This window comes from Cucumis melo, chromosome 8 (genome assembly GCF_025177605.1).
Source record: "Cucumis melo cultivar AY chromosome 8, USDA_Cmelo_AY_1.0, whole genome shotgun sequence".
Taxonomy (NCBI): domain Eukaryota; kingdom Viridiplantae; phylum Streptophyta; class Magnoliopsida; order Cucurbitales; family Cucurbitaceae; genus Cucumis; species Cucumis melo.
The window spans coordinates 26991918-27064006 of NC_066864.1; the positions used below are offsets into that span (position 1 = coordinate 26991918).

General features: G+C 31.6%; 4 protein-coding genes across 5 annotated transcripts; 1 reads left to right on the plus strand and 3 right to left on the minus strand.

The window, feature by feature from the left end:
* Nucleotides 1-13866: 13866 nt before the first annotated feature.
* Nucleotides 13867-16677, minus strand: LOC103502189 (CBL-interacting protein kinase 2). 2 transcript variants are annotated; one of them, XM_008466042.3, is made up of 2 exons: nucleotides 16494-16677; nucleotides 13867-15752 (listed from the first exon to the last, which is right to left on the minus strand). In XM_008466042.3, the coding sequence occupies exon 2, from the start codon at nucleotides 15440-15442 to the stop codon at nucleotides 14036-14038; it is 1407 nt and encodes a 468-aa protein (XP_008464264.1). In that variant the 5' UTR covers nucleotides 15443-15752; nucleotides 16494-16677; the 3' UTR covers nucleotides 13867-14035. The 2 variants fall into 2 exon arrangements, with proteins under 2 accessions (XP_008464264.1, XP_050944144.1); XM_051088187.1 differs by lacking the exon at nucleotides 16494-16677 and adding an exon at nucleotides 16304-16367.
* An 8858-nt stretch (nucleotides 16678-25535) lies between these two features.
* LOC127150438 (uncharacterized) lies at nucleotides 25536-27295 on the plus strand. Its single transcript, XM_051088188.1, has 5 exons — nucleotides 25536-25838; nucleotides 25927-25992; nucleotides 26071-26433; nucleotides 26521-26616; nucleotides 26708-27295. The coding sequence occupies exons 1-5, from the start codon at nucleotides 25536-25538 to the stop codon at nucleotides 27251-27253; spliced, it is 1374 nt and encodes a 457-aa protein (XP_050944145.1). The 3' UTR covers nucleotides 27254-27295.
* A 9909-nt stretch (nucleotides 27296-37204) lies between these two features.
* On the minus strand, nucleotides 37205-42914 carry LOC103502188 (uncharacterized). Its single transcript, XM_008466041.3, has 6 exons — nucleotides 42602-42914; nucleotides 42168-42261; nucleotides 41133-41329; nucleotides 40550-40747; nucleotides 39755-39814; nucleotides 37205-37695 (listed from the first exon to the last, which is right to left on the minus strand). Exons 2-6 carry the CDS (start codon nucleotides 42247-42249, stop codon nucleotides 37531-37533), a joined length of 702 nt encoding a protein of 233 aa, XP_008464263.1. The 5' UTR covers nucleotides 42250-42261; nucleotides 42602-42914; the 3' UTR covers nucleotides 37205-37530.
* A 2358-nt stretch (nucleotides 42915-45272) lies between these two features.
* On the minus strand, nucleotides 45273-49296 carry LOC103502187 (WEB family protein At2g38370-like). Its single transcript, XM_008466040.3, has 2 exons — nucleotides 48718-49296; nucleotides 45273-47031 (listed from the first exon to the last, which is right to left on the minus strand). Exons 1-2 carry the CDS (start codon nucleotides 48883-48885, stop codon nucleotides 45520-45522), a joined length of 1680 nt encoding a protein of 559 aa, XP_008464262.1. The 5' UTR covers nucleotides 48886-49296; the 3' UTR covers nucleotides 45273-45519.
* Nucleotides 49297-72089: the final 22793 nt, after the last annotated feature.

Below are 72089 nucleotides of genomic sequence, written 5' to 3' on the forward strand. Positions count from 1 at the left end.
CATTTTTTAAAGAGTATGATTCTTTCTCTCAATGACTCCATTCTGTTGAGGAGTCAAAGGAGCAAAAAAATCATGAAAAATCCTCCAAATTAACAAAATTCATTCAACATAGAATTTTTCAAATTCTTCACATGATCACTTCTAATTCTATGAACATTATTGTCTTATTCTCTCTGAAGTTAAAGGCATAGAGATCGAAAAACCTTGAAAGTATCATATTTTTCTCTAATAAACCTCACCCATGTGCACCCAGAGAAGTTTTCAACGATTACGAAAGCATATCTCTTTCCTCCAAGATTTTAAAATTGCATAGGACCCATTAAATCCAAGTGAAGAAGGTCTAGCACTTGATCTGAACAACATTGATTACCAGATTTGTAGGAAGCCTTTGCTTTCCAGCAGGACATTTAGGACAAAAGTATCAATCGATTGTTTTAACAAAGGTACCCTTGAACAGCTTTAGCTTTCAAAGTTTTGCAGATCTTAGAGATACTAATGTGCCTAAGACGTTGATGACATAACATAGTTTCATCAAATTTAGATAAGTTAGACATAAGATTCTTGAGATCATTATCACAATGGTAACAATTATCTAAGGGACGAGTGCCAGTCATAATAGTACTTTTCTTTGAATCCAAAGCTTCACACTTGTCTTTTGAGAAATTTACAATAAAACCTTGATCACACAGCTGACTTATACTAATTAAGTTAGCTAATAAGCCTTCTACCAATTGACATCAATGAGAATTGGAGCTCCTAATCGATTATTATTTCCTCGACCAACAACATTTCCTTAACACCATCTCCAAAGGTATCCTGACCTAAATTGCACTCTTTTAAATCAGCAAAAAGAAGAGAATCACTCATCATGTGTCTGGAGCAGCCACTATTAAAAGACCAGCCTTCATAATTGGACTTATAAACAGAGGTAAAACTGAAATTGCATTTATTATGAGCTTTCTTTTTTTTTTTTTTTACTCTCCACTCATTCTTTCCAAGAGGATATTTATTAGGAATACTTTTCTTTTTGTAATCATTGTTCCTATTTTAAGACCAGGCTTATTGTATCCATGTAACTTATAGTAAAATGGTCTAATGTGACCTAATTTACCATAAAAGTGACAAACTCACTTCTTTGATGAACCAATCGTTCTCCTAGAGTGAAAGTTTTTAGTATCCTTAATTTCTGGGACACCGTCTTGATTCCTGCTATCATTAAGACTATGAGTTCTTAGAGACAAATGTCTAACTGATTTAGATAAGGAATCATACTCATTATGAACATTACTAAGCTCCTCTTTAAAATTGAAATCATTGTCATCAATCGATGATTGGCCTCTTCCCACATAGACAATACTTCCTCAACTTCTGATGGAGTAACTTTAGATTCTTTCTTTTCAGATAAAAGAGACAATTCATTCTCAGCAACTTTTAACTTTCTTCTATAATACAACTGACGAAGGCTCTACCAAAATTTTCATAATCACTATCTGAGGATAATTCCTCATCAGATAAGGTAACAAGTCTCTTTTTCTTTCGTTTCAAATAAGTAGTGCATTCAGCTTGATAATGCCCAAATCCTTCATATTCATGCATATGATACTTCTATCACCCCTAACAGATTGAGCATAACCTCTATCACCATCTCATCGCCTTGACGTCGAGAAGGAACTAGAGAATCATGAACCAGAGGTGCTGGAATAATTAAAATATTTATTTGCCTGAGATCCAAATCCTTCAGACTTTTTATAAAACTTGCTTTTAAATTTTGAAAATCGCTTCAACAATAAAGCAATAGTCTTTGCTAAATTCTCATCCTATGGTTGTTTTTTGTTTGATTTTGAAATATCATCACCTACACCTTGGAAAGAAATTCTACTTTTCTTCTGGAACAAATTATCATCGAGTGATAGCTCAAACATTCTTATAGATCCAAATAACTTGTAATGCTTCATGGTGGTAATATTATTTACTTCCTTTATGGCAGTGACTTTCATATTGAAATGAGAAGGAAGAGATCTAAAAAAATTTCTCGCCAATTTTGTATCTAAAAGATTTTCTCCAAGTGCAAAAGATTCATTCGCCAAATCCAGCACACAAAGATTAAATTCTGCAATTGTTTAGTCTTCAGCCATCTTGAGAGTAACGTCCCAAAATAAGGTAATTTTTAATTTTAATTATTTTGGGTGTTATTTGAGTTAATTGTTGAAATTGTTTGTTTTTGTGAGAAGTAGAATCAATTAAATATTTTTGAAGAATATTTAGTTAGTTTAGAGATTTAGAATTTTTGGTATTATGAAAGATTTTTTTTAAATGAATTGTAATTGGTTGATTTATATTGGTGAAGTTGAGGGAATTATGATTATATATATATTATGAAGTTAAAGATGATTATATATATATTATAATTAATTAAATAATGAAGTTAAAGATGATTATATTATGAAGATAATATAATTATTTAAGAATATATATATTATTTTGGGAAGATAAAAGTGGATGTGATTAGGAAGAAAGAAATATTTGATTTTTATTTTGGAGAAAAGAGAAAAAGAAGATTGGATTGGTATGAAATGGAGAGAGAAAGTATGGGATTTGTTTTGGAAAAAGAATAAGGAAAAAAGAAAAAAATATTATTATTATTATTTTCCTAAATAGACATCGAGGAGCGTGCATTACTATTCATCTTCTTCCTTCTCAAGAAACCCTAGAAAATCATCTTATTCTTCAAGCAAACCTTAGCTGTTGCTCCTTCTCCGACTACTGTCGCCAGTGTCGCTCACCGTATTTTTTCGCCAAGCCCATCGCATACCTAAGTTCTTCCTTTGCATCATGCGTCACGAACTAAGATCAAAGTTCATCGCGTTAAACCCCCTCATCCACCACACGCTGTCGGTTGCGCTCTTCGTCCATCATCGGCAGCAGCTTCAGTTTCTGATCGTCACGTTTCGTCAGCCATCCGAGCCACGTGCATCAGCGAGCTGGTATTTGTGTCCTAGCTGAGTCCATTCGAGTCGTCACCTCCTCGCAAGCCTCGTGAACTCCAAGTCGTTTGCAAGCCGCGTATCCCAGCTGATTTTCATTCCTGCATGCGAGCCACCTTTCTTCGTCCGAGTCGTATGGGTATGTCGAGCCGACCTTCTCCTCCTTTAGTTGAGACACGCACATCGTCCCCTCTTCCTAGCTGAGCCGGCAAGCCATTTTCGAGCCACCAAGCTTATTTTTTATCTTTTTCCTCCTATTTTAATAAGTTTTTAATGGGTTTTGGATAATACCCATGAGATATTAATTTTTGGACCCTTAATATTTAATTTTGAATTTTAAGATGGAATCTCATTTAAGTTGGATTATATTTTTATAAAGGCTTGGTTAGAGTTTATCTAAGAGCTTGATTTTTCCAATTAAGGTCGAATTAGATTTCAACCTCAACTTTGGGTAAGTTGAATTAAATGGATTTTTTGGATCTTTAAGCAACTGTTATTTTTTCTCTTACTATTTAGGATTTATTCTTGGAAAACTTGATTGTTGCTATTAGGAATAATTTGGTTAAGCTAATCTCCAGATAAGAGATTGGAGCTAGACCCTCATAATGAAGTTAAGAGTTTGCATGTGATTTTCCTATTATGCAATAATGTAGCCAAAATGCATAATGTATTGGTGATGTATTTTGGTGACTGATAGTTATGACAGAGTTATATTGATGATGATGATTGATTATGTTAATGTTGATGCATGAAACATTAATCTCATTATTAAGAACGTTATGATTAATTTTCATGTCATGTTTATGATGTTATGATGTGCTACATGCTATGGATAGGGTGTTTTATTAACTTTATCCATTAGAGTCGTGCCCACATGGATATTCCTCGGGATTACCACCTTTTTATGACTGTGTGATCCAACGAGATTCCAGTCTCATTAGATATTATGTATATGAGTGGTTCGACGAGGTCACTTACAACTCGATTGTCTTAAGTGTTCCTTCGGGTTCACTGATGACCAGTTTGTTCTAGGTGTTCTTTCAAGTTCACCAAAGACCATTTTTATCCTAAGTGTTCCTTTGGGTTCATTGAAGACCAGAGATGTTCCTACGGGATCATTAGATTACGTGTGTTCAAAAACGTGCTAGTTTAGGGGTACTTCTTTATAAGACTCTAATGGAAAGTTAACAGACACCTAACGGGACTAGTAGTAAGTCCTTTATTAAGTATACGTTTATACTAACTCTTTCTATGTTTAATCTTTCAGGCAGAGGTAGAGGTAAGGGTAGAGGAAAGCCAGCGAATGAGAAGAAGTAACTGTGACGTTCCATAGAGAAACTTTTTGTTTCCGCTTTTACTTTGCAGTTATGATTTCAGTATTTTTTTGTATTCTTTGACTACTTTTCTTTAAAAGTAGATAAGACCCGAATCAAAAGTTTATTTTAGATTTATTTCTACATACATTTGTTGTTTATAATTTTATTGTTGATTTTCTCATTTTGTTAAGAAGGTTTTTATTTTCTCGTTTTATTAAGAAGGGTTTTATTTTCTTTTAATAGTAATGACCTCAACTTAGTATAAAGAGTTTGGTTTTTACATGGATGGCTTTAAATTTTAAGGATAAGATCTAAGTCTTGATATTTTAACTTTAGAAGTCCCTTCGTAAGCAACCTCAATAATGTCTCATGCTTCTTTAGCAGATATCCAAGTATTGATCGGTTTGAACACATTCTAGTCAATACCACTAAACAGGACGTTTAGCTCGAGAGTTTCTAAGACACGCTTCAAGATTCTTTAGACTAGGACTCAAGTTTTAAGGTGAATTTTCCATCAGCATCATTAGTAGACAGATGTTCCCATCCTGAGATAACAGCTTTCCAACACTTGATGTCAATAGATTTTAAAAACGCTACCCATCCTTGCTTTTCAGTATGCATAGTTTGCCCCATCCAGAACTAAAGGTCTTGTTGTTGACGTTCCTTCACGCATAGAATCCGTTGAAAGTAGAAACCCCGCTCCGATACCAAATGATAAAACAATGTGTAAGTAAACGATTGTACTTTGAGTGGAGCCTCTAGTTAATAACTTAAGATACAGTAAGTAAAAACAGTAGGAACACAAGAGACTGTTAACTCAGCTCAATGACACAACATCTACGTTTGAGGGGTCTTTGACCCGAGATCAAAGATTTTATTACTTTGAGATATGAATCATAATTATCATCCTTATGATCATAACTACAGAGATTAAACACATATTCTTCATCATGTACTTGATTGATTCTATTTTACTACTAGTATATCTATCACTAATATATTTCAAATATAACGTAAATAAAAACCCCTCCCTTAATCATGTATACCATCCATCAGCAGATTAAGGTGTTATAGGTGAACAACTTCCCCTTAATCAAGTTTCTCATCAATCATCTAATTAAGGTTCAGCGTTTCTTCATCATATCGAAGCTTGATCTTCTTTGCGAGAATAGCTTCTCTTAAAACACAGAAACAAATAAGTTCAGACAATCGAAAAAACTTACTTGTGTTTTATTGCTTCACGAAATAGTGTTATGATTTCATGCATGCACACCAGGATGCCAACCATCAAGAAATATAAAGGTACCCAAGATTCAGTCACATACACGAAAGAAGGGAAATCAAAATCTTGAAAAATCAATCTTTTCTGGAAAATAAAATCTTTAATTAAAAGAATATCTTCTAATATAAATAATAGCTTCAAAGAATATCTTTTAATAAAATATAGGCTTCAAATCTTCTAGAATAACAAGGTCTTCTTCAAAGAAGATTCTGAACAAATATTTCGAAAACGGACCCACAAAGATTCTAACATAACACTTTCAAAATGATCAAATAGAGAAGAATTGGAATCTTTCGAATGTCCTTCACGATTTTCCGTAGATATTAAATTTAAAAGTGGGTATAGGAATGGTTGAAAACTTGAAGAATTTAGCCCTCGTTTGAAATTAATAATTTGTTCTATTTTATAAAAATTTTGCGATGAACACATCAAAGGGAGCTAGTTCAAAAATAGAAGGTAGAAGATGGGAAAAAGAAGAATAAAATGGATGGTGAGGGTGAGGTAGTAGTACAAGGTCAGACAAGTGTGAAAGATAAATTATTATAGAGGAAGAGAGGAGTTGTGATCAGCGTGCAACCAAGGGAGGAAGAAAATCTATATCATTTAAGATTTTGATTTTAATTTAAATTTTAAATTTTAAATTTTAAATTTATTAAAGGGAAAAATGAACTTTCGGTTCCGGATGTCTATTTGGTTCTTGAAATTTTAAAATGAATACTTTAATCCCAAGGTTTGAAAAATAGTTCTAAAGGGTTCCTAAAGTACGTAGAGAATTAGTTTGACTAACAACAAAATGATGTGATGATTAGTAATTAGTTGGTGATTTGGCCAAATAATGTTATAGTATTATTTTCTTATGATGTGGCATCTCTCACATTTTCTCCTATTCTCCCCTCCTCTCCTTCAACCTTTCATCATAGTACTGCATCCTTTTTGTGTGTGTTAATTTCTGGGATTAACAAGAACAATTTTCAAGCTTCTCCTAATCCAAAGCCGTTCATTGGCCAAGCTTCTAACTCTTGGCAACAAATCTCCACAAATCTCTAGCCATCTAGCCACCAAGAATTGTCAACGAGCCAAAGTGGGAATTGGTTTACAAAATACAGCAAAATTTGTTTCCTTCTTTTATGTCTATTTATTCGTTTCCTTTTTTTTTCTCCAACTCTCAACTGGTTTTTTTTTCTTTTCAAATCTCTAAGCTCTCATTTTTTTTAAAATAAATTTCCATACTTCTAGCCCCTTTCTTCGTCCCCATCAAATTTTGCAATTTTTACTTGGACTAAATTCATCCATTTATTCAGTCCAAATTCAAGTTTTTTCTTTTTGTGTGTATAAAAACCCTAACAAGTTTCATAGAAAAAAACCTAACCAACCAAATCAAGATAGGATGAAAGAAAAATGAAACTTTCATGATAAAGAAGAAGATAGGTAGCCATAAGTGAAGTTGTGATTGATTTGAAAACAGAGAAAGAAAATTAGACAAAAAAAAACAAAAAAAAAAAGAAAAGAAAAGAAAATTGAAAGTTGACGTTAGGAGAGAAAGAAAAGAAAAGAAAACTGAAAATTGACGTTAGGAGAAAGAAAGAAAAAAAAGAGTGTAATACCACGATGGAAGGTTAAAAAAGAGAGGATGAGATAGAATAGTAGAGATAAGGGATATCACGTCATAAGAAAATAATATTATAACATATTTTTGTCCAGATTGATATTCAATAGTGTCACATTATTTTTTTACTAATTAACTAACAGTCTAAGTAACTTTACGAACCTTTTAGAATTATTTCTCAAATCTCAGAAACTAAAATGTTCATTTTAAAACTCTAGGGGTCAAATAGACATCAACCTTAAACTTCATGGACCAAAAGTGCATTTTATCATTTACTAAACGTGAATAGCTAATAGTTTTTAATTAAGTATGGAAAATTGAAATTAAAATCGCAATCTTAGATTTAAAATGTAAATTAGGAAATATCAACTTAAATAGGAAAATAAGAATTGTCCACGACTTTGGTCTACGCACATGCTTACATGGTGGCCACATATCGACAACGTAGGTAGTAACTAGATAAAAAAAAAAACCATGTATTAGGTACACGATTTTGGTCGGTATTTCTTCGTCCGCTGTATTTTCTAAATATATTTTTTAAGTATTCTATTTGTGTCATTGCTTTGTACAGCTACAATATTCTTAAACTTTATCCTGAAAAACTACATTATTTTTTAACTTTATCCCGAAAAAAAGACTAAAACTATAAAGTTTTTTCTTAACAATTACTAGTGTTATACCAAAAGAATTTATTAATTATACTAGGATGAAAATTCTATTAAAGTAAAATATAACAAAATCTCATTGTGTGGATTATAGATTTTATTAGTATTTTCATCCTACGGCTTATTCTAGTGTTTTTAAAAAATGTTGTACTCATTATGTTCTTTATTAAACAATATAAATTTTGTTTGCACTATTAGGAGAATTTAGCAACTCTTATTATATAGATTACGATTCTCATTTAAAACAACAAATAAAGATATTTTGACGAATGTCCCTAGTTTAGAAAAAATAAGAAAAATTATCAAAAATAAAATATTTGCATTTTATAGAAAAATCAAGTATAATGAATGTTATTTTTTAATAGTTTTTTTATATGGAATGTAGATATTTCATAAAAAATTTCTATTTTCTGAAGAAAAAAACCCCTTATAAATATTTAGAAGTAAAACCGGTGAATGGTGAGAGAATACAAACATATCTTTGTTTAAACGTTTTATATCTATTCGTGTTTAGATAAATTAAAACATCACATGTAGTTTATAATTTTCTCCATTAAAATTTTATATTTTTATAAGTGAACCAATTTAGATTCTTAACTAATATTTTTCTTTAAAAATTATTCATACATCAAATTTAATCGTCTATTACATGATTGAAATTTCTATAAAATGTGTAAGAATTCAATGGATGATAAAAAATTTCATTGATAAAGGTTCTTACTTAACTCACTCATAACAATTAAGAAGTTTAAATTGACAAAATTGAATGTCTAGCACAATGCTATTTAAATTAAATCCGGAGGATTATATAAATTCAAAAAATGAGTGTGGAAGTCGGGTATGGGACACGAGAGAGTTGAGTTTTGGAGGATAAAAGAATAACATAATTAGTTTTTATGTTTTTTTTTTTTTTATTCAAGTGTGTTGATTATAATTTTGTGTTGATATAAAAGATTTATATAATAGACGTACTTAAAATGACCATTTATAAAACAAAGGACGAAATCACATACGTGATTCATGAGAAGATTACGAACAACTCAAGAGCGTTCTGTATACACGTACTTTAAAAAACCTCTAATAGATGCTCCAAGTGTCATATATATATATTCTTAAAATGACCATCAGGTTCCATTTTTCAAATCGTATTAAGTACTAGGGTTAGAAATCTTCAACGCTTTCTCATACCGAGCTAACAAAGTGTAAAATTCTCTAGGAGAACCTCTGACCATGAGCAATAATGCAACTTCTCGAGCCATCCAGTCCCTCACATAAGTAATGTCTACCCCATATTCCTTTCGAAGATCTTGAATCATTTCCTTCAACCTACAACCACAACTAACATCTTGGTACTTCGACTTAATTAATTCGACTATTACCTAACTCTTGGCTTGCTTGTTATCCTGCTTTCGTATAATCTTTTGACATGTGAGTACTAGCATACTTAGAAACTTTAAACATGTTAGAATTTTTCATTTTAATGACCCTTAGTTTCCACAAACAAACCGAATCAACGCATTTACGACATATAACTTCTTATTCAATTTATGAACACAGTACTCAAAATTCTTCCTAATGGCAAATACAGACAGATTTTTCGCTAAGACTTTCTTACTTAAAAACAGATAACCAACCTTGATATCTTTAAGGTATGACTCGGCTAAAATGACAATAGTGAGATCCATCAATTTTTCAATACGCTTCCATTTCTTAACAGTAACTGATTGTTCATCGTCATTATCGATCCATTAGACACTTTGATTGATCATTACGAGCCAGATTTCTATCACCCACATCTCCTCTTTCTTCACTTCATTCTACACTAAATGTACATTCAACTCCTATTATCATCTATCTCAATCGATTATGATTTGCAGAATGAGTACTGGCATCCATTTCAGATACCTCAAACGCCTCAACATCCACGTCAACATCATAATTGTTCGACGACTCTACATGTACGATGCTAACCAATCCAACTGTATCATCCTCCATCTCTAAAGGACGCACGTTAATAATAAATGGCCTCAAATCATGGACCTCATTCAAGACACCATTGTATTATGGGATTAACTAAAGTTGGGCTAAGGTGATGATAATTTAATGTTTTTTTTTTTTTTTTGTCATTGGGTAAATGATGTCAAAGTACTCCTAGATTGACGGAATGTACCTTACATAAACCAAAACGGCTACTTGAGACACATCATCATCAGTTAAAAAATTTGAAGGTTTTCTTGATTACTAATAACAAGAGCAGATACAATGGGTTTCATGTTTATACAAGCACCTCAAAATTAACTCGTACTTAGCATAATTTATCCCACTAATTCTATAAATTTCTCTTGAAAACTCCTCGAATTTTATACTAACGTTGAAATTCAAGTTTTTCGTTTGACCTCAGACATATTCGAATCTCTTTCCATTCTCTACCAAAACAAAAAAATACATGAGGCATCCTATAAATATATAAAGAAAATTAAAAAAATACATCCAAATCTCGAGATGAAATCATTACACACTCGATCAAGATTTGAGACTCTATACTAATCTCAAGGCAAATATAAAACAACTCGTTCAACATCCTTAAATAAGAACCAAAATTACGCATGAAAATATCTAAAAGAAATGATTGGTAGCCTAATCACTATTCAAAGAGCAATAAAAACATAATTTATAAATAACACGTGTTTATTTATTATTGAGAATTTAGGTGAATGTTTTGTTTCACTAATATTTTTAACTCTTTTTTAGGTATAAAGACTTGGTTGCAAGTTTTTGAGTTCCTATGTTTTAAAATATAACAATTTTGTCTAATTTTGATGATTTTCAATTTTAGTTCTTGAAATAACAAAATCGCAGTAGATGATGGTTGGACTAATTCTTTTTAAGAAAAAAGAAAAAAAGAGATGAATTTGGTATTTTGTAAAAATGAGTTTTCACATTAAAAAAGAAAAGAAAAATAAAAAATAAAAAAACTCATACAAAACAAAGAAGTGAAGAAGATTACGTGTGTTTGGAGTTGATATTGGGGTTCTTGGCCTCCCGTGGGTTTGGAGTTGCGCCGGTTAAATGGATTATGCGTTTAAATTCTTAGATTCCTCTTTTTAAACTTTAGTGGTCTTTTCAAAAATATAAAAAAGCGGCACTCTAACAATTTCAAAAACGGAAAAAGTCCAGAGATCCACCATCAAAAATACTCCGTCAACCACACCGTCAATAATGTACGCGTAATATATTTGTGATTGTTTAGATTTGGTTATTGTTTGATACGCGATCGTTTAGATATGGGCTACAATCTATAAGCGATTGTTTAGATATGGTTCAATATATACGCGATCGTTTATATATGGCTATAATTCATACGCGATTGTTTAGATATGGCTACAATTTATCTTTTCAATTCAATCGTTTAATTTTGTTACAGGATCGTTTATATTTGGAAACCCGAATCTAAATGATTTTTTTTAAAATTTGGTAGACGATTTTTTTAATTCTTTTGTAACACAATCGTTTAGATTTATTTACACAATCGTTTACTTTTTTTTATACCATCATTTACATTTGGCTACTCGATTTTTTTATTTACACGATCATTTACCTTTTTTAAACGATCGTTTACATTTGGCTACTCAAATCTAGATGATTTTTTTTTTTCAAGATTCTTTATACACAATCTTTTATTCTTTATACACGATCTTTTAGATTTTACTATTTTGTTGTACACAGTGTTATACACAGTCGTTTAAATGCATAAAAAAAAAAAAAACAAGACGATGGAAAGAAATCAAAGCGAAAAAAACAAAGAGGAAAAGAAGAAAAACGATGGAAAAATTAAACGGCATACATAAAGAATTGAAAAATAAGAAAGATGATGGAAAGAAATCGCATAAAAGAAAAAGAAGAAAGATGAAATCTTAAGGGAAAACGAAATAACAAAGGAAGAAAAGAAAGATAGAAGCGCAAACCTAAAATATTTAAAAAATGACTAATCTCATGGGTTTTGTTACACAGGCCGTATATAGTTTACCGTTTTGTTACATTTGTGTAAGTTTCTTTAAATTTTAAACTTTAGGTCTAAAAGTAACGTCATTATTTAATATTTCAAAATATTTGAAGATTAATTTTCCTATCCAAATTAAATTTAAATACCAACTCTAATGAAATTCTCAACTCAAAGTTTCATGTCCGGTGGATTAATGAAATCTACAAAATTTAGAAGTTCAATTATTAAATTAAATTTTAAAAAATCAAATAAATACCAACTTCAAAATTTTATGAGTTAAATATTAAATTTAACCCTACGACTTTCATCTTTTTTTTTTTCATGTTTTATAGGATTTATAGTTTATTATAAACTTAACAAGTCCTTTTAACAGCGTATGGGATTTCAAATTATTCAAACATAATTTTGACCATGTTTTCATTTCGTCTTATCATATATTAAGAATAATTTACCAATATAATAACCATTGTTATGGATAATGTTGAATCAATAGATAAAATAAAGTAAAAAGCACCAAAATTAATTATATTATTCTAAACAGACCGAACATTAACAAAAAGAACTAAAATAGTATTTAAAATTCTCTTTTTATTATTAACTAAACAATTCAAAATGAATTACCCTTAGCTCAACTAGAAGCTATATATATACTTAAAAGACTAAGAGGTCTAATTTTCGAATTTTCACTCCTATCTGTACTTTGAAAAAAGAGAACAGCACATAAATTTATATATGTACGTGAAGAGAGAGTTGGAAACAAATTAGATAAAATTTATGTCAACTTCAACCCAACAAGATGGTGAACTAATTCTTTTTAAATAAAATTACTGATTAAAATAAATGTTCCTGTTATTGCATATATAATAATGTTCAAATGAAATGAATGCCAACTTTTTGTATTCATTTAGTTACATTTTTTTTAACAAACAACACAAAAGGGACCAGCTTATAAGTTCATGATTGCTTGTTAGTACAATAGTTTATTCGTATAAGCTCATCCAATGTGTTACCTCACTTAATCCTATCGTAGTTTCCAATGATAATTTTATTACTTTACTGATCACCATTATTTCACTTCCTTGTTTCTTTTCTTTTCTTTTCTTTTCTTTTTTCTTTTTTTTTTTTCACTTTTTACCATAGGTAAGGTGGAGACACAGAACCTCCATCCTCTTAATCTCACCTAAAATTATTAAAATTGAATTGAAACAAATAATAATAATAATGAACAAATGAAACTGTGAAGGCATAAACCAAATAGTAAAACAGCATCTATTCGATAGTGCTTACATTGTTGTTCCTTTTTATTCCATAAGAGTACACTATTTATTTATTGATCTTTTTCAATTTCTGAAGTCTATTTTTTGTTGTTGAAATATGTGTAAGATTTATAAATAAATTTAAAAGAAAAAGATCAAACGAACAAAAGATTAGACATTATACTAAGTTTGGTAGAATATGCTATGTAGGTTTAAAGAATTTGGAATGGGAAGGAAAGAGTAAGAAATGAATGGTTGGATAACTAATACTTGATTTTCGTACCCATCTACATCTCAAAATTCCAAAATAACAAACAACTTTTTTTGCTCTCAAACTTTATCTAGATTTTGATAAATTTAACGACACTCAATTTGCAAAACAAAAACTAAAAACAAATATTGTCTCGCTTCAAAAGTCTAATAAGGTCGTAGTACTAAATATATTCTCAAACGAAGACCTACAAAATCATTGCTGCCACCAATTTCAATACTATAGAAGTTTAATGCACATGAATAAAGTAGACGTGGCTGTTCTTAAGTAATCGTTAGTAGTTTGTCATAAAGCTATGATACTAACCTCAAACATGAGGCATTTTAGTATCGAATTCATAGCCAAGCACAAACGTTTCCATCAAAGCTTATGATTTGGGCCCCCCTGATTCTACTCTTATTCAAGATTCCATATGATAATGTTACGAACTTGGATATCATTCTACCAGTCTACTCTTACAAGTCAACATATGGAGAAAGAAACTTAAAACACAAAAATAAATCAATATGTCTTCAGACATAATAATATCAACAAATAACATATTATTATTACAAAATGTCTCCTATATAGGCTGTTCCATAACACACAAAAGATAGGGCTGAGAATATGGTACCTCATACTCTAGGAAGACGCCTCCACCAGTCCTGTGTTATTATAATGAATCACTAGGAGATTGTTGTTGAGTTTCATGTCCTTGTTGTTCTGCTTGTAATAGCTGTCTTGGTTGCTGTTCGTGTTCGCCTTGCCAGGTCCACACAACGTCCTTCAGAGCAGGTCTTATATTATCTTTCATTATCTTGCGATATTCCAATGTATCTCCGTTTGACTTCTTCATTTCCACGATATGGAATGATGGGGTAACTTCAAAAATCTCTGCATCAATACATACGGCACCTTTTCGACCTTCATTACACCCTTCAATCTTCAGTAGGCCTCTGTCTTTCTTCTTGATTTTCAATTTCAGGCACTTTGCAATGTCTTGCAGTTTTGAGATGATCATGGAAGCAGGCTTGTTTGATGTGAATCTCACTTCTTTCTTTAGATCAGCCTCCTCGAATAGTCCTGACAAATCAAAACCTGATGACAAGGAAATGATGTCGAAAGCATTTAAATTCAATGGCTTTTCCATTTCTGGCTTCTGATCTTTAACAGAGTCTCTGTCATCGGCTGCTGACACAAAAACTGCATCAACATCCAAAGGATCCCCTTCTTTCACTTCCTCTGCTGCATTAACTTGTGCTTTCACATTGAACTCCCTCCTTAACCAAGAACTTCCCATTATTTTGGCAATTGATATCCTGGTATTTGGGTTAGGATCTAATATCTTTGACAACAGCTTGCGCACTTCTGGTGCAAACCAGTTGGGAAATTTAAATTCTCCTTTTCCAATCTTCTTATACATTTCCATTAGATTAGGATCATGAAAAGGGAGATAACCGGCCAATAAAACATATAAAATCACTCCACACGACCAAATATCAGCTTTGCATCCATCATAACCTCTCCTGTTAATGACTTCTGGTGCGACATAAGCAGGGGTTCCACAAGTAGTATGGAGCAGTCCATCTTGGCGTTTAGATTCAGCAAGAGCACTCAACCCAAAATCAGAAACCTTCAGATTACCATGTTCATCCAATAATAAATTTTCCGGTTTCAAATCTCTATGGCATACCCCTCGACTATGGCAATAATCAACAGCACTGATCAGCTGCCAAAAATATTTCCGTGCAACAGATTCTTTAAGCTTTCCTTTGGATACCTTGTTGAATAGCTCGCCACCTTTGACATATTCCATGACAAAGTAAATCTTGGTTTTACTTGCCATAACCTCATAAAGCTCAACGACGTTGGGATGCTTAATTAATCTCATGACAGAGATTTCCCTCTTGATTTGATCAATCATTCCAACCTTCAAGATCTTTTCTTTGTCAATAATTTTAATAGCCACACTCATGCCACTTTTAATGTCTCTAGCATAGTAAACCTTGGCAAAGGTCCCCTGCCCCAGCAGCCTTCCTAATTCATAACGTTCCATCAAGATAGCCCCTTTGTTCTCCATGACAAATGTACTTCACTAAAACAAAATAGTAACAGCTACTACCACTGGACAAAACAATCAGTCAACTAATATTTAGATATAAACTCAACCATCTTCGCTATCACTATGCTTGAATACAAGTTCCCTTGTATTGCAGGATGCAGTGATTATGTGGCGTCCCAATCTGTATGGTTGACGAATTAAATAATCAATTTCATGAAGCGCGTAAGAGCGCATCCACGATGGGTGAATAGCCTCATCATCAACCTCAGAGAAGAAAGGCTCGACTTGCATACACATATTTCAGCATTCCCAGGTGCCTTTAATCAAACTGCAGAATATGAGACGAGTCAGAAAGAATTCCCCTTTATGGGTGAAATTAACATTGAAAATCACATACACTAAATCTAACATTTTTATATTCAAATATGTAGTTGACATGGATATAACTTATTAAAGTCCTAGATAATCACGTACAACATGAAATAAGAATGAACAAAGCATCCAATTCCCAGAAAGAAAAGAAAAAACTCGTGACCTGAAACACAAACCTAACGGTGAAGCCAAATTAGCAAGTACTCAGTGATATGCACAAATCGAGAGAGAGAAGAGATGAAAAATCCATATCCACTCATTCTCGGAACCAAACAGACAAGAGGCGGAAATTAAAACTCGGTAATAGAAAAGAGGAAAAACTTATAAAACACGAATAGAACAATAAATAAAAGAAATGCCGATTCATAAATTCATCATCAAATATCACTAGTCCGAGATCTACATCTAAAAAACAATATTTAAAAAAAAACATCTGATAAACAAAATCGACAGGGAGAACACCAACAACAAAATCATATAATTGCAGTGCTTAATTGAAAATAATACAATAACAAAGCCGTATTGTCCAAAACCAAGAAACTTCATATCCTCTCAATCTCCAAAACCAAACAAAATAAAACATAAACAATAAATAGACGTAGAAATCAGATTTCAATACCTTGAAACTAAATTTAAAAAAAAAATGAAGGAAAAAAAAATAAATCGACATCAAAATCATGTAATTACAATGACTTACCGAGAAACTGGAGTAATTGAGAATAAGTTGATAAAATTAGGAGAAAAAAAAAAGAAGATAGAGAATGTAGGTAAAGGGAATTGATTGTGGAAGGGAGGTAAAGCTAAAAATATGAAAATCTGAAACCCTAAAGGCAAATGAGAATGAAAATGCACAAGTTCGGATTTGCTTAGCAGATGAGTCCATTTTAATACTGTGGTCCTTTGAAAGGCACCATAACCGTCTCATATATTTTTTGAATTGACCAAAAAACCCTCCAACTTTCATCAAAGTACAGATTCTGCCATCTCATTCCATCATTTGAATTGTGTGGCGCTGATGACTCACTTCTCTTAACTTTAAACCTTTATTATATAATAATATTTGCTTTTTGTTTCTTTTTCCTTTTTTTTTTAAACGGTACTTAAACCTATTTTATTTTTAAGAAAAAAGGAAAAACAATATATGGTTAATCTAACTTTATATTTTTTATTACGCGTTTATGTCAATTTGATGCGTAAATTAATACATTACTATGACTTTTTTTTGTTTTTGTTTTTGTTTTTTTTTTTTTTTTGAAGTTTAAAATAAGTGGTTTGGGATTTGAGATTTAACTTTGGGATTGATGATACTTTTTCTTAATATATAAATGAAATTAAATATTGTAGAAAGAAAGTAAACTATTGGAATGGTACATACTAGAATGAAAGCTAGCCAAAACGTGACCATTTAAAAAACATTATTCAATTAATCAAAGCATTTAAATATGTATGGTGATGCTTGATTTACGCCAGTAATTTGTGTCTTTTCTCATGATGCTTGGCTCATGTTTAAGGTGACTTGATCGTGGAGGATTTTCATGTATCTATAAAACATTATCTTAATATCAATGTGAGGCTCATTTCTTATATCATACTATCAATTTGATGCTCATTTCACATGCAATATGTTAGTACCCAGTAAGAATGGTAAGAGTCAAGTGAAGTGATAATGTTTATCTTATGGACTGGTGTGTTTCTTTATTTATACTCTTGAGGCCTTCAACGTTGTTACGATGTTCATACATTAGTTTTGTGTTGTAGCTGTTGAGTGAGAAATTTTGAACCAATGAAAAAATGTCACCTCATTTACCAAATTAACAATGGAAAATATAGACTAACTAAAAGTTGTATATGTACTAAATTGAAATTGAAGACATAAATTGACAAATTATATGATGACACCACGTGTATTTATCATGATTGTTTGATCAAGTTAATTATTTTAGTTCAATTAAATATTATTTATTTGGGCTAAAGTTCAATTGGATCCAAAAATAGGTTTTATTCAGCCAAAATTCTATGGTTGGGCTTACAGGTCTGATCCATGAACCAACCAAGCCCAAGTCTATAAAGTCTACCTTAGAACCCTATAAATAGAAGACTTCTCTTGTAACGCCCTAAGTTTAGAAGGGAGACATGAATGATCTGATATCACATAAAATTAAGAAAGACTTAAAAGAATTAAAAGTTACTACCTATACCAACAAGGTACACCTTCCTTTTCGGTGGCTCAATTATAGAAACCCTAAAGTTAAACATGCTTAGCTCGGAACAATTCTATGTTGAGTAATCTCTTGGGAATTTTTCTATAAGATGCATGTGAGTGAGAACAAAGTATTCTGAAAGGACTTGTGTTGAGTTGTGAGAATAACTTTCACTCTAATAAACCTTTAAGACAAGGATGATGTTGCTAGGTCATAGGGAAACGTCGGGAATCCAAATTCCGAATCCTAGGTCTAGCGCATTACATTTCTTCATTTGTGGGGTTCAGATATTTAGAACTTCTCAGAGTTTAGGGAGAGTTCTCTCAACAATCAAATTACTTTCTAGCTCCCAAAACAAACTACATCAAGTATAAGCATCCAACCGATAGAGAATTACATTATAATCTACATCAATACAACTTCTACTTCAAGAACATCAAACGCGAGCACTCAACCGAGATAGAATCAGATGATCAAATACTAAAAATCGAACCACATTGCATTAAATCAACACAAACATGCGAATAGAATAGAAGGAACATTGAAGTTTGTCATCCAACTCATTTTACGATGTCTATTACCTAGGACTTAATTGTACTTTGGTAATCTTTTGTTATTTGATTTTACTATAAAGCTTTAGGAACTATCCTTTCCCTTCCTGACACTTGGGTTAATTGTCAGTGAGATTCAGTTTATTAAGTTTTAACGAGAATCACATTTCAGGTCAAGTGAGATTTAGTGGGCAGCATTTATTCTACTTTGTGTTAGGTGCACTGCTGCACAGTTAAATTCAAAGTAAGAGTTCTTTTCCAATTGTTTTATTGCTTACTATTGAGTTGCAATTATTTGGGTCTCTTCCTAGTTCCTAACTCAATTCCTCTGTGATGACTGTATTTATCAATTAATAAATAGTTGTTCCAAGTTTTATTTTGTGTTTATAACTATTGAATGCATTATATATTTAATTATATTTTCTTTGCAACTCTGATCATGTTCTTCAGACACCTTTTCAAGGTTGGCTGATGGCTATAGTGAGTGTCATTTTGTAATACTTAATGAGAGAAGTGTGGTGTGTGTTTTTGTGGGAAGAGTGATCCTTAAAGTACTTATTGTCTTTATGATGGTTAGTTTTTGTAGATCATGGCACTCTCGAGGGGATTTGCGGCAGGTAAATTACTTGTGTTCAATTTTAATATTGTCACCATTTTTTGAATAATACATACCATTTGTTAAAATTGAAAGGCTCGCCACCCCCAAGCAAGAACTTTCAATACATTAAATAGGTTTCTGTTGAAACATGAAATGTTTCATCGATACTTTGATTGAGAAACCTCTGTTGACTTTGTGCTGAGTTTCAGTTTGAAAGTCATGGGACAATTCTGTTTAAGTTAATTTCTGATCGGTGCTTTTTTCATTATGCATAAAATTTTCTTCTATAGGCTTTAATCAAGAAACGCCCTCCAAGGAATGTAAATGTACAAAACTTCTAGTTATATGTGTTTGGCATGGTGTTCAATGCTATTGCAATGATGATTCAAGATTTTGATGCAATCACGAACAAGTAAGTTAACGCTTGTGCATTTTTTTTCTCTTTATTTTTCTCTCCATGATTTAAAGAACATTAATTTATGATTTTGGTTTGGATACAATTTTTCTTTTGTTTAGAAAAATTGGCTATTTTCTAGTAATTCATACCAAGAAAATCTTAACTTTTGTTTGCCACCTGAATATTTATTTTGACTATGCTTTCGTCGGGGGTTCTTTCATGGTTACTCATTTATTACGATTCTCATGATCCTAAATCATGCCCTCAGGTATTAAACAATTGCGCTCTTAGAGTTATTAGCATCAATAGTAGATCTTATCTTAGGCTGACTTTATGGAAGTCTTTGTTATTCAGTCAATTAAATCTTATGGGTTTGTGCGATAGTGTGGAAACACTACAAAAATAGCACCAAGTCTATTTTCTTAATTTTCTTATATTTAGAAAAATATGGTAACATCATTTGTTTTTCCAATGACATTGTTGTATCTATGGTGTTGAAGTATGCAGATAATATTGTGAAGGTATTGCTTATTACAACTACAAGGCCTTAATTCATTTGATGAATTTATTTGTACCTTTAAGGTCCTACTACTTAAAGTTGTTATATTGCAGTCCTACTACAATCATCATCAAATATGTATGTGTTGTGTTGTGTTGTTGAAGTGAATGTGTTGTGTTATTGAAGTGAATGTGTTGTGTTATTGAAATGAATGTGTTGTGTTGTTGAGGCGTGACATTTATTCTCTGCCATGAAAACCACATTTCGTGACAGTTTTGTAGAATTGTCATAAAATACTTTTCATGACTATTGCATCAATAACTGCAAATAACTGTCACGAAATCTTTCTATGACGACATTTAACTGTCATCGTAGGCCCTTTTTCTACTAGTGACTTCTCAGAGTCTAAGGAGAGTTCTCTCAACAATCAGATTACTTCCTAGCTTCCAAAACAAACTACATCAAGTTTAAGCATCCAACTGAGAGAGAATCATATTATAATCTACATCAATACAACTTCTACTTCAAGAACATCAAACCTGAGCACTCAACCGAGATAGAATCAGATGATCAAGTACTAAAGATCGAACCACATTGCACCAAATCAACACAAATATGTGAATATAATAGAAATAACATTGAGGTTTGTCGTCCAACCCATTTTATGATGTCTATTACCTATGACTTAATTGTACTTTGGTAGTCTTTTGTTATTTGGTTTTACTATAGAGCTTTGGGAACTATCCTTTCCCTTCCTGGCTCTTGGGTTAATTGTCAAATAACTCTGTGAGTCATGATTAATTTAATCGATGTGTAACTCAACCCATGATAATGTTAGATCTTTTATCTTATTGCATATGAACCAAAATTTAAACTAATAAGTCTTAATTCTAATTAAAAGAAACTACGGTTAAGTTATAGTTTCAAAAAGACCACAGAGAAAACGACTATCAAACTAGATCATACATAACTAAGATAATCATATTTAGTGTTCAAAATATGCACATAAGAAATATGAATAGTTATACATTATGATTGTCCAAAGGAAAAAAAAAACTATAACTATATGTATAGGTAAATTTTACCATGAAATCTAACAAAGATATTGAGTTATTAATAGCTTAAAGAAAAAACTCTTTTCAAGTTAAAATTATGTCACAGGTTTTACGAATACCTTTCTTTTAAGTTTGAAAGATTTTAGGAGGTATTGGGACTTCTTCCTTCTTGAATTTTGGATGTTTTAATGTTTGACATTGTTCCCCATTATGTTTTGTGTTCAATATATATATATATATCAAAAAGTTGAATTCTTCAAGTTTCTCTCTGTTACTTTCCTTTGCCTTTCTCTATGTTAAAGAAGGAAAAAGAAAAGGACATCCAACATTTTTCACCTATTTAAAAAATATTCTTCTTTTAAACCCTAAATTTTACTATGAAATTTTGTCTCTATTTTTCAAAAATACACATCACTACAAGAAATTGAGATTTTCAATGCACAAAACAGCGTTAGAAGAAAATACGTCGAAACAGACACCTTTCCCCGACGCTATTTTGTACATGTCAGAAAACGACGAACACAAAATGAAATTCTTTTTTTTTTTTGTTACCTCAAAAGTTTTTTTCTTTGTAAGATTTTCATAATATTAATTAAGTGTGTTTGAAAGTGATAGTTGGCGGTATTGGTTTTAGAAAAAGAGTTTTAGCTAAACATTGATTTTATAAAATGACTTTTGAACAATAAAATTCATGTTTTGTATCAAACTCTTAAAAGTGATTTTCATATATTTAATCATTATATTTGGTTCTAAAAGTTAACTAAAAGTTGTCTAGTTACTCATTGTATCTTAGATTTAAAAAATAATTAGGATAAAGATAAATTCTTGTATGCATAGTCGATATAGGTTTATATATATAGATATTGAAAGAAAATTTACACATATATATAATTGTTTGTTTTATTAATCATTTAAGGACTGATTGTCTCTTATCTCTTGTTCTAATATTTAAAATTTTAAAACAAAATTTCACAAATGGCTAACCACCAATACTTTAGATTAAAAAAAAAAACCGAATTAGATAACTATTTTGAAAGTAATTAACGAGATTCACCTAACAAAAATCATCTATAACCTAATTTCTCCAAAACAATTTAAAATGATTTTATTTTTCTAATTAAAATCAATTTTCTCCAAAACAATTTAAAATGATTTTATTTTTCTAATTAAAATCAATTTTACTTTATGCCCAACAACATCATCATTAAAAGGAAAATTGATTTTGGCAAAAGAAAAATTGAATTACCAAATTCGGCTTTAATGACAAGATTAAGGATAGATTAAGAGTCAAAATAGTGCATTTAATTACAAAAGAAAAACAGAAAAGGTTTGTAAAAGCTTTAATTATTAAATATAATATTAAAACTTATTGATTATACATTCAAGAATTGTTTAGGCTTAGAAACTGGGGGAGAATTGTTAAGAGTTGTGGTCAAGCAAATTGGAAGTAATGCTTTTTTTTAAAAAAAAGAAACAATATTAACAAAATGAGATAGAAAGAAATTTCAACCTCATGCCTCTGTTGGAAAAGCACAACTCAAAGTACTTCAGGCAGTAGAAAATTTTCTTATATAAGAGAACCAAAAGAAAAAAAAAAAAGCAGAAATTTTCACAAATATATATATTAAAAAAAACATATTTATGACATTGTTTTCTATTAACACTTCTCGATGATAGATTTATATTAGTGTTTATCATTGATAACATTAATGAGACTACCCGTTTATTAACACTAACAAATTTCTATTAACTTCTATTAATGATAAATTTTTAGTAGTTTCTATCAATGATAGACTTTTAATAGTTTCTAGATAAACTTATTTTATTTTCTATTATTGATAGATTTTAACATCATATATTAGTGATAGACTATTATCGATGTTTATTTCAGTTGTATAAATATAAAATTTTTTACTATAACTTGTAATAATTAAAAGTTCTATTCTGACATCCAATAATAAATATGCGCATATTTGATACTTCACTTTCAAGAAGAAAAAAAAAAAAGAGCATAACCAAACATAAAGTGTGAATTCAATAAAAATATACTTTGGAGTGGTTCTCAAATAATTAAAATTAATAAGAAACATTTTATAAATCTTTCAAAATTAATTTTTTTGTGGGATAAATGGAAGTTGTATTAATACTTGTAAAATTTAATGTTAAATTAATTTTAAGTAATTAAAAATAGCTTTTAAACCTGGAGTAAAGTAGAATTAAACAAAAACTAAATTATAATCTCAAAATTAAAAATATTAATTTAGAAAATTGCTAACAAAAACCTAATTGAATTGACATGCATTGAGTATCCACCTATACAAATTTTGTCTATACTAAAAAAAAAAAAGGTAATTCCAAGAAAAAAGGAAAAGGAAAAGGAAAATGGGGTGTGGTTGGTAGATATTGTTTGGTCGTTGTCTTGCTCTTCCCTTAAAATAATAACAATAATAACAATAATAATAATAAAGAAGAAAAAGAAAAAGAAAAAGAAAAAGAAAAAGAAAAAGAAGAGGTGTATTGATTGGTTGGCTTGGCTACTGGTTTAGCTTTAGCAGTGAATGAGAGAAGCTTCAACACCCTTCACCTAACTTCATCACTGTCCCCAATCATCAAAAGACACGTAGGAGAATCAAACCTCCTACCTGCACCATTCATCGTATTCGGCAACTGACACGCACACGTTTCTTCCTTCCGCTTTTCTGGATTTCTCTACCCTATGTTTTTTCTTCGGGAAATTGCCAAAAATAGGTTAAAAAAAGACATTTAAATGAATTTTGGGACAAGTTTTCAAAAGAAAGACTTTTAGGACAATTTGGGTGTGAATAGACAAAAATGCCCTTCATTAAATTTCTATCGCTCTCTATTGATTGTTTCGCCTACCCACGTTCGCTTTCCCTTCTCTTTCGCATAGAACACCTGAAGTAAAAAAAAAAAACATCTCCTTTCTTTGGCTTTTCAAATTTCCCGCTCTGCTCTTCGAAGATACTCCGACTGTTCGTCTGTCGTCGGTCCTGCAGTTCATTTCGTCGCTTCTCCTTTTCGAACCTAAGAATCAACTTTGAGCGTGTTCTCTTATTTCAGTGAGTTTTATCTGTAACCCATTTTCAATATATTTGCTTTTTCTTGGCTTGAATCATGACATCGACTTCAACATCGACCGACGGACCCTTCTACAAGATTAATCCTTCCCATCATTTTTATTCCCTAGTAAGCTGTTTGTCTCATTTGGAAAAGACAACACATAATATTAAGGCCAAACTCAAACCCGATCAATTAGCCTTATTTAGGAAAACAAAGTTTGGGCACTTTTTGGACCTAAATATTGTCTTCAATGGGCCACTCATCCACTACTTACTGTTAAGGGAGGTGGAAGATGAAGGAAAGGATTCTATAAGTTTCCTACTAGGGGGCGTTGTTTGTACTTTCGGTAGGAGAGAGTTTAACATCGTAACTGGACTATGGGGTCCTAAAGAGGACTATATTCAGTTGGGTGGGAACAGTCGACTGTTGGAGAAGTTTTTCAAAGACAAGGACTGTGTTTACGTTAGCGACTTAGAAGATATATTTTTGGAATACGAGGGTGATGACGATGATATCGTCAAATTAGCTTTAGTCTACTTTATAGAGATATCTTTGTTGGGAAAAGATAGGCGAACCAAAGTGGACATTGGTTTTTTGAAGATTGCTGATGATTGGAATTCATTTAATAATTATGATTGGGGTCGGATTGTTTTTGTACGCACGCTAAGTGCATTGAAAAGAGCCTTGGACAAGCAATATGCCAAGGGAAAGAAGAAATCAACACAGACAAAAAAATATACTATCAATGGATTTCCGCATGCATTACAGGTATTTGACTTCTTACTTCTTACTTCAAAACTTTAAAAAGATCGTTTAGTTATTTGAAACGATCGTTTAGTTATTTTAAACGATCGTTTAGTTATTTTAAACGATCGTTTAGTTATTTAAACGATCGTTTAGTTCTTTTAAACGATCGCTTAGTTGTTGTTTTAACGATCGTTTAGTTATGTTAAACGATCGTATAGTTGTTTTTTAACGATCGTTTAGTTATGTTAAATGATCGTATAGTTGTTTTCAAACGATTGTATAACCACTTGTTTATATATCTATATATATCTTGTGGCACTTTCTAAACTTGTTTGTCAAATGTGGAATAGGTTTGGGCATATGAGTCTATACCAACCATCATTGGATGTGGTGTAGATAAAGTAAACGATCATGCCATACCACGAATGCTGAGGTGGGTGTGCCAACAATCACCAAAGTCCCAAACTATAAGCCAGGTGTTTGACTCGCCAATGGTAAGTAGCAAGCAATAGTAACTTACTTAAGGATCGCGTGATTTTGTGCTTATTTCTTTGTCCTAAATACATTTGCCTTTTTCTATTTGCAGTTTATAATTAAGGCGGTCATTGAGATGACACCTGAAGAGGAGCAATTGAAAATTGCTTCAGGTGAACTTTTTGAAAACTTCCGCTCATCTACCATTATTCAGTCGAAGAATGGTGGTTCAAAAAGAGTACGAGAAGTTGTTAACGATGAAGATGAGTTGAAAAAGAGTAAGAAACAGAAGTCCAAGATTAAGATGAAAAAGGCTATTCGAAATCTCCAAGATCGAGTAGCGGTTGTTGAAGGCCAACTTAATACTATAAAATCCGATATTGACGAATTGAAGGGCCTGATGTCAACCATATTGAAGCACATTGGACTTCAAAGAAAGGTTAGGAATGAAACTGTTAAGTGTATTCACGTTAGTTGTTTCATATTTGGTAACCATGTTCTCGCTAATTCATTTTGAGGTTCCATAGGGTGACGAAGGGGACCACAAGGTGTCCGAAGGCTTGGAGGATGAACACATTGAAGTTAAAAAGAAGGTTTGGTTCCATGTTCATGCTAATATTGATGTTTAATTTCTATCATTATATACACTAATGCATTATGAGCTTCCATAGGGTGACGAAGATGTGTTGGAGAAGAAGGTTGATATTGGTTTAGAGGACGTCATAGAGATAGAACCATTTCTCACTCAACGACCACACGTTCGGCCCGCCCGTAGGAAGCGTGCAAGTGTTTACCTATCAACCCCATTCACAACTCTACCTAAACGGTCTCTGACATCAACCACCAGCACCTCTGAGTCTGAAGCAATTGTTTATGATCCTATGCACAAAATACTTGACGTCCATTTAGATAGACTTCGAGCGTGGATTACAGACAAGCGTACAGACGATGAGCTGCGTGAAACCTTTCATGGGAAAAAATCGAAGGCTTTTTTCAGAGACTTGTTTATGTGTCGCCGGTGGTTGTCGGATGAGGTATGGGATTATCTTATCATTTATGCAATTATAATTTTATCATTGTTATGGTTCTATACATTTACTGCTTACTTTTGTTTGTATTAGCATTTGGATGCACTTTTTCTTTTCATTCGCTTGAAGATTAAGGCAGCCGGGATACCTTCTTCTCAGAACTTCACAACTGCGGACACAATCTTTATGGTTTGTAATCGTCTCGTTACTTTATGTATGTATTTGCGTTTGATATTTGTCTTTCGGTCTGATATTTGCGTTTGTATGTTTTTCTTTGCAGCGCATTTTAGTTTCGAAGTGGCCCCTATACAAAGAATGTATTAAAGAGAATCGCCCGTTTGACTGGGACGAAGAGTATAGGTTGGTTGACTATGTTGTCGGGTCAAAAGTGGACTTCCAAGATCCTTGGGCAAGTGTTGATTACGTTTACTCTCCATTCAATGTCCATGGCAACCATTGGGTTCTATTATGCTTGGATTTGGTAAGTTGTGAAGTGAAGGTATGGGATTCGCTTCCGTCACTTACAACTGCCGAAGAGATGACAAACATATTACTGCCCATTCGACAGTTGGTGCCAAAGTTGTTAGATAGTACTGGCTTCTTTGATAGGAGAGGTAGATCATCGACATACAAGGAACCTTGGCCAGTTGTCATTGTTGACCCAATTCCACTTCAACGAAATAATTGTGATTGTGGCGTATTCGCAATTAAGTATTTTGAGTACATAGCTGCTGGTGTTGGTTTAGATACATTATGTCAAGAAAACATGTCATACTTTAGAAAACAATTAGCATTTCAAGTATGGACCAACACTCCTATGTATTGAAATATTAACATAAATCACAAGTATCAATTGGCTGTTCTATTATTGTGTATGTTGCATTTCAATTAGTATCAATTGACATTTCAATTAGTAGTATTGATTATTCTCTATGTTGCAAAACTACTTGTAGCTAAACGATCGCTGAATATTTTTATGATTTTAAGAATATCGTTTAGACTTTACCAAACGATCGTTTAGACTGTACCAAACGATCGTTTAGACTTTACCAAAAGATCGTTTAGACATTACTAAACGATCGCTTAATATTTTGACGTTTATTAAGAAGATCGTTTAGACATCGTTTATTAAGAAGATCGTTTACACTTACCGAACGATCGTTTAGACTTTACCAAACGATCGTTTAGACTTTACTAAACGATCGCTTAATATTAACTCAACGAATACAAATATTAACTCAAATATTCTTTCTCAATTTTGGTCGCGTTTAATTGAAAATATCACAAAGTATTTATTTTATAACAAAGTTTAAAATTATAATATGTTATTCTCTCTATAAAAATTACATAAAAAAATGATATAAACGAATACAAATATTAACAAAAGTATTTATTGGCCCAAAGTTCCAGCACATATTGTTGTCTAAACAGTTTCATGTTTGGCACAGTTAGACAACCAAGGTCACTACCAGTTACAAGGCATTCAACAAATTTGGTACAGAAAATTCCACAATCCAATGAACGCCCTTTCTGTAATGTGGCCTTCGATCTGCGTATTGGCCAAGGGCCATATGTGAAACGATCTGAATGGAGGTTGACTCCAATTGCAATCGCGAGTGAGGCAATGCATCGTGCAGGCATTTGAAGAGCTTCATCAACAAGTTTCTGCTCAACATAATTTGGCATTGAGTCGAACACGTAGATCCTGCATTTTCTCATATCAGCTGCAATAGCCAACCAGTGTTCTTTTATGTTGATGCAGGTAATCACGTAGTTGACATCTCCCCACCCTGGTATGTCGTTGTAATCACCAACAGCAGTGTTGAAATAGTATTCGACATCTTTTTCTGTCCATATAGTTAGGTGTGCTGTTGGGTCTGTCCATTCAGCTTTCTTATTATCTGGTGTCACCAGATGAGTATCAAAAATATGGTTCCAAACAATGCAGTCTGGTTTATTGATTCCAAGCTTCAAGAACAAGTCAAAATTTAGTCAGAATATAATGATGCAGTTTAACTTGTATACAAAAAAAAAAATTAAAGAATAACAACTTACCAGAAAAGAGGAATGTAATATTCTAAAAGAACGCTTGCAATGGTGCTTGAGATGCAACATTTTATTCTGCAAGTGCGATAATAGCAAATCCAATGTCTACAAAGAAAAAATAAACGATCGTTTAATGAATGAAAGGAGAGGATAAGCGATCGCATAAGAAATGTACATGTGATCGTTTACGTAGTAAGCGATCGTGTAATATTAACTTAACGATCGTTTAGTTAATAGAAGCGATCGTTTAGTTAATAGAAGCGATCGTCTATCAAATATAAGCGATCGTTTGGGAAGAGTACTTACGTCTCCATGTACCCATGTGTTTTCTTCAAGCTGTCTGAAAAAGTCTTTCTTTCTGGTTGTTTTGACTACTTGCCTTTGTTCATGGGTTGTTTTTCTTGATCTTTTCCATTGCAAGTATTCCTTCCATAATTTTGGATCCACTTTCCACATCGGATTATATGGATCTACTTCTCTGATTTCCACATCTGGGACAGGTGTTGTAGATACTGATATGATCTGAGCAGATGTTGTGGGTGGATTACCTTGTTCATCTTCAGGTTGCACCTCTTTATTTGCTATTTTACATAGCTTTCTTCTCTTTATTGGTTTTTCTTCCACATCTTTATCAGGCACAGTTACTGGTTCTTTTTCAACCAAAGTAACTGCTTCATCATTTTTTTTCATCTCAACCTGTTTTTTTGTTGTTTCCTGCAATGTAATCGTATTAAACAAGTAACAAACTATTCATTCAAACGACTAGAAATTTGTTGTGTATACATACCAGTTGAGATTCTTCATTTACAATTTGTACAGTTTGATCCATTGGAGCCAATTCACAAAGTGCAAGAGGTTGGCTCACATATGGAAGGGTAGTAATCATCTGTGGCAGGTCTGATTCTTTCTGAATTTGATGACTTAGACTATCCGATATATCTCTTATAGTCATTAGCAAGTCTGCATCCCTACCGTCTATGCTTATATCACTACCACGTTCCTCTTCATGTTCCCTAAACAAAATGAGAAGAAACATGAGAATAAGAAAAAAAAATACAATTGTTAGGTATTTATAAACTAGTAAACAATGAATGAAATGTTAACCTTTGGGTTTCCTCTTGACGTTCAGTATGTTGTTCTTCAGTAGGTTGTTGTTGAGTATGTTGTTCTTGAACAACATACTCATTGTCATTCTGATCAGTATGATCATTCCCTTGATTTTCAGTTTGATTCTAACAAACAAATAAAAACGAACATAAAATTAAAAAAATAATGTATTGTTAAACCATCGTGTATATAAAAGTAAACGATCGCGTAACTTTGATAAACGATCGTCTATCGAAGTTAAACGATCGAGTAACTTTGATAAACGATCGTCTATCCAAGTTAAACGATCGTTTATCTAATGTATGATGAAAACAAATTTTACCTGGACCAATCTCTCCAGCATCTGCTTCATTTCATACAGCTCCAATGACTGCTTTCTGATTGTGTCATCCATCCTACAGACTATAGAAGTCAGTGTGGATAAATCCTTACGAACTTCTTTTATTTCCTTCTTCAGTTTCTTGTAGGATTTTGAATGACTTCGTTCTTCTTTGTCATTGGACTTCTTTGATCTGAAATGTTTCTTCTTGGTGATTGGATGCATTTCAGACTCCTCAGCCACTGTTTGACTTTGTTCCCTTTGGGGTGAGAGTTGTTCTCTTTGTGGAGATGAGTCTGATTGCTCCAATGATTTGTTGTTCATTGCTCCAATGGATTCATCATCCTCCATTTGCATGTTATCATCCCCTCGAATTCGACTCTCCATGAAAGCCTTCTCTTGGGTTGACATCTTCAGTTTAGGTTGAACAACAGTCTGCAATGTAATTGTATTATTGGATTGTGTAATTATATTAAACGATGACTGACAGGTTTTACTTACATTTTTGTTGTCGAATATGTTATTCTGCAGCATTTTGTAAGATGGAGCTTGTGTACAATTCCATCTCAATATCCTTGGGATTAATCCCTTACTGTTTCTTGTGGCCAGGTGCTCATTTGCGGTTGAGAGTACTTCATAAGCCCACACCTACAACATTTAAACAAATATGTTAAACTTTGATGTTCAATTGGCATTTACTTAAAGTGTATGAAGAAATAAAAATCACCTGAAAAGCAAGGACGTAGCCTTTGATGTTATAGTATGACACTGCTTTGGAACTTCGTGTCTTCTTCAGCTCGTATGCTTCTTTTTTGCCTTGGAGACTTGTCTTTAAACTGTTGAGCAGACGAGTGTAGAAGAAAGTTGACCAATCGAAGCTTTTAAATGCTTCTTCATCATCAACTCTTCCCAAAATGTCCATGTCAAACTGTGTTTTCTTATCCTTCCCGACCATCACAGTTTCTATAAAGACGGCCAAGGCGACCTTCACAGCATCGTCATCATTTGTAAACTCAAAATTCTTGAAAATTTCCTCAATTTCCAAGCATGTTATTACTTTCTTATTTTCTGATCCGAATAGAAGACTTTGCAGTCGCTTGCTATCGCAATCTTTCTCCAATGGATTGTTTGTTGGCCACAATCCAGTTATGATGTTGAATTCCTTTTGGGTAAAACGGACGTTCTTCCCTAAAACCGAGAAACAGATTCCATCTGCGTTACCGTCTTCAGGTATCTGCCTCAGCAAGAAATGATGGATCAACTGGCCGTTGAATACCATGTTCACATTCAGCAATGGACCAAAAATTGTTTTTTCGAACATTTGCAGCTGGTCCTTGGTCAGTTTATCCTTAATAAGACTGCCGATCTTGTGCACTTGGCATGACACAGTGGCAGGGAAATACTTTTCGCTAGGTACAGCCATCCTGAAATGAATATAATATATTGAAGACAGAAGTCGAAAACCCGAAACCCTAAACGCTTCACAATAATAATATAAGAACACAATGATAGTTTTTGAAGACAGAAGTTGAAACGTTTGAAATATAAACAAAGGAAAAGTGTAACGTTATAGTAGGAAAAGTTCGGGAAAATACCTTTTAACGTTGACGAAAACTATGGACTGAGACAAAAATGGTCTGAGAGAACAATGGACTGAGAGAAAACGAAGGTGTGATCAGTGCGGTTGTGTATTGCGTAGTGACGAAAAACGAAAAGTGAGAAGGCGGAACGTATATATATATCGGTCGTTTTTAACAAAGGGGCAATATTGTAAATTCGCATACTTTTTTTGAAATGTTGAATCGCGGTTGTAAACAATTCGCGGGTGTCTTTCGTTGTTTCAAAAGATCGTTTAGTTTATGTAAACGATCGTTTAGTTTTTTATAGTCGATCGTTTAGTTAATTTCAAACGATCGATTGGTTGTTTTAAACGATCGTTTAGTTTTGTTCGACCAATCGTTTAGTTTTGTTTAACTGATCGTTTAGTTAATTTCAAGGTATCGATTGGTTGTTTTAAACGATCGTTTAGTTTTGTTGGACCAATCGTTTAGTTTTGTTTCACTGATCGTTTAGTTGTTTTCCAACGATCGATTGGTTGTTTTAAACGATCGTTTAGTTTTGTTCGACCAATCGATCGTTTAGTTTTGTTTAACCTATCGTTTAGTTGTTTTCAAACGATCGTTTGGTTGTTCTTAACCGATCGTTTAGTTATTTTTAAACGATCGTTTACATATTTTTAAACGAACATTTAGTTATTTTTAAACGATCATAAAACCAGTGTTTGTGTTCTTAAATGAATAAGTCAATCGTTATTTTCGTCTTCTTCATCCATTTGGAAGCACAGAAAGTAAGAATGTTGGGACAAATCATTAAGAAAACACATCATTAACAAACATTCATTAATTAGTGTAATACTTAGTACATTGGTAGGGAAATTTCTAATCTTGTATGCTCGACTTGTCGGTATATGAAATTGGATTGGTACACGTTAATCTGTTGTGACCTATTTGTTTACACCGACCACACTTATGCAATTTCGGAGCTTCACCAACACTTGGAATCCTCTTTTTCTTCGGTCGACCAACTCTTTTGACTACTTTTGGAGGTAAAACAGTCATATGTACGTAGTCTTCGCTTGTCTTCCAATCTGACTGATTCCCAACTGGGTAGACGGCCTCCGCATATGCAGCCAACAAACATTCATTAGTGTAATAATTAGCACATAAACTATAAACATTTATATTACGAACCCGTGCTGCAGCAATGGCATGTGAGCATGGTAGTTGCTCAGCTTGAAACTCCTTGCAAGTGCATTCTTTAGTCTGAAGGTTTACGACCTCCTCCTTATCTAAATCTTTGACATGAAATTGGTAACAGTCAATTGGGTTGACCTTCATTGTCAAAGCTCCTTCTTGTTTCTTTTGAATAACTAACTCTGCCCATTTGGTCAATGTAGACGTCACTTTAATGCCTTCTTCTCGACGCTCCCAAAACCAACGTTGTAGCAAAGCTCGAACATTTTCAAGGAATGAAGCAATAGGCAAATCTCTAGGTTCTTTCAGTATAGAATTCATGGACTCCGCTATATTTGTTGTCATCATGTTATACCGTCTTCCTGGGCAGTGAACACGAGACCATCGTGCTATTCCAACATCATTTAAATATTTCCCTGAACCATTAGGAAATGAAAGAAGATGTCTCCACGCTTCAACAAACGTTGATTCACGATATGTTCTCGATGCATTATAAAACAAAGTAGCAACCGTGTCATTCTTATATTTATCATGCAAATTTTGACTCAAATGTTGGACACAAAGGCCGTGGAATGCAGATGGGAAAACTGATGAAATACCCTTGGCGAAGCATGTTTTCCGATCTGTCACAAAGCCTAGATTAGGCACCTCCCCTATTGCACCTTTCAATTTTTCTAAGAACCACTGTATTGAGTCATCTGTTTCTCTATCAACTACTCCAAAGGCTAGAGGATAGATCTGATTGTTACCATCTAAACAAACGGCCACTATCAACTGACCCCGATATTTGTTCTTAAGAAATGTTCCGTCCATGACTATGACCGGTCTAATGCAATTTAAGAATCCTCTAACACATGCACCAACAGCCATAAAAAGATATTTAAAGAAACGATCATCTTCGAGTTCCATGTGAAATATTGTACCTGAATTTGTAAATTTGAGTGCTTCACCATATCTACGCAAAAGATTATATGACTCTTCAGGAGACCCTCGCACTCGTTCATATGCATTTTCTCTGGCACGCCATGCTTTCTCATAACTCATATTTATGCCATAGTCTTGCCTCATGTCTTCTATGATATCACGTGGTTTGTATATGCGACCGGGCCCCTTGAATTTGGACTTGATTAATTCTCCAACAACCCAAGATTTTGCTTGCCTATGGTCACGATTCAAAAACTCAAGAGAACATGAATGAACTTTCACATACTTTTTAATCTTGAATATATTTGAATCCTTCAGTCTAACCGCTCGCAATCTCCAACCACACTTGTTGTCGATGCATCTAACGAAAAGAACCTCTTTTGTAGACTTTTTTACTACAAACTGAAAATTTTTTTTCATTGCCAACACACTTAATCTCATTGACAAATCTCTCTTGCAAAAAAATATTTGTCCTACATCCAACTCTTCACTTGTAGAGCTTTCTTCCGACCAGCCACTTCCTTTTGTCTTCAACTTCCGACTAGAGGACCTGTAGTCAACTTTACCTTTTCCTTTGCAATCTTTTGTAGGAGCATCTCTTTGTTCTGGGATGTCAAACAATTCATTGTACATCTCAACTGACTCCAATGTAAAAGTATCATCTATTGAATGATATGACTCATATGATTCCCATATAGCCGAATTGGTCCCTATCATGTTATGACACAAGCCACCCTCGACTTCACCAATATCAACTTCATTCTCATCTAATCTATCCATTCCAATTGGAGGAGGATGAGGGTTTAAATTTTGAACTTGGTTGCTCCCAGATACTGAATTGTAATCTTTGTTTAACACTTTCATGCTTCGATTGCTTGTAGGCTCAAACGATAGGTATAGGGGGACCTCCAATGGATTTTCACTAAGAATATAAAACTTCAAATCACGGTCATTGCTTAACTCAAATGGAGGAGCTTCCTTTTCCCCTTTGATCTCATATATACATCTTATCTTTATGTCAAACTTTGTAGGGTCAACTTCTGCAAGGTCATATAGTTCAGACTGTAAATCTTTGTGTGTTATTTCTTTAGGGACAACAATGCCTTTTAACACTCCTCCTTCATATTTTCTTCGTCCCTCATCCCATTCACCACCGTGACGCACTAAAATCCGAACATGTGCCATCCTTAAACTACCTTAAGTACTTTTGTATCTTAAAAAATTGATTTGAACTTAAGAACCTACAAAATGCGTGCAAGATGTAAAGAAATGAATTAGGAGGTGTACCAATTTGATTTTGAAATAAATAGTGGAAGTTTGGAACGTGCGAGATGTGTGCGAGATACGTGCGAGATGTGTGCGAGATACGTGCGAGATAAAGCATGAGGGCCTAAGAGAGTTACTAAACATGCAAAGAATAGCTCTAAATGGATTAGGAGGTGTACAAAGTTGATTTTGAAATAAATAGTGAAAGTTCGGAACGTGCGAGATGTGTGCGAGATACGTGCGAGATGTGTGCGAGATACGTGCGAGATAAAGCATGAGGGCCTAAGAGAGTTACTAAACATGCAAAGAATAGCTCTAAATGGATTAGGAGGTGTACCAAGTTGATTTTGAAATAAATAGTGAAAGTTTGGAACGTGCGAGATACGTGCGAGATAAGTGCGAGATAAAAAAAAATGCGAGATAAAAAAAAAAACCTTAATTCCTTCTATTCCTATTGCTTACTCCTCCTCTATTTGATCCAACTAAATCCTCATCCTCTAGTTCAATTCATTTTTCACTAGCCATTGAACATTGAACTTTCTAAGAACCTAAAACCAAAATTTGTCTAAACTAATTTACGGCAAATAAGTCCAATTCCAAAAACCAGACAATTACGGATGAAAATAGCACCAAATACCCTAACAAACATTTACTTACAGCAGATAAATTGAAAATCGGTTATACATGAAACTCACCTAAATAAGACGCTCGAAGTTGATTGAATGGTCCGAATAGGAGCGACGAAATGCACTGGACAACGACCGACGAAGGGCAAGCGACGAAGGGCAAGCGACGAAGGGCAAACGACGATGGGCAAGCGACGATGGGCAAGCGACGATGGGCAAGTGACGATGAACAACTGACGATGGCCGGAGTTCTACACGAAAGAAAAGAGAAGGGAAACGGAACTATACGCGAAAGAGAACGAATCGATGGTGGAGAGAAGCAACGTGGAAGAGGGAAAGGAAAGGAAGGGCATTTTTGTCTATTCACACCCAAATTGTCCTAAAAGTCTTTCTTTTGAAAACTTGTCCCAAAATTCATTTAAATCTCTTTTTTTAACCTATTTTTGGCAATTTCCCTTTATTTTTCTAATTTTGTTTTCTTTCTTCCAACCAAATTAACCACTTGTTCTTACCTTCAATTCCTTGGCCGCCATGGTCTTGGACAAGTTAGAGATGAGCGGTGCGGATCCACCTCACTTTCTCTTTCATTTTCTATCTCAACCTCTAATTCCATCTTACATTTTTATTATTTTTGTATCCAAACAAGCACCCCTCTAAAACTATAATAATCATCTATTTCTCCAATATATATTATTTTACACTCTTTAATTAACTACAATCAATACTACTTCAAAACTCTTATTAATATTATAGTGTTACATACAAATAAAATCCAAAAGTTCATGATACCCTATTTGATTTCTAGCATTTTCATTTAAAGAAAATGGAAAAAACAAATATGAAAGAATGGGAAATTATTTGCTTTAATAGTTTTTTATTCAAAACTTTCAAAACTCATCACTTTAGAAGATTGTATTTCTACTTCCCCAGTTTGTCTTGCAAAGTTTTTCTTTTACAAAATTTGAATTTTGACTTACGGTTCATAATCTCCAAAATGACATTTTGTACATAGTTATAGTACCAAATTATCATTTTCAAATATATACTAGGTTCATTTTGAGTATATACAAAGTTATTTCAAATATATATCGTGTTTATTTCAAATATATTGGAGCAATTATCGATTAAAGGTTGTTATATAATATATACTATATATATGTTATGTAATAATAATAATATTTGGTACAAATTGTTAAATACAAAGTTGAAGTGTGACAGTTGAACTCCTAAATAGATAGATAAATATAATGAGTCAACAAATAAATATCAGTTTAGGATATTTGTGAAATAAAATTAAATGATTAGAATTTTGAGACGTTAAAGAGAAATATAATTTCCAGACTAGATTAAATCTTTAAAACTTTCTTTTGTAATTTCATAAGATAGAAAGGTATTTGGAGTTAGAATTAAGAAAGTAGATTTGTGAGCAGTGAACTTCATTGCTCACTTGAATCAAGGAGTTTACAATATGAGACCTACAACTTTATTAATTCTCCAGATTTCACAATCCCCTAGTTGCTCGAACACCCTAAATAAAGTGCTTTTGTGAGAAAGAGTCTGATATAGTGCCTTTGACCTCAGTGCTTAACTAGGAAGCATTTTAAATTGCAAAACCAGATATCAAAGTCTTTTTCTTTAATTTTTTTTTTTTCATAAAAATGATCATAGGAAAATTCGTGCAACCTGACTCAAATTTGATATGATTGAAAGGCTAAATACCAAAACAACACAAGAACTAAAAGCAAAAGAACATCAATTTCCAATTCAAGCAAAGCATTATCAACAATAGTTCCAAGTTCCATCTCAAGCAAAGTCAACATCAAAAATTCAAATTGAACAGCTACCAACAAAGCATCTTTTAATCATTTACTCGACAATGCAACAGCCAATCATATATACCCACATATCAATGTACATGTTTACACAGACCATCCATGGACAAAGATTGTATCATATCAGATTCATAAACAGACAGAGAGACGCAAACAAAATGTCATTTTCTTACCCATTTTCTTTCATACACCATATATGTAGATCCCTCCATCATGTCTGGTGCGCGAGTTCAGGCGTCGGCAAGCGAAGGCACAGTTCCAACAGATGATACAGCGTTGTCACCAAGAGGTTTGGCTGGACAAGCGTGTATTGCTTTGCAAATATCTGTTTGTTCCAGAATTTTCTCCGAGTTGGCAAGGATCAGAGGCCCATATTCAAATACCAATTTCTTGCACTGCTCAATGACCAAAAAAATGTCACAATATCAATATAACATATTGATCATTGATTGTCCCACATCAATTATGTGATGGGTTGTGAGATATTTTAGGTATGAATGGGAGAGAATCACAGTGATTGAGCTAGCTTTTGGATTTGGGGGGTAGGGAAACAGTACTAGAAGCTGATGGTAAAGACTTGGGGATATTTAGAAATATAATATCGGAAGTCGTCAAATTACCATTCAATCCATGAACTTCCAGACATATGTCTCATAAACTTCTAAAAGTATCTAATAGATCTACACACTTTCAATTTTGTGTCTATTATATTTTTGAACTTTAAAAATGTCGAATAAGTTCATAAACTTATTGTGTCTAATAGACTCATGAATTTTAGAAATGTCAAATCGGGCAATTATCTATTAGACACAAAACTGAAAGCTTGGAGACTTATTAGTAAGGTTGAAAGATGTCATTCAACCCCTTGAGTTGACGTCAAAAACATGGGTAAGAGCTAGGAAGCAAGGACACCAACATGCAATACAAAGGCATCAACATGCCAATTTTAAAAAAGTAGAACACGCAACGTTAGGGACGCATTATTTTTTTTATTAAAAAATTAAAAATATGTCGTGGATATAAACATATCGTGAAATATTTCATTTGAAAACATCAAAATAACAAGTTAAACACCATAGAATTCATGATTTTATGTGTGGAGGTTTGGACATGAAGGTTTAGGTGTGACCATTTGGGCATGAAGGTTTGGACATCTTAAAAGTGTCAGACATTCTCACGGTAAGAGAAAATATCATGAAAATCTTGACATGTGAATGGAAATTTTAATACCCTACTAGACACCAAATTTCAAAATCAAAAGCTTAGGGCTTATTAGGCACTTTTCATAGAAAAGGTAACATTAAATATAAAACTGAAAGTTCATAATTTATTGGATACTTTTTAAAGTTTGAAAGACGTAATCGAAATAAACCTAAAGGCTAAAAGTTCAATTACTAAAGTTGTAATTTAACCTTAAAAATAATATAAAACTCTTGATATCTCCTGAACCTAGTCTAGAAGTGGTCAAGATCTCCAAAGGATTATATTTAAAAACTGTGCCTGAGCAAGCAAGCCCACCTAGGTGGTCTTGCTTCAGACACCTTCACTATGCATGCGTAAGCCCCTTAGAGTTTTTCTAATCTTATTCTTAAAATTCATTTTGCAAAGATACTAGAAGTTTCTGTCACAAATCCTCCTTTTTCAATATTTTAAGAAACCTCTAATTTCTACTTCTTTCTCTTTTTTTAGAAAAGCAACAGCTTTCATTGAGAAAAAAAAATGAAAGAATACAAGGGCATCCAGATAAAACAAGCCCACAAAATCCCTTCACCTAAAATAAGGGATTCCAACTAAGTAAAATGTTATTTAGTTACGAAAAGTCTTCGAAACCGAAACCCAAAGGGACACATGACATCTCGCTAAAGACCATACCTCATAAGGGTCTCTTTTCCTACCTCTAAACACCCGAACATTCCTCTCACTCCAAATATCCCAAATCGCCTATTCCGTACCTCTAATTTCTACCTTTTCCCCAAAATCCTTGTATGGTTAAAGGAAAATAAGTTGCATTTCTCAATCATACACATCATTTATTAAATAAACAAAAATAACCCTAAATTTTTAAAAGAAATTGTCTTTTTTGCACCTTGCCCCTAAACTCAAAGCTTCAGTGCACCTCATGGTTTGGTTTAGAGAACACTGCACACTGCTCAACATTCAACACTGCTCACTGCCCACAAGGTCAATGAGGGTGATCATGAACTTATTCTAAGACGTGGGACCTAGACTCAAGACTGGATATAAGAGGAATAGAATCTCTCTCAGCCGGGTTACATTTGGATACATAAATGTGAAAGAAGGACTCGATCTTTTAGATTTATAAACTTCAAATGGATAAAAATGGGGAATAGACACAGACATGAATCATATGTGCTTTTTACTCTTCTCAAACAGAAAAACCAGAAAAGATATGTGGGCAGGTAATGGAAGCATTGACATCCAAATTTTGCTTACCTCTTTCACGCGGTAATTAATAGAGTCACACAAGCTTAGAAGTGTCTGAAGTATCTCGATCTGATAGACAGAAAGCAAATAAGCAGGATGTCAGGAAAGTTCAGTACACAGGACATCATTTAATCATTCATCCCCCCCCCCCCCCCCCCCCCCCCCCCGTGTTGAATGATAATGTTTAGTTCATAGCAAATAGAATGCAACACATGCACAGACATAAATACTTCAAGAAACTACTGCCCACAAGAGATATATGTTTCTTAACAATAATAGAATCTGTGGCAAATTTTGATATTATCATGAGTTTTGAATAGTTTGGCAAGCCATATCCTCCATACTTCTAAGTTGATAACCAAAAGCCATTCAATTTTATTCTATTCAGTGCTCTCATAAAATGGTAAAGAACACAAAACCCCCAACATCCTTGGCTCAGAATGGCAGGATAGCACTAAATTCTCCTTTCAGCCTACTCAAATTTTTAGTCTGTTCATTTCTTACTGACCACACTGCATATCTATAAAATTTGAACGCTATCTCATACATCTTAGTTTTCACATTTATCCCACCCAAACAATATTTGTTAATTCTCCTACCCTCGTGCATATATTACAATTACTATCTTCAAGGAAAAGTTGCAGATTTGTCTCCACCTATGGTACCTTTTCCTATGACTTATAATAGATTTTGTTAATTCTGTGTAAGTTAATTTATAATCCTTAAATATTGTTTCCAATTGACCAAATTCAAACACCATAACAGACGTTGCTTACAACATAACTAGCAGAGTGTGTATCAAACCTGTGTGTCAGGATCTTTCAACTTATCCAATATTTTTGAAATAGTCTGGTGACAGAATTCACAATTATGGTCCTGAAACAGCGAGGAGATTATAGTAACTTGCTCGCAAAAGTGGGCTGATTGGCAGATGCTAGAAGGTTCAATTGAGGAAATCTCTGAGAAGAAGAGAGGCACATAGCTGTCCACCAGACTGATGCACTGAAAGTTGATTTAAAGACAATATAATATTATTAACAGCAAAGTATCTTCTCCCTTGTCCCTTCAATTCAGACAAGTATGAAGATAAAAACACTCGGGGGTGTTTGGCCTACTGAGTTGGGTTAATAAGCACAGGATTAATATGTTAGAGTTAGTAAGTTGGAGTTTGAGGTGAGTTCTTGATAAATGAGTCACACTTATTAGTGAAGTTGGGTGGTTTACACCAAGTCGCCAACTTAAGAAGTTGGTCAGCCAAACAACCCTTAATAGAATTGGCTAGAAGGTTTTCTTCATTTTAAAAGGGAAATAATTATCTATCGTTTCAAAGCCACACTCATGAAGATTTGTGTAATAAAAAAAGTAATATGGGAACGTGCAGTTATACCTCCTCCTTGAACACGCCCGCCACACCGCATGTTTGCCGGAGAAGACCAATAATCTCACTCTGGGTCTGGTTATCTGCAAAGTATTCAACTGCCTGACTGATCAAGCTCTCACAAAGTGTACATATCTTTGGATTGCTGGAAGCTTCAGATAAAGCCTCAACATCCTTCTCTTGCTCCAGGTAACTTAACTCAGAATCTGAAAAGGCAGAAATGGTAACTAACTCTGATGCGATAAAATATCATTCAAAGCAGAAGACTGAATGCCTTTTCAAATTGAAAATCATCTTCACACAACACTTGTATTTGTTGGAATTCTTAAAGACCAAGTAGGGAACAATAGGGAAAGGACCAAAAATCAGGATAAACAACCATAACCATTGAATTCCAATGCTAGTATATATCATTTAGTCTCTTGTGTTAAAATCCCTTCATAATTTCATTCCAATACTTTTAAAGGCTTCATTTATTTATTTATTTATTTTTAAACTGAAATTCACTAAAACCGAAAGAGCAACCCAACAACCATACATCAACCCCTATGGAGGATTGGGGATAGGACAGAGGGAGGAAAGAACTCTCTCCAAAAGGAGGAAGTCCCACAAGAAGTAGCCAAAGCCAAAGCTTCAATTTCATCCTTTAGGTAAGTTTTTTCAATCAAATATTTGCTATCACATCAAATTTATAGACAAAATGATATGAAAAATAAAATAGACAACATCCATTGAGTTAAAAATTCTCAATTTTAATTTGATGAAATAGTCCTATCAACCAAATTAATCAAAAGCTTACTCACATCTCTTGTAATCTGATCCACATAATAAATAACTTTAAGCACCCCTAAATGACTTCTTTGTTATTACAAAAATTTTCAATCCATTAAACATCATAGCAATTTTCTTTTAAGAATTAGTAACCACGAGGACTTGGTACAATAAAATCAAGGTTTCTAAAAGATCAGAACCGAAACTGAAACATAACCTTCTCCAATCCTAAACAATAAAAAGAAACATCAAAAGTACGCACAAAAGAATTACCAAATGACGCTAAGTTTCTAGCATCACAACCCCAAGCAACACTCAGCACAAGAAGAAAAACAATTGCAAATCTCGAATCCATAGCGCCTGATGCCTGTAAAGACAACAATTAACAAAAAAAATATTATGTAGTAGATAACGTTTTCGAAGTCAACGTTTATCGATTCAACCACAACATGAACTCTACTGACGAACAGCAACAAAAAGATTAAAAGATATTTGTGAGGCTAAAATTAAGAGAAGGAGAGAAATGGGGGGAGCAAAAAAACCCTAGAAAAGGAAAAAGAAACCGATTATCGGAAAATTGAACTACGGATGTTCGCTAAATCTTCTTATTCTTGTTCTTCTTCACATGAATTGTCAGTTTTGTAGGATGAAGAATTGTGGATTTACGAAAAGAATAAGAATCAAATTGAAGAGAAATGCATAGATACCTTCGGTTAGACAGCCAGGCTATGATTCTCCCTTCTTCGTCGACGATAGAATGAATTCCTCTTCAACAATTGGTTTGAAAAATTGCAATTTTCAATTTAAATTCAATCTCTCTCTTCCCGATATCTAATTATTATACTTCAGATTTTCTTCTAATCTATTAATAAATTAGACTCTTAACCAAATTGGTTAGTGCTAACTTGAGCATATCTATCCATTCGTCAGATTCTTTTATCCCTACGTTTAAAATACTGTTGGGGAGAAAGACTATTGACATCTCAATAGTACATATATTATTAAGGGGAATAACGCACCCAAATATATATATATCAATGGATTATAAAAACTTCTATAAATTTTGCTTTATTTTGTAAATAATTTTAATATTTTGTTATTTTTTAAAATGTTTCATATATTAATGTCTAAGTTTTATTAAAAAATAAGAAATTCAAAAAGAAAAATGTTTAAATTAATAGTCTTATGATTTTTATACGAGCTAATAAATTTATTTGCGTGAGTAGAATTTTGTTGCTTGTTTTTAGTTATGTTTTGTTAGATTTTCTAAACATAATATAATAAAAATGTTGTTTAAGCACTTATGTTAATGTAGAGCAAATGAAAATGTCGATTGACATATAAACAATAATTGAATATCTAAGGAATGAATGTTGCAATCTCCATCTCCATTTGTTAAACTAAAATATGTATTCAACTATGTTCATCTATTTCAAAATTGTAGAAATTCATTTCACTTAAATTTATTTTCCGGAAAAGAAGTTACCTATAAAATAATAAATTAGTATACTTACGAAAAACAATTAGATTAACATACTTATATATATGGTGTTTACTGGAGACATTTTGATTCTTAATTAGCAAAAAGGTTAAAAGTAATTCAACCAAAAAAATGAACTTAAGATATAATGTCTTATCTTCCTCTTTTGGTCTTTCTTGAATTAGACTTAGGAAGACAGAGTAGGGGAAATGAGAGAGAGAGTTATAGAGCTAAATAGGCCTTATAACGTATGGGTTGGCATTGGCTTCATATGTTGAGGTTGAAGAGGGCATTTGGGTAAGACCCAAATGCCATTTTTTCTCTTTCTCAGGATCTTGTCTCTCAAGCTTGTGTCTGGCTCATTTTGAGTTTGGGTAGATTTCTATTCTACTTGTTTCAATTGTACCCTCATGTCATTTCTTTTATTCCGTTTTCTTCCTAGGTCTAAAATTACTTAAATTATCCTATAAATTAGCTCAAGAAAACAAAATCTATGTAATTATTTTCTAAACTTTGAAGATTATATTAATTAAAACCCTTTATTAGTAATTATATAACTTTGAACTTTCATAAGCATAGAAATCAATACTTTCTAACAAAGTTAGTTCGAAAAATATCCTATTAACATATTTCTAAGTGAACAATTGAGACCCTTCGATTGAGATTACATTTCAAAATCATAGAACAAAACTTTGACCAAAACTCTAAGCCTACTTGTAACTTCTATTTTACAACACACTATCATGTCACACTCTCGTCCTCGTTTGGAATTTTTGGTGTTTTGTGTTGGGGTATTTGGGATGATAGGAATAGAAGAAACAGAGGGAAGGAAATGTTAAGAGCCAGGAAAAAGGTATAAATATCAAAACTCTCCCCAAAATAGGAAAAAACCTATAAAAGTGGATAAAGTAAGAGTTGAGGCTCTTTCCAACAGTAGTTGGAGAAGTATAAAATAAAAACTTCACAAGAGTATAATTCATATTTAGATGCGCATATTTGGGAAATCACCATCCAATTTCAAAGCAACACGACTCCATACTCAAGGTCTTGAATGTCTTTTACTCTACCACTCACCTTGGAACATTACGCACTATTTGGAGCAATTAATGGAGAAAGAAACCTTCGTCACCACTTCTCCAAGGGAAAGGATAAGGTTTGGGGGAAACAAGAATTCAAAGAGCATGTTTGGTAGGATGTCTGTTTTACATATAAATTATCTTAAATAACAAAATTACACTAATTAGTGGTAGAGCGTGATATCTATGTAAAAGTCTATCTAGGTTTATCACATATTTGCTTTATTTGAAAATATCTTTAAAACACTAGTTGGATCATAAAATTCAAAAACAATTTTCACACAATAAATCCAAAAACATAAAATAAATTTTAGATCACCCACCAAAAATAGGCCAAAGTTTTTGTATAAAAATGTGCATCGAAATGAGTTTTTATAAATTCTAAGTTTTTGCAATGAGTTTTGACAAATAAGTTTACCTAGTTGCATTTCAAGTCAATGGTGGATCCAATAATTTTGTTGGTAAACGTCTTCATGATTCTATAAAAATAAAAATAATATGAAAAAGAAAATGTCAAATGTGAGACTTGAACCATATTCTAGAAGGAATTGGAAGACTAATTTACTATTGGCCAACTAATAATATCAATACAACGTCAGATTTTTTTTCAAATATATATTATATAACAAGCCTAAAATTGAGGAGCAGCTCGAGTTCCTGAACCTACACTAAATTCACCGGTGTTTCAAGTCTAACTTTCATAGTCTATGAAAAATCGTTTCACCAACTTAAACCAAGGCGTTGTACAAAGCGAAGGGTCAAAACTTAACCCCATATTGTTGACCTTGACAAAACATCAATAAAGCCATAGCTATTTATCCATTAAACAAAGCTGAAATGGTTAGAACTCTAAGACTGTATTTCTGTTGAGAACTTTGCACTATGCTAATAACAATCTTTGGATAACACATACAAAATATATAAGACAAAGCCATCTAGAAACTATCCAAAATATAAACAACCATCCTAAAGTAATACCTAACCTAATAGGAGGGAAGAAACAAGAGAGGCACTTAGAAGCCATCTATGGATAATGATCCTGATATCAACGTTAAATTAAACTAATTGGTTACCTCTTACCAACTGCAGGTTTCTTCTTCTTCTTACTTTGTTTCACCAACAGCAGAGTAAACCGAGCAAATCCCGACTTCTTTCTTTTTCCAAATGTCTGCTTCTGGCTAATATCTTTTTCAACCTTCTTAAAAGAAGATGCATCACCACTTTGTTTGCTCAGCATCTGACCAAGTGACATCTTTCTTCCAACTGAACTTTTCTCAGGGATCGTTACTGTTTCAAATTCTTCGGGAGGTAGTAGCTTCCGGCTTAGTATTTGTCCTATAGAAAGAGTTGGCTTCAAAACAGGTGTTGGTTCGTCACTCACCATGTTCACTCCATTTACATCAAGTAGCCTAGAATCTCTTTTCAAGTGAGAAGGGCATGCATTCTTAAACTTGGTAGAGCTTTGAATGGTACGTCTTTTCTGACCATGATCTGACCTCCATTTGCGAAGCAATTCTTCAACTGCAAGCTTTCCCTGATTTGCATCATCCACCCTGCTCAGAGCAGCTTCCAGTGCAATTTTACTTGTTTTGAGTTCCTCAGAAGCTCTCTCTGCCTGATTCAAGATGTCCATTTTCGATGTGTTTGCGGCATCAACTAGTTGCATGATGTCTATAACTCTCTTTCTGCATCGTTCTTTAGCTTCACAAGCTTTAAGAGTAAGAGTAGAATATTCCTCCGACGAAAGAGTTACCCTTTCACCTCCATGAGTTAGTGAAAAGTCACTCGATGGATTTCCATGCTTGGTTAAGATCATGATCTCAGAGAGAGCAACAGCTTCTGCTGCTCTAGCAGCTTCCTTCATTTTTCTGGCTGCAACCAACTTGACTTGAGCTGTTTTTAGCATGGCCTTGTTCTGTTCAATCTCAAATTCCATTCTCGAAACTTCAAGTCTGGCTGCTTCCCTCATTTTCTTAAACTTCTCTGCCTCAGAACTCAATTCTTGTAGTTCCTTTGAAATCTCTAAAGGGTTGTCTGGAAAACCTTTTGCCTCAGCATCTTTTACCACTTGTAACTTCAGTTTCGTTTGGTTCAGCTCTTCCTCAAGGGCTGATATATTGGACGAATTCTGGGCTAACCTCTCTTGAATTTTCTCAAGTCCAGTTCTTTCTTTCTCTAGTTTTTTGTTAAAAGATTCAACAGAAGCTCGAAGATCAGCAATATTACTAGGTGTCCTAGTAAGATTTAACTTTGCCTGTTCCAATTCCATAAGAATTAAACCGGGTTCTGGAGGGGAGATTTGCTCATTCTGACCTTGACCGTCAGTAGGCCGAAGGTTTTCCTTAACTGCTTCTTTAGCAGCAGTTGCATTTATATCATCTCTCTTTGTGTCTTGAGTCATACTGACTTCAAATGCTTCTTTCTGCAGCCTCAGTTTCAAATCTTCCGCGATTCTCTTGGTTGCTTCAAGTTCTTTTAATACTTCCAGGGTCTCCCTTTCTTTGACAATCAATTCACTCTCCATGTTCATTGCCTGCTTCTCCAGTATTGTGGCATCAATGTCAACCTCGTCTTTATCATGCTATTGATGATGAAGAAGAAGAAAAAAGAAAAAAAAATACTGGATTAGCGGATATGATTGTGAGAAGCATATATAGCTATTTTCTGAGTAATATCAATCACAGTAATAAATCTTTTACAACCATTTCAGAGACCCCACTAATCTACACAGAGGCACATTGCATTTCCAAGCACAAAGAACGTAAGAGAGTGTTTGGGAGGTGCGGATTCAGAATTGAGCCTGTCGATGTAATGCTCGAGAGAAACAGGGAAGTGTTTAAGAAGCCTTCGGTTGAAAAACCTAGTTTGAGCTTTACAGAATTCTAAGGTGAACCATTTGAAGGAGTAGGTTTAGGACATATTTGGGAGAGATTTTAAAATTGCTAGTCACTTTTCTTTTTTTTCATTTTTAAAATCACTCCAAGAAATTTTTTAATCATTCAAAATCGATTTGATATAAAAATTGCATTTAAAAGTGTAATATTAAACACTAAATTCATTTTGTGTGACTAGAACTTAGAAGCATATTTTGGAGTAATTTTGACCATGACAAAAGTAATTTTAACAATTTCAAAATCAATACCAAATATACACTTTAGTATTGCAGAATCATGTAGGTTTGTCCAACAAACTCAAGGCTTGAGAAGTGCATGAGACAATCATGGGTTTGATAGGTTAAAGCCAATATGAAACCACCAAAACCCAAACTCTCACTCAAACACCCCTAGGAGTATGTGTTTGGCATCCTAGGCCTTGTAATGTTGAGCATGGAGGTTTGGCATCTTACGGTTGAAATTGTTAAACTTAAGCCTGAAGGGATTCTGAAAACCTAAGTTTAGAAAACCTATGCTTCGAATCTAAGTTGAGGAAGCCCAGGTTTAAGAAAACTATGATAGACCTGAATTTGGGGGGAACACCCGGAGCAGTTTGGTAGACTATTGAAAATCATGGATTTATCATATTTATCCTACAGACTCTGAGCTTGACAAACTCGAGGGGCAAACATAAGTTCAGTTTTTTAAGCTACACCTAACCAAATCTAAACCCTCACCTCAAACACCTTATGATCTTTACACCTCAAGGCTCTAAACACGAAACCACTTCAATATGATGTTATCATAGAAATAAGACCCCGGTTTAAAAATCAAAATCAAACAGTTGAGACTAAAATTGGCTACGTTCAAACATCCTAACCAATTACCACCGCCATGACATGGAAGACCCCCAGCCTCACACCCACCTAAAAAGAGTTTGGAAAAGGAAACAGAGAGAAGAAAGAACATGGTCTAAGAAGGAGTAGTAAACTTTACATGATGTAGAATCATTGATCATTTCTAGGAATGAGAAGTAAGCTTTACAAATTTCTCAATGGTGGAAAGCAGAACAGAAAGAACGGGATCAGAGTCGCTCAAAAGAAAGCTATCCAAGATTTTCAGATAAGAACAATCCAATCTGCTTTTGCACAGCATTCAAAGAGCAAATGGCAAATAGACAACAACTCAAACTGGAAATCAGACCTTTAATTTCACCCTATATAAAAACTCCCGACTAAACATATCAACATCTCAAAAGAATACCTCCAAGACACAACAACAAAAAAACAACAAGAATGGTCACTAAACATAACAATGCATAAATTAGCAGAAACATTTGAAACACAAACTGTAAATATAAACAAAATCCACATTCAGGAATGAGAGGAAAGAACCTCAGGTTCAGATAGCTGGGTGTAACTTTGAGTATGAGTATGAGTATGACTATGAGAGGGTTTCCAAAATCCGCTTCCGCCAAACCTACTGACGGCCTCTTTCACAGACTCGAAGGGAGCGGAAGTATCAACCTCCGCCCTAAAGCCACTGCCACCTGTTTCTCCCATTTCAGTTACCGAACCGAGAATATCGCATGAAGAAACTAGGAGTTGAAATTTTGTGGCGCTGCAAAAACTAAGTGGATGACAACATACGACATTTTAGGGATTGAGTAAAAGAAATTTTGTATAGAAAAAACGGAGGAGAAGAAAAGTGGGAAGGGAAATTGAAAGCAGAGGTAGAAAGCGTTGGTTTAATGAGAAATGAAGCTGAGGAAACAACAATGGGGTTTGGTTGAAGCGAGATAAGACAGTACAATGCAGTGTTTGTGTATGAAATGAATGTTCACTGTGTTTTCTTTCTTAGAGCCAAACGGAGAAGAGGGAAAATGAATTTTTCTTTTCTTTTCTTTTCTTTTCTTTTCTTTTTGCCCTCTCTCTCTCTCTCCCTCTCTCTGTAGTTCAATTTTCACGTGAATGAAAATCTGCTTTTCTCTCGCTTATTTCATTCTCTCTTTTTTCACATCAATTTTAAATGGGATTTTTTTAATTATACTTTTAGAATATGATACCAAAAATAAGGTATGCCGTCAAGTATTCTAAAAAATATGGTGTTAAAGTTGTGGACTCGATTTACTGCTAAGTTAAGCTGTATATCGAGTACACAACAAGACATTGATATATAATATTTTTAATCGATCATTTTTACGTTGCTAATGAAATACTTTTATGTTCTAACTATTTTTTATTTTAATTCTTTTTAGGTAATTTGTACAATGTAACTTATTCCTATTAATCTTATTCAATTTTATCACAACCGTCCCATCGCTCATAATCTGTATGGGATATTTTCTCTAATGTGGTTTTGAGTTATAAGAGGATAGAGGCAACATCCCAGCAGACTATCCCTTTTGATCTTGTGTCGCCCGTAGAGGCTGCTAGATTTTTTGGGTTTCTCAAATTGGATTCATGCAATTGGATTGACACCTCATTACTGCTTTAGTAGAGCGTTGGAGATTGGAGTCCATTACGTTTCATATGCCTTGTGATGAATGCATCATCACTTTGCAATCCAATTGGGGTTATTCGGTCGACGGGGAGCCTATTGCGAGATCGTTAATGTATAATATTTAGAAACAAGTATGTGAAGATTTCTTGGAAGTTCTACCACCTGACAAGAAAGGTTAAAGATTGAGTCTTCCATGGTTGGTCGAACAGTTGGCAGAATTGCCACCAGATATCGACGTTGTGAACGTCCATAGATATGCTTGTGCATACATTATGTAACTCATTTGAAGTTTTTGTTTGCCAACAAGTCAAATATCTTGGTACACTATATGTTTCTTCCGCTTTTAAGCGATTTCAACCAGTCTGGTATGTATTCTTGGGGCACTGCATGCCTTACATGGTTTCATAGGGAATTGTGACGAGTTAGTAATGCAGAACCCTTAGAAATAGTTGGGCCACTAATGCTACATGGGCATATGATAGCACCACAAGTTGCATTACAAGCTCCAGTTGCTCGGCCACTGAATTTCATGTATTATTTTATTTATATATTGTTTTTTTTAATATATTTGCATTCTTTATAACTTATTATTAATTTTTTCACACATTAGATGGAGTAGTTTTCTACTTGCATTGGAAGGATCGGTAAATACGTTATTAACATATCAATAGATATTTGACCGACTAATGCAACTCAGGTAGTAAAGTATTATATGAATGTTGTTTACTTTTTTTTTTTTTTTTTTGTCTACTTACGTTTTTTTAATAGATTAATTGGACACCATATACATTTGATATTATGACATTTCTACCTAATCAGTGTCATAAATGGTGAAGAGGTCAGGACTTACTTGGTCCCTATGACGATATACTTCCTATAAGAGTGACATTTACTAGATCGCCTGTTGCAACAGTTCAGTATGCTACAAAAGCTCACACCATCATTGTGCTTTATAGACCTGACACTGTACCAAATTGATTTAAGAGATAAGCATGATCAAGATTGGTGTAAGATTCATGAGGAGTATATCACAATGTGGCATACACGTCATGATCATTGTGCACAAAGAGAAGCAACACATGAGCCACCTGTATCAAATGACTATTTTTTCCTGGTACAAGTCAATTACAAGACAATTTATCACACTTGATGGCGCTTAATATATTGCATTATAAGAGTTCTATTATGATTTGTTTTCTAACTTTATAGCATGCACATTATTTAATTACATTATTTGCAATCGTTCAAAATAATTTCGTACACAAGATGTACATAATTACTCAGTGGAACACGATTTACAAGATTTGAATTCAATGTGCTATCAAACCTTAGAAATATAGAATAAATTATTCAGTAGACAAGGCGACTTAATGTTACAGACACAGATCAAAGTCATATTCGACGTAGACGACATTGACGGGGTGATCAGGATGTTGTAAAGGGAGATCATGATCATGCTTAGTTCGTAATTGTAAATTTTAATTCATATTAACTTCCATTTTGAATGTAGAATTATACAAATTTGAATTCTTATTTGCACCAAAACTATGTTCATATTAGAAACTTAAGGGAAAAAAACAACCATTGAAAACAACTTAAAGAAAAAAGTCGTCTAAAGATGTATAATTTTCTTTTTTCTTTCAAATCTGTTCAACTGAAATAACTTAAAATGTACAATCAAATGTGTTGCATCAAAACAAAATTTTGTGATAAGTGAAAATACTCATCAAATAATCCAAAGTTAAAAAAACTATCGTTTATTTTTCAAATAATAGATTAATTTAGAGATTAGTTTTGTTAAACGGAAGTCGTGTACCGGGTAAAAGTGGTCTTCTGTTGATGTCATTCACTTGTGAAAGTACCATTTGACCTTCAAACGTGTGAAAGAGGCATTTTCTAGCTTATGCTTCTCAATCCCCCTCCATGCTCCATGCTCCTGCTTCTTGCCTCAATTTTGATCTAAAAACTCTTGATTTAAAACCTTAAACTTTAAGAACCGTTAGGACTTATAAGGACTAAGTAAAGGAAAGGAAAAGTGTTACGGAGGAAATTGAAAGATTGAGAGGAAGACAGAATGGAGTTAAGTAAAGAAATTCTAGGCGGGTTTGAGAGTTCTCGGGCCAAATCATGAAATCCTAGGACTAATTCCAGTGATGACTGGCCGAGATCAATGGTAGGAAAGTTTAAGAAGTTGGATCTCAAGGCAGTCTTGAGTAATCTCGGGGTTGTGTCAGATCGAGATGAAAAACAAAAGGGTTTTAGAGTTAAATCTCAAGTAGACATGTGGAATCTCGAACAAGATTAAAAACAAAAGTAATTCCTGAGGAAATCTTGGTGCTTGTTGGGCTAAAATTTGAAGAAAAAAGATAATTATAGAGAGTTCTCAAGCAATCTTAGAGTCAAGTTTGACCAAGATTAGAAGGAGAGAGGTCATTCATAGTGATAACATAAGCAAGGGGCCATCCATGCCAATTTTCCATTAAGGTTTTTTTTAACTCTATTGACAAATTTTCGTCCCTCTAATGTTTCTAAGAACTTTACTTTGCCATCGATGAATTCCAACGAAGACCACCTCACCTCTTACATTCAATTTTAACAACGACTACCTTTAATTACTAATTACCTTTGACAATGACCTTTAACAACCAACTTTGACAACCACCTATGTAAACTAACTTCTGCAACCAAACTCTATTATTACTACTAGTAACTATGATACTCGACTTAGTGTCTCAAATGGTCCAAGTGTATATAGCAAACCAAACAAGCTTATGTCTATAATAAAATATTTTTGAGAAAATGTAACCAAACTGAACAAACTTTTTTTAAGAAATCCAAACAAACTTGTATATATATAATTGTTTCAAAAATACTTGTGAACTTTCAAAGTTTCATACCAATATTATTATATGTCAACAATAATTATTAACACCTTGTTTTAAAAAAATACTACATATAATGAAATTTCAAAACTTTCGTTAAAGTCCCTGAAAAGAAAAATTAATTAAACTCGCGCAATGTTAGTATATAGATATTGGAAACTCACGTTTATCTACACCTCAATTTACTCTCCACTATTTTCTCTCGTTTCTCTACTTCAACATACACTTTTTGGCTTGCAATCTTTTCCTCGACATTCTTTTACTCTCCTCCTTCCGTTCCTCAATCTCTAAAACTACCCTCATTAGTCAAGGTATATGTTGTAGTAAAAAGAAAGGATAATAAAGGAACCACAAAAAGATATTAGGAGTTATATGTTTTAACAACATTGTACTACATAAGTTAATTTGCTTAGATTTAACAATAACAAAAAAAGGACACGTCAAGAATTTGGCTCATAATTTTGAAAATAACTCGTGAGAGTAAAAAAGGAAGGACTAGGTAGTAGAGTATGTAGATTTATAGTTATGTCCTACAAACGGGGACATTTGCTAAACTTTTTTGGTTTTTGAAAAAATTAGGGTATTAATCTAACTATTTCAAAGTTCAACAAACATTTTCAAATCAAGGGGTTAATGGTTTATGTTCGTAAATTAATGGTAAGAATATCGTTTCTTACATAATTTAACGGTAATAATGATTTTTTTTTTAGAAAAATGCATCAACGTTGTTCTTAGAAATATTTTTTTGAAAGAAAACAATAATAATTCATCACTTGGTGGTAAAGTTTTTTATCCATAAGATTTAAATTGATGCTTATTTAATCCCTAAAGTTTCGAAAGTAAAATTTGAGTGTTTGAGATTAATAAAATCATGCAAGATGATCTATTTATGAAATTGATCATTAGTGAACCGATGAAAAAGGGGACGTAGCATTTGAATATGGTAAAATTAGGCGACTTTAAAATATTTATTTTGTTTTTTATAATGTATTTATATTGAGGAAGGTTTTTATTTTTCCATTATTCTTCCGGTCTCCTCCCGTTCTTCTATTTCAGCCGACAGCCGACAGCCGACATTGTGTCGCAATTAATAGTGCCAACTAAACTAGTTCTTTTTTAAGCTATTGGTCCCTATTTAGACCATAAAATAGCTAATGAAATCTTACAATCACTCAACATAGACCCTTTAAGAAATTCAATCCACCAATTTCAAAGTCCATACTATGTAATTGATATATATATATATATATATATATATTATCAAACCAGCCAATTCAATAGTACACACATACATAATATTGACAATTTTCGACATGTAAAAGCAAGGGAAGAAGAAGAATAGCAAAACTCTGAAGTACTTGAAGAACAAAAAAAGAAAAAAAGAAAAAAGAGAATTACAGTGAAATTAATCGAAATCTTGTTTGTGAAATTCTGAGTATTTGTTTTTTCTATTTTGACTTTGTGAGAGACTACGTTGCAACAGACCCAGGAGGGAAGAGCTAGGGGAGAGGGAAAGAACAAAACATTAACAAACAATATCGTTAAAGATACTTTTTTAGTTCGTTGTAATTTAAAGTCGGTTTAATTTTAGTCTTCAAACTTTATAAGCTTCACGTTCAGTCCCTATAGTATCAACAAAACTTGAAAATGGTCATTCTCTTTTTTCTCCTTTAACTTTCTCTGATCCCTAATATTATCTTTTCTCCCTTGTCTTTTTATCTCTCTCGTCTCCATTTGAACTTGCAATCTACTATTAGAATGTTAGGGGATTTCTTCAGTGGACAATAGATCTCTCTGTGAAGCTCCTAGAATGGCCAAGAACCAAATTCTAATCCATTCAAAAGCAATAACAAACTTTACATGCTTTCATTCTAAATTTAAATTTGAGGTTTATAGTCGTCGTAAAGAGGTGCAGAGGAGATAGTTGTCGGTAGTTCAGATGTACGTCGGAATTTTTACATGATTCCATGAGTGATGAAGCTGACTTGGAGGCAAGTTTTGATGAGAGGATACTCGGCGGCGACAGTATTTATGGTGATTGTGAGGGGTCTGGTATTAGCAGTGAAGAAGGGATTGGGGGTTTTGGAAGCTTAATTTTCTTTTTTCTTCTATAAATTAAGATTTCAACGGAGGAGGAGAAGGGTTTGAAACTTTTGAGAAATTTTATGGGCTTGGTAGAAGATGGAGGTTGAAATAGTATTTTAACATACAAACTAATAAGTAATTTTAAGTTATCTAACTTCACCAATTCATCAACTAACCTCAATTTTACGGACGGACTATTTAGAATTATTTTATAAACATTGGAGGTTAAAGTGTCATTTTTAAAATTTTAGGAGGCGTCTGGGGCGTAGAGTGAGTTATTATAATCCGTTATTATTATAATCTGTGAGTTATTATAATCCGTTATTATTATAATCTGCGTTATTATAATCTGTGTTTGGGTACAGATTATTATAGTCTAGGTTATTATAATATGTGTTTGGAGTGTATATTATTATAGTCTGGGAATATCAAAAATGTTTTTTTCACTCTTTTTTTTTTGTAATACACATTTTATTTCAAAATTATTTTATTCAATCTCGTTAATTATGTAGTTCGTTAAATAAATTTAATTATAATCTCCATAATGTAATTTTTTTCATTCGTTAATTATGTAGTGTTCAACATAATTAATTGTAGACAATCGAAATTACATATTTAGTAAACATCACAAGAATGACATAAATTAAGAGTGTTCCTAGTGCATACATTTCACAATATGTTAGCAGTTTAGAACAAATGACAAATGTAGTAATGTAATTAAAATGTTGCTATATATTCATAGTGATGTAATTAAAGAGAAATAACATTTATTCCCTTTTTTACTCTCTTTGCAACGTTTGAAAATTTTATGTCAAATGCATAACTCACTTAAACGTGTAATCATAGTTCTCAAACCAAACAGTTTTTAATAATGGATCACAATAAAATTTTATCTAATCTAAAACAGTCAATAAGCTTATGAACGACTAACTTTATGAAATTATTGAAAAAGATGAACATAGAATTAGGAATAGTAATGGAGCTGAAAAATAAATTTAACTATAATCTCCGTATTGTAATTTCCTCATTTGTTTAGGTAATCGTGTTTGAAATTATGTTACATATACCTCGTTTCCTCTTACTTTCACTTGAACAATTTCTTAAAAAGAGGGAATAAGAGATATGGTAATCTAACTAAGTACAACAGTAGAGATATTAATCCTAAAAAGAAGGAATTTTTTATCCAATCTTTACTTAACAAAGATCACATACAAATTTTTGTATAGAAAGAATTAACAAAGCAAGATTGTCTTTTGAAAAAAAGAACATATGAAGTTGAGTCTTTTCTTTTTTATTTTTTTCTTTTCTCTTTCAAATAACTTTTAAGTCGGGTTGACTTATACAAGTTTAGGAAATGATGTAAGTTTAAACAAATGGTTATTAAAAATAAATAACAAGCAAATAACAATCAAAGCAAGAAATTTAGAGACAAAATGAGAATTTCCAAGCATAATTTTCCCTATATATATATATATATAGTCAAATGGTTACTAATGATGACCTTATCAAAAGGCTATACATTAATCAATATCAAATACCAAAACACAATGCAAAGCATATAATGAAGAAAAATAAGCTCTAATGGGATTTCAATCTCTATTATAAGGAAAAAAAATGAATGACCGATATGAAATATAAGCTAACAGAGAAGTTTCTAGTCAATTCTATTTACCTAAAATATTGCATCCAACAAAAAATTTGCTTTTAGGAGAAAGTTTAATTACTAATTTTTCATTTTCATTATTTAATTACTAGTGTTTTTCGTTAGTTTGTGTTTTTTTTTTCAAAAATGATTTTTAAAGCAAGTTATAAGTTTGTTAATTTTGTAAAAAAGATTAAAAAAATTATATAAGTTTTTGTATGATTTTAACCACTACATACCGTCATTTTTTTCTAAATGCATTTGTCATACTATCATTGATTCTTTATTTTTCCTAAGTATGATACAAATTTATTTTTTTTATAATAGAATTTTATTTTTTTTCTCTTTTATCATATCATTCTTTTGATAACACAAATTGTCTTAAAAAAATGCATTATGATGCATATCTTTTCTTCTTTAGATTTATTATACAAATTTGGTTATTCAAATTTTGTTTTATGCTAAATCTTTTCATAAAATAGATTTTTAATGAAAAAAGTAGAATCTATTTTTTCTAAAAATTATTCTTTTGATTTATTTAGAAATAAAAGCTCCAAAAAAAAAATTGATTCAATGAAATTACATGTATAATTTCATTTTACCCCACCTAATTACCAATATTTATTTTTATTATCTTTATTTATTTCTATAGCAAACATTCTAAAAAATTGTTGATTGTCTTATTTGTTTTTTTTTTCTTTTTGAAAACTTGAAATAAATCGATAAAACTATGAATTACTATTTTTCTTAAATTTAACACAATTGATTTTTTGTATTATGTTTGTGCATTAACCGTTTAACACAATTTTTAAATTTTTGCAAAGGAAATTTTTTCTAAGATATTTTTCCAAGTTAAAGTAATTTTTTCTACGTTATTTTTATAAATATATTTTTCGTAATTTATTTTTTCTAACAAAATTCATTAGATGAATCTCTTTGTGGCGTAATTAAAATTTGTGAAATATATAATAACCCTTGGAGGAGTGAGGGATAGTGATAAAAGGATAAATGGGGGAGTGAGAAATAGTGTGAGAGAATAAAATGGAGGAGTGAGGAATAGTGGCAGAAGAGAAATAAGAAAATGAGTATAATAGTCCTAATCCTAATCTTCAGGTTATAATAACCCTAGGGACAAACATAAAGTGGGCTAAAATAATTCACTCTACTCCTTCATAGTTTGAGGGCCAAACAGCTCCTTAAAGTCCAAAAATATATTTCGCCCTATTTTCTCTTTTATTTGAAAATTTAAATGTATTTTAAAACACACTTCCAAGTTTGTTCTTTTTTTTTAATTGCAGATTTAGGATATGTTTTGAATGCATTCATAAGTGATTTAAAAAATAAATTTAGATGCATTTTTAGCATCTTTTTATAAAAGATGTTTAAATAAGAATGATCTTTTTTAGAAAAGACATCTTTTTCATAATAAAATATTTATGTTTATTTGGTTTGTCAATTTTAAAGATTCAATTTACCATATAATATATGTTAGTAAATATTGGATGAAAAATTTGTGAAAAGAAAAAAAAAAAGATTATTTTATTTTCTAAAACATTCCCACGGTGATTATTTTAGAATGTGGAAACTCTTTTATATATCCATTGATTGATCAATGGGTTTTGGACCCTTAGCACACCTAAGTTTTGGAATGAGGGAGGAGATAGACAATTGTGGATATGTCTATATCTCCACGCGCAGTCATCCTTTCGTCAATTAGACGTGGCAAGGTTCATTTAAAAATATATATATTATTTTTACCAAAATTTCTTTTAATTTTCTAAAAACGTTTACTATTAAAGTTTTCATCCTTAATTAAAATTGACCGTTTGTGTAATTAATTGATAACGTTAATAACGTTTCCTTAATTAATTTGTCTTGGCATATCCTCCAATACTTTATATATCCCTCGGTTTTCATCTCTAAACACAACACAAAAATGATAGTCTCCTAATTATCGTTCTGTTAAGTTTCCCGAGCTGTGAGTGTCTGCAATCTTTGAGTGATTTGATTTCAATTGGTTCCTGTGCAAAACTAATTGAAGTAAGAGGTTGTTTTATCCTGGAGATGACGAGACATTATTTTGTTTGTATGATCCAGAGTAGAGCTGCGAAACGTCTTAAAGAGAGCGTATTATACTACTCGATCGTCTACTAATCTAGTTTTTGTTTTGCAGTTTATGTTCCTATATCAATCTGTCTTGCTACCGTTCAATTGTTGTCCTGTTTTCTTAACTACTATTTGTCGGATCTGGACGAAGACCGAAGTTCAACAATGGCAAATAATAAACATTACGTAATATGTATGCGCACTTTTTTTAATTTAAAAAAACCAAATAGACTTCAATGAAAACAAACAAAAACAGTGCTAAAAAGCTAAGACATTGTTTCATGTTTCTCTTTTTTTATTACCTATTTTTCTTAGGACTACAAATAAGAAAAAGTTTCTATTTTCTCTCTCGTTATTGAAAAGAAAATAAAAAACATAAAATTTGTTTGATAAATATTTTTTGTTTATCGTATTTTTCTTTTTACTTTTTTTTGTTCTTTTTTCCTTTTCTAGTGTTTAAATATAATTCATTTGACATGATATAAAAAATATAACATGCATTATAATATATATATATATATGTATAATATTATAATAATAGAAAATTATTTTGAATGAAAATATTGTTAAAAATGCTTTCGAATATAAAAAAAATATCATAGTCTATTAAACTATCATTGCATCTTTTACATAGATAATAATAAATATTGATAAACATTTATCAATATTTATTATTGATAGAGGAGGATAGCTTATCAATATCTATCGGTAACTATCATTAATATCATGTATTTATAAATATTTTAATTTGATTTGCAATATTTAAAAACTAAAACTAAAATTGAGTTTTTATTAGGATAATGAGAGGCCACGAAACTTTCAAAATCATCTTTGAATTTGAGGTGGCCCAGTATATAAAGCAACCAACCATTGTAATGGAAGTTTGTGGGCCTATAGAAAAAACTGCTCGGCCCATTTAGAAAAATTAACTTTATTTCTTGGAGATATTGTCGGGATTTTCTTTAAAAAATTCAAAACCCAATAATTCATTTAGCCACCTTTACAAAAATCATCAACCAAATAATTCATTCCTAGAAATACCTTTTCCCCCTTTTTCAGAGAGTTGAAACAAATCATTTGTCCACTACGGATGAAATTAGGGAATTTTTCAATAATTAGTTTTTGGATTGGTTTTTTCTTTTTTAAAAAATATATAACAAACCAACAACACATTTACAATATATAGAACAATTTAGAAAATGGGAAAATAGGTTTATGATGGGAAATATCGAAAATGCCCCAATCAACATATGATTAATTAGCTACATGCGCGAGTGTAATTATTTTTTCTAAACGATCATGTTGGAAATGATACACGATCTTGGAGTTGTTTTTAACGATTGAAAAAATGCTTCGTGCAATTTTTCTTCTAAACGATCATGATACGCGATCGTGTAGAAAATGATATATGATAGTGTAATTCTTTTTAACGATGGAAAAAATGATTCGTGTAATAAACGATTATAATATGCGATCGTATATGAAATGATACATGATCGTGTAGGGAATTATACACAATCGTGTAGTTCTTTTCAACGACGATGAGAAAAATGGTTCGTGTAATTCTTCTTCAAATGATCATGATACACGATCGTGTAGATCATGTAGGAAATTATACACGGTCGTATAGTTCTTTTTAATGATGGAAAAAATGCTTTGTGTAATTCTTCTTCTAAACGATCATGATACGCAATCGTATATGAAATGGCATTACAAGAAGAAAGGGTATGTCAACGCAGAGATGAGTCGACAGAAGCCAGAAATGCATCGAGAGAGGCTATGCCGATGCATAAATTGACATCGGCAAGGACATCGTGAGAAAAGCGTCGACGTAGCCTCGCCTGGCGTGCGAATGGGATGGCATCAGCAAAGGGTTACTGTTGACGCACTCTTCGCTGACATGGTCAACACGTTGGCAATGGAGATCTATGACGTTGCAAATACCTCACTGTAGACGTCGTCATGTACACCGAAGTCGTCTAGTACGCGGCGTCGATAGTGTTATCTGATTTAACTTTTTATTAATTAACGTAAAATTAATAAAAAATTATTAAAATTCTAACTTTTATTAATTAATGTAAACTTAATAAAAAATTATTAAAATTCTAAATTGAATTAGAATTAACGTAAAATTGAAAAAACATTATTAAAATACCAAATCGAATTTATTATTAATTGAAACATTAAAAAAGTAAATGTTCGTAGGTAATTCAAATATAAATTACATGAATAATAGAAAGTAAAAATGAAAACTTAAACATAGTTCTTAGCACTGATGCTAGTTTCGTAACTTCTGCACATTGCCTCAACATCACTATAGCTAGTATGATAATAGGGACATGGGTAAAATGTGCAAAGAAGGAAGTTGAACATTATTACAAGTTGCGTCGAGAGAAACACAAGGTTGTTTCAAACAGAAACAACCATTACTTTGGAGGTTTCAGAAAATTGATTGGAAAGAGAGGAGCAGAAAATGACAAGATCGAGAACTGAACAGGTAAGCTATAGAAAGTTTCCCACTTGCATATCATATTTACCCAATATGCAAGTGAGGAACTTTCTATGACTTATATGTTCAGTTCTCGATCTTGTTATTTTCTGCTCCTCTCTTTCGAATTAATTTTCTGAACCACCAGAGTTAGGGTTCTTTCTGTCTGAAGCAAGCTTGTATTTCTCCAGACGCAGCTCGTAATAATGTCCAACTACCCTTTTTACACATGTTGCCCGTGTCTCTATGATCATATCATCTAAAATAATGTTTAACTTCCCTTCCTCTGTTTGAGTTTCTCCATTGTACATAATTCTGAAATACACAATAAGTTTGATATAAAAAATACATACAATATACATTCAAAAGCATCAAAATAGAATAAGCATAAAAAATACATTTAAAAGCATTAATATACGTACAACAGAACAACCATCGGGAATACTATTAGCTTGCACTGTTTAGAAATATGCTTAAGCTTAGTAGTGTAGTATTGCTACACCAAGAAAAGAGTTGAGGCCAAGGGACCCAATATTCTAGAACAGAATTGGCTATAACGCAATGACATATGATTCAAATATTTTGAATGTTGCTCAATAACTTGCTAAAAAATAACAACAACTAAACTAATGTTATTATCTTGAACAAAGCTAAATTGTTAGCTGACAGCTAAAATGGTTAAAACAAAAGAGACCTTTGAATTGATGGTAAAATACTTTGGTGTTTGAAGTCATGTAAGAGTATGTTTGAAATTGGTTCTGAGATAGTTACAATCATATTTGTCGTATTCAAAATCACTTCAAAAGAACATGACTTTAATTATTTCAAAATCAACTTAATATTAGTTTTACACGCGTTTAAAAGTGATTGATTTTGATAATTCTGATGGGTTAATAATATGTCTCAAAGTGTTTTTAGTCAATTCAAAGACATGCCTTAAATTAAAATGGTATTTCTTACTGCCTTACAATTGAAAAAAATGTTTGGTTATGATCTAGCCAACTACATTTTCATGTAAAGACAAAAATTACCAAAAAGTTCTGACCTTAACTTGAAATATGAAATATCGTTAGATTTTTTTTTTTGTTTTTGTTGTTTATATCTTTACAAATGCTTGTTTGATGCAATCAAATCAAAAGAAAGCCAATGCAAATGGTTTAACATCTTTACAGCAATAACTAAGTTTCAAAAAAGTACACTTTATAACAAGAAATGATTTGTAACTTATAACAACAATGGAAGAACGACGGTGAGGAAGACGACGACAGCGAGGGCAAGGTACAGCGGGCCTGACAGACTTCTTCTCCCCTTCTCCTTCTTCTCTTCTCCTTCTCTTTGAAACTTTAGTTTTGTCTTTTAGAGAACTGAAACAAAATATATAGGAGAAATCCCGACGCCATTAGCGATTCGTCGGGAATAATTATAAACAGTCTCAACGAATCACTAATGGCGTTAGGAGTAGGTACACCATTTTTTGACGTCATGCATGGAGCATCAAGGATCTTGCTCTGACACATAATTAATGTTCGAGTTTTTCCCGACATCCGTGTAAGCCGTCAAAAGCTATATTACCTATTTCCGACGTCGGTTGAGAATCGTCGAGAACAGGTGTATCCATTTCCGACGCCATGCATGTAACGTTGGGAATCTTGCTCTGACACATAATTATTGTTTGATTTTATCCCAATGCCTAATGCAAGCCATCGAAAACTATATTCCTATTTTCGATGTCGGTTGAGAATTGTAGGGACTGGCTTCTTTTTTCCCGACGTTTTTCATGACACGTCAAGGAAAGATAATATTAAAATAATATTTTCGCCATGTCCCGACATATGCAACACGACGTCACACGGCATTAGGAATAGTCATCTATCATGACGTTCCTTCTTCTAACATCGTTTTGTGCATCGGGAATCCCCCCTCCCCCCGATTTCTTATAGTGTGATACATGCATGATCGTGTAGGAAATGTTTCAAATCTAAATGATCGTTTAGATCATATCAAAGTTATATTCAAACGATCTTGATATTCTGAAAGAGAAGCTGGAAGAAAGAAATAGAAGATGAAAAAAAAAAAAAAAAAAAAGAAAAAGAAGATGATTAAAATAGAAGAAAAAAAAGGAAAGAAGTCTTTATTTTATTTACTCCAAAGAAGATGAACGGAGGTATTCAAGAAATTTGGAATAAAAATAAAAATATAAAAAAAATAAATAGAAGAAATTTGGATAAATTTGAAATTTATGAAAATTTTCTACCAACATGGACCTTTTGATTTTGTTACACGAGTTATAAATATTTTGATGTTTTGTTATATTTATGAAAATTAATCATTTGAATTTTATCGATTTTGAAATACATTTTAATGCATTTATTTACATAGATTTTTTACTAAATTAAAATTAAACTTAAATGAATTTATAATTTAAAAGAAAAATGTAATAATTAAATGGATATATAAATAGTTAGTGTATGTGGAACAAAATAACTAAATTAGGGAAATGGTAGAAAATAGTGGTTTTGTTATATAAATTATTGACGTAATTAGAGTTTTTTTGGGAAATATTATTTTTAAGAAATATTATATTATTTTTTATATTCTTTTCTTTATTGTGTTTTAATATGGTTATATATAGAGTTGTAATATTTGATTATAATGAATAGATATCAATGAAATACCGATATTTCATACCATCTAACATGAATTATAAATAATTTATTAATTTTTTTCTATTTAAAAAAAACTCATTTGGTTAGAATTTGTTAAAAATGAATTCTATTCTAATAATGTATTCTCGTAATATGACTGATCATTTGCATGATACAAAATTAATCAAACTTATGATAAAACCACTTTTGAAATAAATTTTGTTGAAATTCGTCGTTTTTAAAAAAGTTACTCTTAGGGCCATGATTATTTTATTGAAATAATAGGACTTAGGAGATTTTTACACAAACATTTTGCTAATAAAAGTTGAAATAATAAAAGTTTAGCCTTTTCTTTTCACACCTAAAAATCAAAGTTGATTCAATCAATTAAGGAGGCGTTTTGGACAAATAATTAATGATTTCAAATAATATGGATATTATAATAGTTTAAAAATTATAATAGTTTACATTTGGGAGATATACTATTATAGTTTGGGTTACCATAGTTTGTGTTTGGAGTGCAAACTATTATAGTTTATGTTTGAAGTGTAAATTCCTATAGTATGTGTTATTATAATTTGTATTTGGACGGGAAATATTATATTGTAATATGAGTTTTTTACTATTCTTTTTTGACGTACATATATATTGTACCTGAAATACATATATTTTTTAATTGATTTTATTATATTTGGTTAATTAGGATGTTCATTTAATAAATTTAGCTTCAATCTGAGTTTTTCACTATCATGAGTCGTTGATTGGTGCCAGTATAGGAAGTTGGACATATTGGACATAGTTAAAGGGAAACAAACATAAATGCTAAAGAAAACTCAAATAATAATATTTTACTTTTTATGAAAACAATAATTAGTGATAAAAGAATTGTTGTTACATAATTCAAGGAATTTTATTCATGATATGTCACAAAGTATTGGGTTAATGGCAATTTATGATCGTTTGGTACGCATGAAATCACCTTTGAGAATCTTATAAAGATAAAAAGTGAAAATTAGACTAAGAATGTTTAAATGTTATTTTAATTAATTAAATTTACATATTTATTTATACTATTTAGGTTTTCAAAATTTCTATTTACACTTCTAGACTTTATATATTTTACTTAGACCATATATTTTGGCGATTTAAATTTTAATAATTTTTATTCTAATATGATAGTAATATTATTAACATTCTTTAAAACCGTGGAAAATTGTTATTTTCCTTTCTAAACTTTTTGAATTTCTTCTAGAAAACAATATCATTTAACTTTAAACTTGTTACAAATTAAAAGATAAAAATTGATTTGGTGGTCAATGTGGCGCTAAATATTCATTATTATGTTAATTTTCATGTAACGCCCTGAAAAATAAGATAATTTTGGAGTTAATTATCTTAGTTTTGTTTAATTAGATTTAATTTATTGGAGGTTATTTTGAATTCATTTGATAACAAGTATTTGATTTTGTGGGAATTGAAATTAATTAAATATTTGTTGGATGAAAATTTAATTAATTTAGAGGTTTTGGCATGTGCTCTTTGTTGAGATTTTGATTAAATAGTGGGTTAAGAGGATTAAGTAAAGTTGTGGATTTTTAGTATTGTTGAAGTTGAATTAAATAATTATGGATGTTATTTAATTAAATTATAGAGTGTTTGTTGGAGATTTGATAATTACATGTATATATGGAAATATATATATATATATATATATAATTATTATGTTGAAGAAAAAGATAATTATATTTGTTGAAATATAATTATTTAAGAAAAAGATAATTTGATTTTAGAGAAAATATATTTTTTAGAGAGAAAAAGAAAACAATTATATTTTGGGTAAATATAATTATTTATAAAAGGATATTTATTTTGGAGAAAGATAAATAATAATTAATTATTGTGGAAGATAATTAATTATTTTGGAGAAAAATAAATAATAATTAATTATTTTGGAGGAAGGTAAATAGTAATTAATTATTGTGGAAGATAATTAATTATTTTGGATAAAGATAAATAATAATTAATTATTGTGGAAGATAATTAATTATTTTGGAGAAAGATAAATAATAATTAATTATTGTGGAAGATAATTAATTATTTTGAAAAAAGATAATGGGAATAAAGATATATATATATATATATATATATATATATATATATATATATATATATATATATATATAGTAAAAGGAAAAGGAAATAATAATAATAAATATTATTGTTATTATTTGGGTTTATAAATACCATCAGAATGTTTAAGTTGAAAAGAAAAGAAAAAAGAGGAAGGTTCTTCATCCTCTTCACTAAGATAACCTCCTGCCGTCGCCGCATTAGCGGTTTTAGTTATGATTGGTCCCTTTGGCAAACCTTGAAAAATTGATGAATTTTCTCATCAAGGTTTAGACAATTTTTCAACCTCAATTTGGTTAAGTTTGGTAAGCCAAGATATTTAAATTAATAAATAATTTAATTTTGGATCTAATTGGGATTACTTTAAAGTTCAATTGGCTAATTTTTTTTTATTTAATCTTGGATTGGTTTCAACCTTAAATTTTTGAATAAGTTAAATTGGAAAATTTTAGATGCTAGCCATTGGTAAATTTTATTAATTAAGTTATTGATTTTTCCTTACTGTTTAGGATCTACTTAAATTGGGAGATTACTGTCAGCAAAGAAATATTTTAGATAATCTCCAGGTAATAGATTCTCCTACTAGACCTACGAACTTAATTTAAGAGACTGCATTTATTTACGATTATGCATTGATGGTAGCTAAGATGCATAATGCAATGCTATAGATGATGATTGATATTATAATTGATGATGATGACTGATTTTATAAATGACGATGATGACTGGTACGTTTATGATGTTTAGGATACATGATATATTAATCACATGAGTAAGGATGTTATGATTAATATTCATGTCATGTTATGATGTTTATAATGATGTTACATGCTTTGGATTGTGGTGTGTTTGTTAACTTTGTCTGTTGAGCATTTTACCCCACATGTATTGTGATCCTATCTATAGGGTCACTCGCACGACTAGGGGTGTTCCTACAGGATCATTCGCACGATTTATGGGTGTACCTATGGATCACATGCACAGTTATGGGACAGTTATATTGTGTATACGGGGTCACTCACACGACTAAGGGGTGTTCCGACGGGACCACTCGCACGATTAGAGGTGTACTACCTACATATTACATATATGTTTATGGAGTGTGTACCTGCAATCACTCGCACGACTAGGGGTATTCCTACGGGATCACTCGCACGATTTAGGGGTGTTCGTACGGTCTCACTCACTCAGGTGTGCTCTATTGGACACACGACGTTATGATTATGTTTCTCACGGAAAGTTAACAGATTACCTAGCGGGACTAGTATTGCGTCCCTTATTGAGTATATTTATATACTCACTCTTTCATATGTTTAATATTTCAGGCTAAGGTAAAGAACTTAAGAAGCTGGCGAGCGATAGCGATGGATCTGTGGCATGCCATATGGAAACACAGTTCAGCTTCCGCACTCATTTATTTTCAGTATTTTTAAATTTAACCATTTTACTTAAAGATTTTGTCCTATTTATTTGTTTTTAGTTCTTTAAAATTGTTAAAACACGCGAGTCACGTTTTCAAATTATTTTTGTTAATTTTGATAATCTTATGTTTCTGTGAACGTCTTGATATTAATTTTATAAAGATTTTAGTTATCATCTTTTCAAAAAAAGTGTCTTTTGATGTTTATCTTTGAGTAATGACCTTAACTTAGTTTAAAAAGTCGTTACATTTCATAAATGATATTACAATCTTGTAATTTTTTTAATGTTACACAAATTTTTATCTAATATTTTTAATTAAATTAAATCTTTAAAGATATATATGAACAAAATCCATTAGATGATTTTTCTTGTGGCATAATTACATTTTGTAAAATACATAGTAACCCTTGGGGATACTAAAAAATAGTGACGAAGAGAAAGGGGGAGTAAAGAATAGTGAGAAAGGAAAGTGGGAAGGAGTAGAATAATACTAATTCTAATCTTAGGATTATAATAATCTTTGGATTAAACACCCTCTAAGATTTAAAATGTAATAAAATTCCAGAGAAACCTTACTAGGTATCAAGGACGAGTTCATTAACTTCTATTTTAATCGCTTCCTTAAATTTATAGACTTGATTGATAACCATGCTCTTGTCACATCACAAATAATATTTATCATCCTAGTTTCTAGAAAAAGAAAATCTTGAACATACAACCTTGGAGGTAAACATGTGGAACCGGAAATGCAACCATCCATTTCAAATAAGTTAGATTAAAATATATTTTAAAAATGTATTGTGAACTTTGTCCAATTTTAGTTTTTATATTTTTTTAATATCTAATTTTAGTCCCAGTATTTTTAAAATTTTAAATTTTGGATCTTGGAAAGTTATTTTTCTTTTATCGAATTTAATTCAATAATAATAACAATAATTTTCTTGTAAGAAAATATAATATGGGAATATATTTTCAAACTTTATGGTAAAAATATTAATAAATAATAAAAATTCATTAATAAATTAGTTGTAGAAACTAAATTTAAGATTTATTAGAAAGTATATCGACTAAAATTTAACAAAATTGACTAAATTATAAGGACCAAAGTAATATTTTAACCAACCCATCTTGATTATTTCACATCGACTAACCAAATAGAAGCCAACATGTTAAAGATAGATATCATTCATGTATATATATTCAAAAATTCTACTTGTGAAAGTCTTATAGAAATTTACACTCGAATAAATATTTAATATGTCTCTTCGTTTGTCAAAGTGAAAATAATTAAGTGATAACCGATATGTATCTTAGAAGTTTAAATGTCCATCTTTAATTTTTTCCAGAAAAAGAAAATCTCCATTCAAATTGCAATGTTGAAAAGAATATTCCAAAAAAAATTTGATTACATATAACATTGATATCAACATTTACATCCTTGCCATGCATAAAGATAAGCTAAAGTTGTTCCACATGACGAACAAACAAATAAGACAATATAAGGAAGAAAAAAAAAAGATCAAATTTCACTTCAAAACATTACAAAATATAACAATAATTTCAGATTCTATCAAAGTTTATCAATATCTCTATTTCGTAAATATTTCGACAGCTTTGTCTTCTAAAACAATTTTTCTATTTTTTAAACTTTGTCAAAAAGAAATTTACAAATAATAACTGCATTCGATAACACATTATCATATAATAATTAAACAATATACTCTCTGACTTTATATATCTAATTTTTTCCTAATCTAGGTAGATTATTTTGTAAAGTACTATATTTGTTATTATTTTTTTTTCATGTAACTCATACATAATTAGTAATTCATATATTTATTATTTGTATACATTTTTCATAAGTGTTTTGGTAATTTGATGGTATAAAATTTACGCAATGTGGGGAATAGAGTTAACAAAGAGGTCCCTCTCCCATTCAATTTATTACCTGTCTCAAAGTGTCCCTTTATTGCACGCATTTCTAATTTAGTTTTCAACTATTTAAATCACTAAACAACAATTATTTTTTCGTATCTACTAACAAACTTAAAAGCAATAATTATAGCTTCTAAAACTTGTAGTTTGGATAATACAAATATGAGAGTAGGGAAATAAAATTTATAATTAATAGTAAAATTTCACGATCTATTATAAGTCATGATAAACTACTATCCGTGTCATCATAGATAAAGTCTACGGTTTATCATAGATAGATGACATTTTGCTATATTTATAAATATTTTTAATAATATCATTTTCATTTAAAATAATTTCTCATAAATTTAAGATTTTATTGAAAATACATTAATTAGACTACAATTAAACTTAAAAAAGTATATCAATCTTGATTGAAAATGTGGAGACCTCAATTTTATGAAAATATTGATGGAAGTATAGATAAATTGTGATGTTGATATATGGATGCATATCTCTTGAAAATTGTAATTTTTTTTAAATTGATAAATAAACGTTTTATGGATCTTTAAACAAGCTACTGTGTATTATATATATATATATATATATATATATATATATATATATATATATATATATATATATATATATATATACTTTGTTACTTATTTTCTAATAAATTTTTTAGAATATAATGATTGATTCATTCGATCTTGTCGATATACATATATATATATACATACATTGTGATATTATAGACATACCTCTACCAAATATAGTGATCTCAGTTTAACTTTCTATTAGGTGTGTTGAATCAGATATCATATTCTGTTATATTGATTATAGTTTATATTTAATATATAGTTGATAGGGTTCTTTAATCCTTCAACTAATTCATATAAAATTTATATATATTCTTCACCTACTTTTTAACAACAAAACTAAAAAATTGTCAACTTTAGAATAATTCAAAAATATGAAATATCTATTATTAATATTATTATTTATCTCTTCATTAAAAATTAATAAAGTTGAATAATCCCAACAATCATTTTCTCATTAAAGTTGAATTAGCCAATAGTCTTCTTTCCTCTTACACACATATATATTAATAAAAATATCTTCTCACCCATATAAATTAACTATATTTATCAACTATACTATGTATGACGACTAACAAATTTAGTATATTTTTCTAGACGATAGTAAGTTTGAATCCTTCATTTTATAAATATTAAAAGAAATTAATATGATATAAATAAATATATTGTTTTGTTATTTGTTACTTTCACATCAATGGATTATTTATGGGTTCAAACTTTCGTTCTCTTTTACAAATTAAAGATAATAAAATATGGTTAAACACTCGAGTTTTAGTTTCAAGTTCAAGTTGCATCTATTTATTCTTCTTTTTCTAAAGGGAAAATAATAAGTTATAGTGGTATATGTATTTAAGTCACTCAAGATGTGAAAAAAGATTATAATAAGCATTGACATATAATTTTATATTTAACAAATTTGTCACTGGGGTTAAAAAAATAAAAGATCTATGTCTGTTAGGTCAATAAATTTAATATATCCATGTTGCTATACTCTTGTTCAGAAGGAACTTCATAGTCATAAACAATATACAATTTTCTGGGTTGCTAAAACATAGTTTATGAAATTTTGATTTAATATGGTAAATTTAGGAAATCAAATGTTTAAACAATATCCGTGTTTTGGAAATATATGTTTAAATCTCATAGCCACAAACAATAATAATATACATGTTTATCCAAATTTGGATAAATATATGTTTTGTATAGAGTTATGAAATACTGAAAGAGAGGGAGAAAGAAGAATACACGGTTCATTGATAAATGTGTAACCTTCAATCATGAACATGGTTGAAATTGATGGAGTTGAGTTATGTAGTAGATGGACCAAACATCCCTGTAGTTAAAACAAAAAACTCAATTTAAATATACAATTCAAGAATCTGGCAAAAATAGTTTAGGATTCAATTCTTTGGTTTTTTCAAAGGTTTCTTGATTGGTTTGAAAGTTGATTAAAGAAGACTTACATTGTGGAATACCAATAGATCTTAATAAAAGAGGTTCTAAAGAATGCAAAAAGAAAGAAGGAAAAAACAGAAGTTTAGGGCACCTGATACTAGATCTTGTTGAAGTTGACTTTTAAAGTTCGATCTACTACATCTCAACGTATTTTTTCAATACATTCTTCATAAAAACACTCTTTATTCTTAATATTATACAAAGCAGCATAGTAGCATATTAAATATTAATATGTTATACAAATCAAATTAGGTGTTTTACACATCAATATTTTACAAAGCAGCGTAATAAAGTATCAAACATAATAATTTAACCTTAACAATATTTGGAAATCTAAAAACATGATCAGAGTAAAAGTTAAAATACAATAGTAATAAGAGAATGTTTCAAATATAGCTATTAGATTCAAAATATTATCTGACATAATAAAATAAAAACGAATTTGCGAATCTAACAAAATTCAAATTCGGTTCTAAGAATTTATTAACAATAAAATATCTTATTAATAAATGGTACTATATTTATAATTTTTTAAAAACGTTGATATAATGTAATTATTTTTAATAAATGTCTAAAACTAAATATATTCTATTTTATTTAATGTTTTTAGATTATTCTTAATTAGGTCCATTAATATTTTGAAATTTCCAAACTTACCCATAATTCTTTATAAGTTCATTGTTTGCAAAAGAAAGATAAAATTTCATAACAAAAGGTTTATGGTATCTCATTAGATAATTAATTTATGAACATGGCCATGGTCCATAGCATGTGGATTCTAATCTTTGAGTATTACTTAATAGATGACACTCTTATCATTAAAAGATCATTGATTTGATTCCCACCTACAATTTAGTCTCTCTTTTTCTTTTTTCTTTTCCAATTAAAAATAG

Coding starts and splice junctions, on each gene's coding strand:
- LOC103502189 (XM_008466042.3), bottom strand. CDS start 15,442: ATGGAGAACAAAGGGGCTATCTTGATGGAACGTTATGAATTAGGAAGG.
- LOC127150438 (XM_051088188.1), top strand. CDS start 25,536: ATGACACCTGAAGAGGAGCAATTGAAAATTGCTTCAGGTGAACTTTTT. Junction 25,993..26,070: donor ACATTGAAGTTAAAAAGAAG/GTTTGGTTCCAT, acceptor GAGCTTCCATAG/GGTGACGAAGATGTGTTGGA. Junction 26,617..26,707: donor CTGCGGACACAATCTTTATG/GTTTGTAATCGT, acceptor TTTTCTTTGCAG/CGCATTTTAGTTTCGAAGTG.
- LOC103502188 (XM_008466041.3), bottom strand. CDS start 42,249: ATGGATTCGAGATTTGCAATTGTTTTTCTTCTTGTGCTGAGTGTTGCT. Junction 41,330..42,167: donor TAGAAACTTAGCGTCATTTG/GTAATTCTTTTG, acceptor CTGCCTTTTCAG/ATTCTGAGTTAAGTTACCTG. Junction 37,696..39,754: donor TTAATTACCGCGTGAAAGAG/GTAAGCAAAATT, acceptor GTCATTGAGCAG/TGCAAGAAATTGGTATTTGA.
- LOC103502187 (XM_008466040.3), bottom strand. CDS start 48,885: ATGGGAGAAACAGGTGGCAGTGGCTTTAGGGCGGAGGTTGATACTTCC. Junction 47,032..48,717: donor CCCAGCTATCTGAACCTGAG/GTTCTTTCCTCT, acceptor CATCATCAATAG/CATGATAAAGACGAGGTTGA.